Here is a 72,089-nt window from a genome sequence, read left to right as displayed (position 1 = left end):
TAATGGGTCAAAGGGACCCCCTTTGACCCATTAAAGGAAGACATATGTCCCTAGTGGTCCTAGGACCCCTAGAGACATATATCGTCGTTTAATGGGTCAAAGAGGGTTATAGGTCACCCTATGACCCCCTTTGACTCTTATATATTAATAATATACATATATATTAATAATATACATATCAATATAATTATATATATATATATATATACATACATATTACATTATTATATTTAATGAAAATATTACGTTATTATATAAATATATTAATAACATACATATTAATATAATAATATTTATAATATATATTATATTTAATAAAAATATTACGTTGTTATATAAATATTATATTATTATACATATTAATATAATAATATATAATACTTATTACATTTAATGAAAATATTACGTTATTGTATATATTAATAACATACATATTAATATAATAATATATAATACGTATTTTATATATATATAAATTATGTTATTATATTTATTAAAAATAATAATAATATATATTATATTTATAGATTGTGCTAAGATTAACATAAAATATTATTATATATTACTAGATTATATCTTGTATGTTTACATTACGTTATTATATATATATATATATAATATATTAAAATATGCCTTTACATATTAATATAAGTGAAATAATTTAAAAGTAAAAAACTAGAACGTTTAAATCGAATTTCCCTCCAAAATTTGAAGATTTTTGGAATTTGACTACCGAGCCATATAGGATATCCGATTTTGAATCGGATATCCGATCAGGCTTGGTATTTACCAAGCCTGCCCGATCAACCCCAAAGACGTGTTTATAGAGAGTTTTAGTGATACTCAAACTTTGGGTAGCCGTCTGACAATTTTATTTTGATCGAAATTGAATGAAACGAAATGGGTTTTTTAATATCGCTCTCTAGATTCCATCAATATGATTTCTGTCAAATTCTGAGTTCGATAAGTATTTATTAGTTAATTATCAATGAAGATTATTGTAAAGTGTTGATTGACATACTGAATGAAAAATAGCTATAACTTTCAAACGGTATAACATTTTTTAAATCTAAAAGTTGCGTCACATTCTATACTTCACCTAGTATAAGAAAAAAACAAAAAAAGAAAAATTTGATCAAATTTTTTATTAGTTAGGGTGGTCAGACACGAGACTTTTTTTAATCCAAAAATTTTTTGGTAGAAAATTCATATTTAATTATTTATTTGGAATAAAAATATAAAAAAATATGCGTCACATCCGGGCATGAGTCTAGTTTTCATATCTATAATTATATTAAAAAAATATTATGATTTGATTTTGATTAAGGTGGTCAGACATACACCTACTTTTTATTTTCGCCCTGAAATTTTCTTAGTACTGCATTAAAATTCAAACTTTTGACCAATCAATTATTTTTTTCTCCTGATAAGGCCTAGTAGTTTAGAAACTACATTCAATTTTCTACAAATTATTTTCTTACAAATTTTTGATATAAAGTCCATAACCACTTCAAAATTATGTGTTAAGTTGACATAAACCTGATTTGCTGATTTTTCATTGCCACTTAAGGCCATAGTTTGGTACACCATGATCTTGCACATACCCATGTACTCCTAGTAATAATCTGACCATTAAAGGACTGATTGGTAGATTCTCTACTTTTGAGCTTTCAAATTTTAATAATTTCAAATTAGAGAATGTTGAATCTTATTTCAAAGATAAAATATCACTTAAAGATCATAAGGAAAAAAGTAAGAAAAAGGTCAAACATGTTACTAGTGATAGTGATATAGATAAAGAATATCTAAAAGAGCTTGAAGCATTGTTGGCTAGGATATTTCATAGAGGTAAAGGAAAATAAAAAGGTAAGTTACCTATCATATGTTTTAACTGTAATGAGGTTGGCCATATTGTAGCAAGATTTGTTGAGAAGAAGAAGAGAAATGGAGATAAATACAAAGGTAAAAGAGATGAGAGTAGCAAAGACTAAAAAGATAAAGGAAAGAAGGCTTGCTACATTGCTGAAGAAGAATCCAATGAAGAGTTAGATGATCATGATGATGAAGTTTTGTATGTTGCTATGAAAGATGATTCTGATGAAGAAGAGGCAATTGAATTAGTATCATATGTGAACAAAAGTGACAAATGGATCATTGACTATGGTTGTTTTAATCACATGACTAGGTACAAAAGTAAGTTCAAAACCCTTGTGCATTACAATGAAAATGGTGCTAGATTTAGAAATGATGCACCTTGTCTAATAAAAAGGAAAATGATCAATAAGATTGACAGACAAGATCATATGTGACAATGCTTACTATGTTAAAGGATTTCACTATAATCTATTGAGTGCATAACAATTGAATAGTTTAGGATGCAAATTTGAATTTGGAAACAGGAAAGCTAAGATCTATGATGCTAATGGTGAATTCATTGGAATGGTGATCAAACGAGAGATAATTTATTTTATCTTGACACGAGTGAATCTACTTATCTTGTTATAAAAGCTGATGATGTATGGTTATGGTATAAAAGGTCATGTCATGTAAATCTTGATAATTTGGTCGATATTAGTAAGATAAAGAGAGTCAAAGGTTTACCAAAAATGAAGAGACCTGATAATGTGATTTGCAAACAATATCAGTTAGGCAAGATGACAATGTTTAGTTTTAAGAGTAAGACTCATACTTCAAATGCAATTTTGGAATTAGTTCATACTAATTTATGTAGATCAATTAATGAACAAATTTACAAATGTGGCAGGTATTTCATTCTATTTTTTTATGATTATTCTCAAATGATGATAGTGATGTTTTTAAGAGAAAAATATGATGCTTTTCAAATGTTTAAGTGGTACTTGGCAAGAGTTGAAAATAAAACTAGTAATTTTTTTAAGTTTTTGAGATTTGAAAAAGGTGGATAGCTTACATCAAACGAATTAAAATTTTCTACAATGATAGAGGAATCAAGAGACAAAATCATGCACCTATGATCCCTCCACAAAATGGGATAGATGAAAGGAGGAAAATATCTACAATAGATTATGCTAGGAAACTGATGATGGAGAAGAATGTTGCTTTGAAATATTGGAGAGAAGTTGTTAGTACATTTGTTTATACCTTGAACGATGTACAAGTGAAGAAAGGTAGAAATATCACACCTTTTGAATTATGGTATGGATACTCTTCCAATTTCAAATATTTTAAGGTATTTGGAAGCAAGTGCTGCATTCTAAAAGACAACAAAAAAGGTAAACTTGATACTAAAAGTGAAGAAGACATATGTCTAGCTTACCCCACAAGAAGCAAATCTTATAAGTGTTTATATATTAAAATTAACAAAATTGTGGAAAGTGCAAATGTAAAAGTTGATGAGTATGCAAATATATATAATGATGAATCAAAGAAGGAACCTAAAGAATACAAGACATTTGTGTACTACTATGAAGGCATGACTATTGATGATTATGAAAATCAAGTTGTTAATCAACAAGAATCAATGACTGCCAAGTCACATCTAATGGATGTTGAGTTGCATTCAGAAGCTGATTTGTAGTTTGATGCCAAGAAAAAATTACACAAGAGGAATGTTGAGTTACCTGATAGAGATGTACATAGTGAAATTGAGATTGAGCTTCCTAAATTTCCTATTGTTGAAGAAAAGAGAATATAGCCAAGATTATCCAAATATGTCAGAAGACACCATCCTGCTGAAAAAAGCACTGGAGGAAGAGAATATGGACCAATGACAAGGAATAGATTGAAAAACAATACATGATTGTTCAACATACATGCACCTAAATCTGTGAAGGATGCATTATAAAATGAAGACATAATTAAAGCCACGAATGAAGAAATTGATCAGATTGAGAAGATCAAAACCTGGTCACTTGTACCTAGACTAGAGGATAAGAATGTTATTGGAACCAAGTGGGTATACAGAAAAAAATGAATGAGAATGGTGAAGTGACAAGGAATAAGGCAAGGCTAGCTTATAAAGGTTCTGCACAAGAAGAGAGAATTTACTATGGAGAGACATTTTCCCTAGTTACAAGATTAGAAGGAGTAAGATCTCTACTTTCTTACTCTGCATACAAATGATTCACAGTTTATCAAATGGATGTTAACTCAACATTTTTTAATGGTATACCGGAAGAGGAGATTTACATTGAAGAACTTGAAGGATTTTTTGATCCTAAAAATGAGAACATGGTATATAGATTGGACAAATCTTTATATGGTTTAAAGAAAGCTGCTAAAGCATGGTATGAAAGATTGAATAACTATCTTGTGAACATTGGTTTTGAGAATAATGATGTCAACAACCTATAATTGAAGACTAAAGGAGGTAAATGAATTTTAGTGGCTGAAATATTTGTTAATGATATCATATTTGGAGGACAAAATGCATTGTGTACGACATCTGCAGATGAAATGATGAAATAATTTGAGATTTATATGTTTGGAGAGATCAAATTCTTTGTTTTTTTGCAAGTGTATTAGATGAAATATGGTATTTACATTACTCAGTCTAAGTATGTAAAGGAAATATTAAAAACTTTTTCTATGGAGTATTCAAGACCAGTTAGCACTCCTATGGTGATAGGACACAAACTATTGAAAACTGATGATTATGCTAAGGTTAATGAAACATTATATAGGTTTATGATTAGGGAATTGAAATATGTAGTTCATAGAAGACATGATATTGCTCTAGCTACTGGGATTGTTACAAGGCTTTCTATGAATCCTAAAGAGAATCACTTGATGGCTATCAAAAGGATTATGAGATATCTAAAAGGGATAGAAGATTATGGTCTATACTACAAGAAGAATGACAAGTTTAAAATGAGAGTCTATACAAATGTTGATTGGGTTAGAAACATTGATGATAGGAAAAGTACAAGTGGTGGAACATTTTTCTTAGTAAAGAGATTAGTCTCAAGGACTAGTAAGAAGAAAAATTGTATCTTGCATCTGTTGTTGAAGATGAATATGTGGTTGTTGCTGTGAATTGTACAAATATGGTATGTATTAAATAATTACTCAAAGGAATGAAGAAGGAAATCACTAAACCTATGGTAATATACTATGACAATATAAGTGCTTTAAATATTTCTAAAAATCCTATAAAGAATGCAAAGACAAAGCACATTGCAATCAAATATCATTATTTGAGAGAATTAGTTCAGGACAAAGAAGTGAGAATGGAATATGTGAATACTAAGGAACATATATCTGACATATTCATAAAGGCTTTGCCTAAGGATACACATAAATATCTTAGAGGTAAGTTAGGGGTGATACCCCTATCTCAGTCAACTTGAGAACCAAGAGTAGTGCCTTGTATCAACTCAGTTAAAAGTCATATTTTACAACTTGATGTAGTGGATCTTACATTAGGAACTACCTAAATTAATGAAGATTTGAAACAAAAGATTTATAGTTACAAGCAAGGTGACAGAGGGAGAACTTGAATTGGAGATATCTACAAGAATAGATGACAAGTCTTTGTAATTGTTGTCAATGAGGGAGAGTAACATTGATTGATTGAAAATATTAAGATATGGGGAATTTAGTAAGAGAGAAGAAGGAGAAAGATTGCAATGTAAACATTGCCTTATAAAAGGAAAGGACACATACTAATAGATGGAGATATTTCAATACAAGTTATTACGCTATTAAGTTTATTTTTGGTAATGTTTTTGGTATTGGTTTTCCATCAATGCAAAAGAGGGAAATTGTTGAAAAGAACATTGTTGAAGTGTTGGAACCTATTATGTACCAATCATTATTTTGTCAATGATGTCAAACCTACTACTTCCTAGTAAGATAACTATTTTTTGGTTTAAATGATATCATTTGATTGATTGATGAAAAGGATTTGAATATAAATGATAACAAGATTACATAGAGAAAGGTTGAGTTATATGGTGTATATAAGGAGCACTAAGATTGGATAAGATCTTGATGATATCATATATTGTTGATCTACTTAAGGCTAATGTGAAAGGTTACTTAAGAATAGATAAGAAGCAGACTATGTATCCAAATGTCTCTGCTAAGATTGACTGAGAAAATAGTGGAAGCCAACTAATTTAGTTGAAGCCGAGTAGAAATTAGTAGGTGTTAAGTAGAAAGATAGTGTGAGCCAAGAAAAAGAAGCTTAGTAGGTGCTGAGCATTAGAAAATTTAGTAAGTACCAAGTGTCAACGGAATAGCAATAATGACCAAGAAAGGAAGGCTTAGTTCATACCATACAACAAAGTGTTGGTCGAGCATTAGAAGCTTGTTATTGTAAAGTGACAAAAAATTATTGCCGAGTAAGATTAGAATGAGTTTGATTGAAGATTTGACAAATCTAAGACAATAAAGTTGATTTCTTGAATTGTGTGAAGCATGTTGAAGATAAGTATGATAAGATAGCGGCACAGAATTCAAGATAATTTTTTTTTAGATGAATCTAAGGAGGATTGTAAGAGAAATTTATAGAGGGGACCTAATATGAAAAGTGAGGATTCAATGAATCTGACATAACCATAAGCTTGACAATTGTGATTGTGCTACAAAAGATCAAAATTCTCTTTATAAGGGGATACAAGCCCAAAAGCAAAGTGTTAAGAGTGTCAACCAGAGAAAGACATAAAATTTGGAGGTGTTGCTTCATATGGTGGCCAAAGGAAAGAACCTACTAGTGGCATATTGAGAAAGAAAGCTTAAGGAGGTGATGAATTGAAGGGTGAACAAGTAAATAAGAGGTGAATAGGATGAATCCCAAGAAGAATGGAGGATTGAACTAGAGATTTGTAATCTGCAAGTGAGTTTTTTTGTTATTAGATCAAGTCCTACTAATACTTTCTAACCATGGTATTAATCTGGATAAATTTTTGGATTAAAGTTGACCTAATAATCATGATTAAATCTTTTAACAGGGTGACATTATAATAGAATGTTTTAATAGGGTGACTGAAATCCTCTATTTAAAGGTCACATTTAATAGTGTGCATTATAACCTTTAATAGGCATGGCTCTTCATAGGGCTCACTTTAGAAGAGTGAAAATTGGAAGCATGTTATTGGTGGTTTTTCCCAAATTGGGTTTCCATGTTAAATCCTTGTGTCAAATTATATGAATGAGTTTGTGATGTTTAATGTTTGAATTTTTGCAAAGTTATTTTGACCTAGGATAGTATATTATCTTAAAATGGAAGCACTTTCATGTTAAGAGTGTTTAGCCTTTTGAGTAAGTGGTTTAAAGTCATGTCAAGTGCCTTGAATGGGTCTTTTTATTGGATCTAGCTTTTTCCCCTATTTTGCTTACTTTTTCACTATATTTCTGCACTTTTCTACCATTCTAGACTAAAATCCTAAGATTCTTGACTTTTGGGTCAAGGATGACCTCAAGGTCAAGGATTACCTTTTAGGTCAAGGTCAACCTTGACCCTAACCTAGGCCAAGGATGACCTCAACCAAGACCTATGCCAGGGTCAACCTAATCCTTGACCCTAGCTCCAAATTTCAAAATTCCATGATTTCTAGATGTAGGGTTCCAAAAAGAATTATTTTCCTGGTTCCGGGTCAGCTATTTTGGTCTCCGAAATTGTAAACTCTTAAATTAAATTTAATCTAGGTCCATATCTAGGGGTTAAGGTTAGTTGAGATTTAATTCTCCTATATCAACATTCTCAAAAATTTTGTGCCTCAGATCTCTATATAAGGAAGCCTTCCTCTCATTTTATTTAACCTATGAATGCTTAACAAGACTTAGGGATGAACAAGGCATAAGGAGATGAGATGAAGTTATACTCTTTTATGATCAAGCATTCAATCATTCAAGCATTCAAGCAAGCATCCAAATTCAAGCATTTAATTCATTAAGGAGATCCATTAGTAGCCATTGAAGGATTCAAGCTCTATGGAGCCCTCTTGTTGAGGATTCATCTATTTCCATTCAAGCCTCTTCCTAATCTAGGATCCATTAAATATTTGTGTGAAGATCTAATGCCATTTATTTGAGACATATTACATTCATTTCTACATTCATTTGAAGCATCCATACTTGTGGATTCAAGGATATAAATCCTCCACAAGGATTTCAATAAGAGTAAGTTGAATAGTTCCATTTACTTTGTTTATACATATTGCAATTTCAATTACATTTCAAGGTTGATTCAAAACTAGGGTTTAACCAAGGTAAACCCTCCATCCAACAAGAAAAACCATTTTTCTTGCAGGTATAGGTGTGGAACAATGAATATAAGTGCAGATTTGAATACCCTTTTTGTCAGAATTGCAGGATCTGTGAACATAATTTTTGTTAGAGCAATGCAAGTCAAGGTGGACTTTTTGGGGCACAATTGTGCCCTAGGGTAAAATTTTTCCCCACTATTTGGGTCAAGGTTGACCTACCCTTAGAAAAGAAAAACATTTCTAGCTTTTGTAGAACTCCCAGTTTCGGTTAATGAGCACAATAATCGATAATTTTTGAGATTGTTTGACAAGGTTTTCAACTCATTCTTTTTCGGAGGTAAGTATATGTTATTTCTTCATTTCAATATTATTAATCTAGATATACTTTCCATATCATAAGAATCTTTATGGATCTATAAAATGTGGGTTTAGTGACTCTTTCATTTGCAGTATTCTAAAACCCTATTCATCAACGATATTTTATCCTATACATTTTGCTGAACCTGACATGCTTACCCCCTTTCATTTTTGGAATTAGATGCCCTATTGTGTTTTGTGGTGTTAGATTTCCTTTTATATTGTTTGTGTTAAATTTGTCTTTTATGTTAAATCTTGCATGCTAATTAGATTTCTTGCATATATATATTTTAAAAATCAAAACAATTGTAACATTTATTCAAAAATTAAAAAAAAATTGCATTGCTTTGTGGAATTAGATGCCCTTACTATGTTTGTGGTTTTTGATTTCCTTATAAATTTCATTTGAATGCATTTGGATATATCTAGATCTATTTTTTTGCATTTATTTATTTGTTATCATGTTGCACAAGTTGTTTCAAATGTTTTCCAAACATTCTTATATAACTTTTGGGATTACACAACATTCTCCTCTTACCTTACCATTTCATAGTTTACACCTAGAAATATTTTTTATAATGCAGGTGATGTTTCTTTGTCCTCTTTTAAATTACTGTGTAAGGATATATTAGAGCAAAAAGATGATCTTAATCTATCTCTCCATCATATTTCTCTTTATGGATATGAGTTAAGAATTGATGTTAATTCTTCACCTAATATATGTCCTTTCCATGAGCCTATTTTAGAATATAATTCATTTTCTTCCCCCTCTAGGGATCAATCTTTAGTGATTTATGGAGCTCCTACAATGTGCTTTATTTATAGGGATGATCATCCTCCTATTTGGGATAAACCTTTGCATATGGATGTTGATTACTCTCTTCCACATGAAGCCATTGTGGATGATCTCATGGATAAAGGGATTGATTTATCCCCTCCTCATGAAGAATATTTCATACAAGAGGCTGATTTACTAATGGATTACATACTCATACATGATGATAACTCTTTCTCTAAAACACATTCCTCTTATATAGACATTATAAATGCTTTACATTCATTTGTGTTTCCTTCTAGTGATGAGGCATTAGAAAAGAATGGTATTCATTCCCTTAATGTTTCTTCTAGGATGTCTTCTTTGATTCCTTCTTATGAATATGTTTGTAGTGTTGAGATAACTAACATGGTTCATTCAAAACCTTTGTTGACTATCAAAGGTTGTCCTCATGTTACTATCAAAGGTAAACTTATGGAATCTTTAGAGTCTTTTTTTGACCAAGTTTCTATAGCTCACACATATCGTACAAGGAGTAAACTTCACCCTAATCTGGTGGTTTCTACTTCATTTCCACCTTCTCAACCCTTTCTTCCTTCCTCACCTCCTCTTCCTAGCAAGAAGTATGATTTGATAAACCAATTGCAAAATACTCGTTCCAGGATTTCTTTATGGGAGCTTCTTAAAACTTCACCTACCTACTATGAAGCCTTTCAAAAAGCTCTACCAAATCTTCCCACTCCACCTCCTAATCAAGGAAACATCAATAACTTATTAAAATGCATGCATATTACCTCGAGTGTTCCTAACATTATATTTACTCAAAAGCATCTACATTCTAAAAAATTTCGAAATCAATATCATGCTCTTATGGTGGTTGTTACTATCAATAAAAGTATCATTAACTAGTAGGACATTTATTGATAATGGATCTAGGCTTAATGTTTGTGGCATGGACATTCTTAAAGAAATTAATGTCATTCTTTCAACTATTTAACCTAATAATGTTCCTATACATGACTTTGATAACATTTCTAATAGCACTTTGGGAATCATTGCCTTACCTATAAAAGTAGGTTTGGTCATCCTGAATACACCTGTTCATGCTATTCTAGGACCTCTCAATTATAACCTTCTTTTGGTTAGACCTTGGTTTCATGAGATGCATGCTATCCCTTCCACCCTTCACCATAAAATCAAGTTTATTCATAACAACATGATGTATACACTTCATGCAGATGATGCACCAAATCCTTGTCTGAATATTCAAAACCACAATACCCCTATTTCTAATAGTAATCCTTCTTCCTTTAGTGCTCTTCTTAGTGATGATTGGGGAACCTTGGATTTTAATCCTACCTTTATTGGAGAGTATAAGGTTTCTAATCTTGATTTTATGAAGCCACAAAGAGAGTTTGAACAAAGAGTTTTTACTTCTAAAGCTCTTCATCACAACTTTTTCGTTGCTTCTATTCATAATGTAACTACCAAACCTACTAATGATGACATGGTGTCTAATGAAGTTCCATTGACTTCTTCTACTATGGTTTCTTATTATGGTCTTGGTTATCATTTCTTAGTTATACAAGGATTCAATGCTCAAGCATGTGGTAAGCATAAACAAGGAATTCAAATGCCATTACAAAATGGGGGTCATAAGAATTCTTATGGATTGGGATTTAATCCTCAACAAAAAATCAATGCTAACAACATCTCAAATAACACTTGAAAACATGATGAAACTATGAAGGATTTTGACCAAGAAGTTATTTTGCCTAAACTCTTTCATTCTAAGATGATTACTAGATCTAAATGCAAAAAGAAATGTAGTCCACACTTATAGACACTTAGTTTTTGTTTATATAATAGATTTAATGATCACTCTACTAATTAATGTCAAGCTTTACATTATAAGATTGGACACCTAATTGATACTAAGGTTATTTATTTATTCTATGGAAATGAGTTGTATTTCAATCCTGTTTTCACTAAATAAAATTTATATTCCTATTATGGAGCTCCACATTATGTAAAAAATGTTAGCCTAATCTTTGGGGTCTCATTGTCTTGTATAGTGTTGCAAATGATATAATAGGTCCCCTTTCATCCTTGTTCCTACACTTGGGGGGTAATGATGCCATTTCTTTCCTTTCTTTCTCTTTGGGATCTACTTTTCTTTGGTTAAGCAATATCTATCTATTATGTGATATTCAATCATACATGAAAATTATGATTTTCATTAAGGATCTATGTCCTTGATCATAACCTATTTCCTTGTTTGATATTATGTTTCCATGGTTGATAAATCTCTCACCTTGGAAGTTGAGTAGTATCCTATCCCTCACAAGGGTTACTTTTTATTTTCTCGCATGATATTTCTTTGCATTCATCCCTTCCATGGCCTCATAAGAGTTGTGACCTTCTTTTAATAGACTAGGTGTTGTCTATGAATATTGTCTTGATGTTGAAGAAGGCTTTATCCTTGTTATTTTCTTTCCTTAACATGTCAAACTAGTAGGTATTTTTTCCGTCTTAAGGAGGGGGGCATATATACAGCCTCCCTCATTCTATATTATGCATTTTTTGTTCTAACCTTTTATTTTGCAGGATACTAAATCTTAGAAGGTAACACACATAAGTTGCTAAATCCTAAAGAGACATGCATTTTCAATTTTCAATATGCTAAATCCTCTAAAGGTAATGTACATGAGTTGCTAAAACCTAAAGAGACACATATTTCTAATTTCAAACATGCTATATCCTTGGAAGGTAACATACATAAGTTGCTAAATCTTGAAGAGATGCATATTTAACAAATGTATTCTATGGTGATATGAGAATCCATGGGTACTTTATAAAAGTTGTTAGAAGAAGGAAAATATACATGCACAAAGCTACCAGAAGCTACATAACTTTATGGGTTGACTATCAATTTCTTTGTTAATGGGCCATCCTAGTCATTTTGTGGTTTACAATGAGATATATACATCTTACTAGGTGACCTAGCCACTCCTCTCTCCCTCTTTTCTCTTTTTTCTAGAGATGTCTCTCTTATTGTGATCTTGGAGTTGATGAAGAATTGAGTCCCTAGGGGCTTGAGGATCTCTTTGTCCCTTTTATTTTAATAAGATTATCTTTTCATTATGATCGACTTTACTAAGAGTTTGCATCGAGTCCATACGCTTGCTAAAATAGGGGCTAAATGTATCATCTTAAAATAGAAGAACTTTCATGTTAAGAGTGTTTAGCCCTCCAAGTAAGTGTTTTAGGGTGATGTTAAGCACTTTGAATGGCTCTTTGAGTTGGATTTGGCCTTTTCCCCTGTTCTGCCCCCTTTTCCACTTTCTTTCTATAAATTTTTTGCATCTAGATTGAAATGCTGAGATTCTTGACTATTGGGTCAAGGATGACCTTCGAGGTCGAGGTTGACCTCAACCCTAAAATAGGTCTAGGATGACCTCATCCCTAACCTAGGGTAGGGTTGACCTCATCCCTAACCTAGGGTAGGGTTGACCTCATCCCTAACTCCAAGTCCAAATTTCAAGGTTCCATGATTTTTGAATGTTGGATTTAGGGAAGAATTGTATTCCCACTTCTGGGTTGGCTATTTTGGTATTTGAAATGGTAAACTCTTAAATTACATTTAATCTAGGTACATTCTATGGGTTAAGTTTAATTGGGATTTAATGCTTCTATGTCAATATTCTCTAGAAGTTTGTGCCCTAAATCTCTCTATAAGGAAGTTCTCCTCCTCTAATTTTCTCTAACCTATGAACACTCAACAAAACTTAAGAATTAACAAGGCATAAGAATATGATACAAAGTTATACTCTTTCATGATCAAGCATTCAAGAATTAAAGCATTCAAGTCAACATCCATCTTTAGGCATTCAATTCATCAAGGAGATCCATTAGTACCCATTGAAGGATTCAAGGTCTATGGAGCCCTCTTGTTGAAGATTCAACTATTTCCGTTCAAGCCTCTTCCCAATCCAAGATCCATTAAGGATTGGTGTTGAAGATCTAATGCCATTGATTTGAGACATCTTACATTCATTTCTACATTCCTTTGGAGCATCCATACTTGTGGATTCAAGGATTCAAATCCTGCACAAGGATTTCAATATAACCAAGGTGAATAGTTACATTTACTTTGTTTATACATATTGCAATTTCAATTACATTTCAAGGTTGATTCCAAACTTGGGATTGACGAAGGTGCACCCCCCATCCAATAAACAAAACTATTTTTATTGTAGGTACAAGTGTGGAATAGCAAATATAAGTGTAGATTTGGATACCCTTTTCATCAAACTTGTGGGATCCATGCACAAAATTTTTGTCAGAGTAGTGCAGGTCAAGGTTAAATTTTGGGGGCATAATTGTGCCCCAAATTACAATTATTCCCTTTTATATGGGTGAAGGTTGACGTACCCTCAAAAAAGAAAAAGATTTATGGGTTTTTTAGAACTCACAGTTTCAACTTAGGTGTGTGAATATCAATAGTTTTTGACATCATTTGATAGGGGTTTTAGTGTATTCTTTTTTGTAGGTAAGTACCCTTTATTTCTTCATTTCAATATTAGTCATCTAGATTTACTTTCCATATCATAAGAATATATATGTATGTGTGTAAAATGTGGGCTTAGGGTCTCTTTCATGTGCACTATTGTAAAAACCTATTCATCAACCATATTTTACCCTATATAGATAGTAACCAAGTTAAGGAATTATTGGATGATTTGAGCAATGCATGCACTTATATGTTTGCTCAGTAATGAATAGTTTTATTTGTACATTTGGAACTTGGATAATTGATTCACCCCACCTCTTAGTTATTCTTAATATTCTAACATATAATTGTAAATTAAGTACATTTGAAAACAACAAAGGTATTAACAATATACATAAACTTGGCCATGGTCAGTCTAGCTAAAAATCCTATGAGGACCCAAGTGCTCAGAGAGCAAACAACTAATATAAGAAAAATATAAATAGGAAGAACACCAGTAGGATGCATCCAATTTTTGGTTCCTTAGGTTCTCCAATAGCAGACAAAATCATTCTTCATCCAAGAAGCCATATAGAGAGCGAGTAGTCTCCACCTCCTTGTCATCGATTGCACCATTCTTGTTAGTCTATATGAAGTAGAGAATAGTAGTTGTAGAGTGTATAACATGCATTGAAAAATTAGTAACCTTGTCAAACTTATCCTCCAGGGTCATGTTTCATTTGATCAAATTAGCAATGGACCTCTCCAACCTCTCCACCTCTAAGTTTCCTTGCATTTTTTCATATGTTTTCATTGTGGCATCTTTTTGTTGAGTGTTCTCTCCCCCTAGTGCCTTACCCTTTTATTATCCATCTTCCCCAGTGACCTCCACCTAGGTCTTGCTACCCATGTTACCCATCCTACCTGATGAAGTGACTATTCCCTACTCTTCAACATTCTCATATTTCCTAGGATCAAGGGTAATGATATCATTTTTGAAAGTATCTAAAACCTTAGAGGGAAAAGCATTTTGACCCTCCACCATTACACCCTCATTCTTATCGTCACTTTTAGTTTCTTCATCTTCCTTATCCCCATAATTCATTCAAGTGGCCATGTATTTAGTTTTGGTGTCTAACTTTTTCCCAGATTTGTCTGGTTTAGACACACCATGAGTGGTCAAGGGGTATTTAACTCCCATCCTTCTGCTCGACCAATAGATCAATATATTTTTGGAAGATAGTGAGAGTTTTTTCAATATCAAATAGTAAGGAATTACACTCATATAAGCCCTTAGGTAATTTTTTTTTTACTTTAATACCTGTCTTCTAGATGAATGATAACTATCTAGAAGCATTTTGTGAGATTAAACTTTTAGTAGGTAAGGCTTTGTTGAATTATTTCCCAAATATAGTCATTTATTGGTAAAGGATGTTAGTGGAAAATTTTTAGTGTTTTATAATTGAATAATAATCCATTTTGAGATAGCTTGTTACCATTTTAATCATATTTTGGAACATACATGACATGACAAGAAAATGGTGATGAAAATGGAGAATGAAATTGAACGCAAATAATTCTTTAGTTTCCTTTCTAAAAATTTCCATCTCTTGAGGACTCATCATTAAATAGTTAGCCTTTTTTTTAGGTAGTAGTTCCTTTCCTTCAATGTCTTCCTTTTATCGTAACCTGCAAACAAGATATTTTGTGTTTTTTTAGATCTTTTCACATTACTAAATCTTCAATTCTTTTTTGTGTTTCTCAATAGTAGGTTGGATATTCTTAGACTATTTAGTGGTCAAAATGGTATATGAAAATTCATGTTGTAGCCATAGAACTAAGTTACCATTAAGACCAATGAAATTGCTAGGGTTCACAATGGATTCCCAATTTTGGATAGAATGACTACCAAACATATCATCATATAACCATCAATTTCAGAATGGATAAAGATCAATTCATTTTTAAATGCATTTGGCAACTCAATCGGTGTTTTGCATGTGTAGTGAGAGTTAGTTTTAAATTTTCAAAAAAGAAATATATGTTTCAATATATGGGTCAAGTTTCTCTTGATAACAAAGATCTTCTTCTAGAGAAACTTGTTGTGTGAGTTAACTTGAGTGCATGCCTACTTATTTTAATGAGGAATTTAATTAATCAACAAGTCTTTCCATTTTCTTACCTTTATTGAGTCCTTTGGTAAGGTTTTCATTTTTCTTATCTTAGAGCTGTTGTTTCTCCTCTTTGTTAGAGAAGAACACATTTTTTGTAGTTGCAACAAGTGATATTTCTTAGCTTCTAACTAGGCCAATTTTTTTTCTTTCTTCTTTCTCCAATTTTTCATCCCTATATTTATAGGTCTCTACCAAATTTTTAAAAATACATAATTTATTTATTACATTAGTTAACTACATGCAAATAGAGGCAGTGAGTGAGAGATTGTCATCATTTTGCAAAAGAATGAAGACTCAAATATAGATTCTAATTTTGATTGTTGTTATATTTGTAGTTGTTGTTGTTTTATTTTTACTTGTTGTTATTGTTCAACTTCATATGAATAATGAGAAGATTAAATCACAATTTCATCTTCTCATAAAATAATATTCTCTGAATCAGAAGGATAATGAACAAAAAAATCATGTTAGGGCAATTTGATCCCACTTATTTCACCATGGGAGTTGTGCAGTTATTCCTATCTTTATTTTTGTTAGAAATTTTTTTTGCATAGTTCCCACCTTTAGAAATGTAGCAATTTATTTTCCATTTCCATTTTCTTTTTATTTATTCTTTTTTTTTAATATATAAATATGCTTTTCTTTTGGAAACTCATTTTCTCTATTTAGGCTTCATACAATACTTTGTCCAATCTCATCCTCTAGATTTATATTTGAAATGTCTTTCCTTGATATCACAACCATATCAAGGGGTGACCTTCTTGCATACTATGGGAGGTATTTGTTGGAATTATAGATGGAGTAACTGAGAGGTGGTGGGTGGGGGGGTTGTGAATTAGTTACCACAAAAAAAATCCACAGATCCCTTAGATGTTTTAAATAACTAGTTACAGCAGACACTGGATAGCCACACAAAGAAATGTTATAACTTGGTAGATTAACTTGTTTTTGAACTTTAAGCATTCACAATTATTAACATGTATGCAAAGTAAATAACATGAATGCAAGAGACACTAGATTTAATGTGGAAATCCAATATGGGAAAACCATCAAGTAACTAGCTATCAATTGTCTCTTTTTTGAAGTGAGCCCTATTAGGAACCAACCTTGTTAAAGGTTACAAAACACACTGTTAGGTGTGACCTTGTTAGAGGATTTAATCACCCTGCTAGGAGTGGCCTTGCTAGAGGTCTTCAGAATAATTTAGTAGAATTGTCCACCTTGTTAGAGGATTTACAAAATGGCTGTTAGACCAACTCTGTTAAGAGATTTAGGAATTACTACTACAATGGTGAGAAAGTAACAATAAGTGACCTAAATGAGATTTAACTAAACTTTGTTGATAAAGATCTTTGCTCTGCTTCAATAGATCCTTACTGATCGAATACAACTTTGCTTCTTCTCAAGGATATATGATCCTTCTGCTCACACTTCTTCTTCACAATCAACTCACTTGCATACTTGCTCATCCATACATCTATCCATACATTTGGAAACAAAACTTTACCTTTTATTTATACATTACAGATTGTCAAGTCAACTCATTTACAACTTACATTTACCAATAAACCATACATCAGTCGGCTACAAATATTACATTAAACAAATAATCTTTATTTCCCAAAACAATGAAATCCTTCATTGGCCAACGCTGCTCGGTAAACATTGCTCCAGAAAATGATTTCTAGTGTTGACCAAGTGAAGATCGGTAAACACTGCAAACTCTACAAAATCCTTTGGAGACTGAGTGAACTCGATAAGAACTAACTTTCCTTTGCTAACCTTGCTAGCTCGGTAGAAACTAATTTTTGCTATAGAAGCCTTCAATGTCTGAGTGAGCTTAGTAGAAACTGTCTTCATAGTGTAACCTCTAGAAATGCTTTGTAGGCTCTGTAATTCACATTGCTAACCTTCTGAGCTTAGTAGACTTTGTCCTTTGCCTTGCTGACCAATTGAGCTTGGTAGACTCTAACTGATAACTAATATGGCATTTTTGTAACATCAAAGACAACACACAATTGAAAAATTGTATCCAACAATCTCCCTCCTTGGCATTGATGGCAACACAACATGTCAAAGTAGAATGAAATTTGAAAACAAGTCTTTTTTAGATAGAATGCTTCTCCCTCTTACATTTCATTCCAGAAACTCCTTAAATACACTAATCTCCCTCTATGAAGGAATTACATAGCTTCTATACAAACATCAAACTTTTCATAAACAAATTCAAATTTCAAAAAGATATGATAGTATATTCTCCCTCTTTCACAACACATGCCAAAGAAAACACAAACCAAATGAATAGCAATGTACCTTATGTACTAATTCATATGTAATATTTCCATGATTATTCTACATCAACTAAAAAAGATCTTCAACTTGATACCTATTGACGCATCACTAAAACTTCATTTCAGTGAGCTTCAGATAGGGGAATGACCCTAACTTACCTCTTAAATACAAAGATGTGTCCTTACGTAAAGGCTTTGTGAACATGTCAGCAATTTATTCCTTTGTATGGACATATTCCAATTTGATCTCCTTATCCTACACCAATTCTCTAACAAAGTGATACTTTATTGCAATGTGCTTGGTTTTTGAATGCGTCAATAGATTTTTGGATATGTTTATTGCACTTGTATTGTCACAAAACATAACAATAGGTTCTTTGATTTCTTCATACTTTCCAATAACTATTTGAACCAAACAATATTAGAATAGTTTACTGCTACTGCAACATATTCTACTTCTGCTGTGGATTGGGATGTACAATTTTTCTTTTTACTTGTCCAAGAAACCAACCTCTTTCTAAGAAAGAAATCTCCTCCACGTGTACTCTTTCTATCATCAACATTTTTTGCCAAATCTGCATTAGTAAACACTTTCAAATCTAGATTAACTCCAAATTTGTACCATAATTCATAATCTTCAATTCCTTTCAAATATCTAATGATTCTTTTGATTGCCATAATGTGATTTTCTTATGCTTTTGCTGAAAATCTTGCTACAATACCAACTGCAATGGTAGTATCTAGCCTTGTATGCACTACATACTGCAACTTTCCAATCATAGATCTATACAATGTTTGATCTACCTCCTTTGATTCATCATCCTTGGTAAATTTCAATCCAGTACACATAGGAGTCCCCACTCGATTGAGTGATGTAGATGCCATTCTTACTCTGCTGAATTTGAAGACCAACAAAGAATTTGATCTCACCAAACATTGACATTTTAAATTCCTTGTTCATTTACTTTGAAAATTCTTTGCAAAGATCATCATTTCCTGTGAACAAAGTATCATCCACAAATATTTTTGCCTAAAAAATCTTATTATATAGTCCTTCCTTGATATACAAGCTATTATTATCATTAGTTCTTTGAAAAGCAATTTGAATAAGATAGTTATGCAATCTTTTATACCATGCTCTAGGGGCTTGTTTTAGACCATATAATGCTTTGTGTAATTTTCATACCATGTCCTTCTTGTCTGGATCAACAAAACCTTTAGGCTTCTCAATGTAAACTTCTTCATCTAGTACACCATTGAGAAATGATGACTTGACATCCATTTGATAAAATTTAAATCCTTTGTATGCAACATATGCAAGTAGGGTCTTGACACCTTCCAATCTTGCAATAGGAGCAAAAGTCTTTCCATAGTCTATTCTTTCTTCTTGTGAGTATCCTTTGTATACAAGTATAGCTTTGTTCCTTGATACCTTACCATCTTCGTTCAACATATTTTTGAATACGCACTTAGTTCTAATCACATTTTTATCTTTAGGCCTGGGTACAAGAGTCCATGTTTTGTTTTTCTCCATCTGCTTTATCTCTCCATTCATAGCCTCAATCCAAATTTCATTTTCTAATGCATCTTTGACATTTCTAGGTTCAAAATGAGCAAGTAAACAAGTACCTTTCAACTTACTTCTTGTCATAGTACCTTCAGATTTGTCTCCAATGATCTAATATGGTGCATGATGTCTCCTGACATACTTAGCTAGTATAGGTTCATTGCCTTTTGAATGCTTTGCATTCTCATCCTCTTGTATTTCAACTTCAAGTTTTGGCTAATCTATCTGTTGCTTGGGTCCTTCAGACTTGGTAAGCATTGACTTGGTTTCATCATAATGTGACTTGGGTTCTTGTAGCCCAGTTTGAACTTCCTACAACTCAATTACTGAAGACTCAGGAGTATAAGATTTTTGATTGACATATGTATCTAGCATCGTATTAGGTTGATTGAAAACAAATCTCCTGTAGTATTCTAGCTCCCTTTTGTTTTCTTCTTCAGTTTTGTCTACAAACTCATCAACTTTCACATGTACACTTTCTATGACTTTGTGAGTAGACAAGTGCAAACATCTATATGCTTTACTTTTGCAAGAATAACATAAAAATATTCCTTCATCACCCTTCACATTAAATTTACCTTTCTTAGATTATTTGAAAATGTAACATTTGCTTCCAAATACTTTTAGGTAACTTACATTGGGTTTGTAGCCATAACATAACTCATAGGGGGGTTTGAATGAGTCTTTCTTCAGCTATACTTAGTTCAAGGTATGAACTACAGTGCTGATAGCTTCCTTCCAGTATTTGATGGAATTTTTTTTTCAATCATTAGGGTTCTTGCATAGTCCATGATAGATATGTTCCTTCTTTCAGCTATTCCATTTTGCTTGGGAGTTCCATGGGCTGATACTTGTCTTTTGATTCCCATTTCAATGCAAAAGTTATTGAATTCATGGGAGATGAATTCAGCACCTCTATCTGATCTCAAGCTTTTTAGTCTTTTGCCTATTTCCTTCTCAACTCTAGCCAAATACCATTTGAACTTTTTAAATGCTTCTGATTTGTCTCTCAGGTAAATGACAGTCATCATTCTTGAGTAATCATCAATAGGTCCATACAAATTAGTATGCACAATTTCTAAAACTTCTACAGACTTATTGTTCTTACTTTTAAAGCTAGTCTTTCCCATCTTGCCAATTTGACAATTCTTGCATAGACCAACCTTAGGTTTCTTTATGTTAGGAATGCCTCTTACTTTCCTAAATTTACTTATTTTCACCAAGTTATCAAAGTTCACATGACACAACTTCCTATACCATAACCAACTTTCTTCAACTTGAGCAATAAAGCATGAACATTCACCAAGTTCAAGATAAAACAAGTTATCTTTTCTTTAGGTGCCTGATCCAATCAGCTTTCCTTTGTCATCCAACAGTCTTCCTTTTCCATGCATGAATTCTACTTTGAATCCATTATTAAGTATCTTTTCCACACTCAACAGATTGTGTTTTAGTCCTTCTACCCAATATGCATTATCACATACAAGCTCTTTGGTTAGTGAGATTCTTCCTCTTCCTTTTATGCAATAAGGTTCATTATTACCAAACCTCACACTACCACCATCATAGTCTTCAAAATGTTCAAATGTAGTTTTATCTCCAGTCATATGATAAGAGCAACCACTATCTATAATCCTTATATCATTTTTTGTCATATGAGAAATAAGTGTCATTTCCTCATCATTATCAAACTCATCTTTTAAAGCAATGTAAACAATTTCATCTTCTTCTTAATCATCAGAATCATTAAATTCTTAGCCATAAAACATGTTTTTTTACCTTTTTCCTTGAATTATTTGAAGTATTTCTTGCCATTGCACTTGTGACCTTTCTTCTCATTCTTGTTCTACTTATTTGGACACCTAGCCACAATATGTCCAATTTCTTCACAAGAAAAATAGATTAGAGGAAACTTTCCCTTGTATTTTCCTTTGCATCTTGAATATTTTCTTGCTAGTAGAGCTCAACCACCTCAAGGTCACTATCAAAACTTTGTTCTAATTCTTCTTCACTTTTTGTCTAAGAATCATTTATCTTCTTGCCTTTCTCCTTGAGTGAAAGCTTGGCTTCAAATGCTGATTCAATGTTCTTGGTAGCTGGAACATAGTTATCATAGTTATCTATCTCAAATGCAGCCAATCTTTCAACTATGGCTTCAAAAGTTATTTTATGATTTGCTTCACATCTTCTTTCTTGAATTGCAGAAACTCTAATTGCATAAATTAGAAGTAATGTTCTAAGAAATTTACTTATAACTATTTCCTCTTTGATATCCCCTCCAGAAACTTCGATTGCACTAACACTTGCTTTGACTCTTTCAACATATTTTGCAATGTTTTCATCCTCTCTCATCCTCATCTAATCAAATTGACCTCTTAAACTTTCTTCTTTGTCTCTTCTCACATTATCATCTCCTCATATTTCCTTCAGCTTGTTCCACATTTCAAAGGCAGTTTTGTAGTCCTTGACATCATCAAATTCGTCATAGCTTAGGGCAGATGCAATGTCTATCATCATGATATTATCAATCTTCTTCTCATCAATGTCATTTGCTAGAATAATGTACTAGTAGTCCAGTTACATATGCTTCATCCAGATATTTTAGTCCTGTATCTCTAATGGAAGTCAATTGGAGTCTCATGAGACCTTGCCATGCTAAAAAGTTATCACTATTAAGCCTTGGAATTTCTCTCTTGTAAGACATCCTAACCTTTAGCTTAGATCCTTGAAATCCTTCTTGCAAGAACCAAACACCATGATACCAATTATTGGAATTATAGATGGAGTAACTAAGAGGGGGGGTGAATCAATTACCACAAAAACAAATCTACAGATCCCTTAGATGTATTAAATAACTAGTTACTACAGACACTCGGTAGCCACACAAAGAAATGTTGTAACTTGGTAGATTAACTTGTTTCTGATCTTTAAGCATTCACAATTATTAACATGCATGCAAAGCAAATAACATGAATACAAGAGACCCAAAATTTAATGTGGAAACCCAATTTGGGAAAAACCACCAAGTAACTAGCTACCAATTTTCACTTTTTTGAAGTGAGCCCTAGTAGGAGCCAACCTTATTAAAGGTTACAGAACACACTGTTAGGTGTGGCCCTGTTAGAGGATTTAATCACCCTGCTAGGAGTGGCCTTACTAGAAGACTTTAGAACAATTTAGTAGAACTATCCACCTTGTTAAAGGATTTACAAAATGGCTGTTAGACCAACTCTGTTAAGAGATTTAAAATTACTACTACAATGGTGAGAGAGTAACAATAAGTGACCTGAATGAGATGCAATTGAACTTTGTTGATATAGATCTCTACTCTGCTTTAATAGATTCTTACTGATTGAATACAACTCTGCTGCTCCTCAAGGATATCTGATCCTTCTGCTTACACTTCTTCTTCACAATCAACTCACTTGCATACTTGCTCATTCATACATCTATCCATACATTTGAAAACACAACTTGAGCTTTTATTTATACATTACACATTGTCAAGTCAACTCATTTACAAGTTACATTTACCAATAAATCATACATCAGTCAGCTACAAATATTACATTAAAAAAAAAATCTTTATTTCCTAAAATAATGAAATCCTTCATTGGCTGACCCTACTCGGTAAACACTGCTCCAGAAAATGATTTCCAGTGTTAACCGAGTGAAGCTCAGTAAACACTACAAACTCTACAAGATCCTTTGGAGACTGAGTGAACTCGGTAAGAACTAACTTTCCTTTGCTGACATTGCTTGCTTGGTAGAAACTGATTTCTGCTACAGAAGCCTTCAGTGCCCTTGTGAGCTTGGTAGAAACTATCTTCACAATGTAACCTCCAAAAATGCTCGATAGACTTTGTAATTCACTTTGCTAACCTTATGATCTTGGTAGACTCTGACTTTTTCCTTGCTAACCAACTGAGCTCGGTAGACTCTGACTGATAACTGATATGACATTTGTGTAACATCAAAGACAAACCACAATTTAACAATAATATCCAATAGTATCAAGGGTTTCACCCTTTTAACACTTTCTTTGAGGAAATGAACATACATAGGAAATGTGATTAACATTAGTTCTAACTGATCTTCTACAAGGTTTTCTAGAACCCTTTTATGATAGTGTTCTCCTAAACCTTCTAAACTCTTTATAGAAATTTTTTTTGATCTCTTTATTTTTGTTGTCTAATAGTGTCAAAAACTTAGTCATATAGAAGGCAGAGTTGGTTTGTCATCACTATGATCGAGTCACTCTATATAGGATGAGTTATGTATTTTTTAGATTTGTAAATAATCATGTATATGCCAAGCTCTATAGGAGCCAACCAAGTCCATGGTCATTGAGTATCCATATGTAAGCTAAGTATAATGAATACCAAGAAAAGTAGAACAATTTAGTGTTGATTCATACAGAAGGAGATGAGTTAGTTGATGCCAAGCGTCAGCAAGTAGAATAGCTATGAATGAGCATTAGGAGATATATGTGTTGACTAACATTATTTGAAAAAGAATATTTAAAATAGGACAAACTATGAGGTAAAAAAATTTTGGCTGACCTATAAATGACATTTAATTGTTGTAGAGTTTGTTACGAAGTTTGTTACAAGTTTTTTATGTGTTTTGGCATGGATCACTAATCCTATGAGGGAAAATTATCCAGCCATATTAAGAGGAAACAAGGAAAGTGTCTAGATCACTGACTATATTCCAGAAGACTCTACATATGTCTATTTTTGGGCAGATCCAGAATCCTATTCAAAATGATGCAAAGTGTAGTGAATTCACATGTGAAGGAATTTTGTTTTGGAGGCTATAGGCAAAGTTTTGAAGTAATAGAGTATAATGACTGAGTGAAGAAGTGAAGAGAAGAGAAAAGATATATTAGATAGGAGAGCATATCATAAAGTGGAAAGAGAAGATCCATAATCAAGATTTTGAGTGTGAATTAAAGGATTAGGTACTAATACATTTTAGCAAGTGAATCAAGGTAAATATCTTAATGGAGTGGTCCTAAAAGGCCAAAGTAAATATCCTAATAGAGTGATTTATTCATTGTGAGTTTTAGATCCTTTAATCAAGGTAGACCTGACAGACTTGTAAAGCTCTTAACACGAGAAACCTCTCATAGGAAAGATCATTAGAAGTGATCACATTTGTAGCCCTAATAGGGAAACTTTTTTACTATAGTAGTGAACATTTGTGGGTGTCATTCCCACCCCAGTTTTACCTTCATCTTGGAGGGTTTCTAGGTGACCAAAATCTTTTGAGTTATGTGTTTAGTTTTAAGATTATAGATATGATTAGTAGTTAGATCTATCGTTAACATTTCAAGTTTAAGATTATGTTATTCATGATCTAGAGGTAAGATAGGTGAAGAAGTGAATATAGTTAAGTTCTTATTTCCTTTGAATGATTAAAAATTTAGTAATCTTGATTCAACCCCTCTGACCCCCCTATCACTGTCTCACTTTCCCAATCAACTACCATCAATTAGTATCAAAGCTTTGTTCTCTTAGAAGAAGTTTAACCACTTTAGATTTGAGATCTTAGAGATGAAGGCTTACAAACTTGAAAAGATCATTGAAAACCATATGTTTGTCATCTAGATCATAGTGCAATAGTTTGAAGCAGCAATAGAGGAATTGAAGAAGTCGTAAAAGAAAAGGAAGGAGATGGACTTTTAGCAAAATGACACACTCTATCACTAAGTGGATACTAGTTTCTTTGACATTAGTGGCAAATAAACTAGGTGAAGAGGTTAGTAATGCTTAATTAGTGAAGAGTTGTAGTTTTCCTCCACCTAAATATCAAGCTATTCTAGATATTTCTATGAAAGGAAATTAAATGGGTGTGTTATCATTGATACCACATAGGGTTATTATAATACATATTGTATGGAGACTATTAGATTCAAATGGTATATCAGAAACTATGTGATAAAGGAGTCTTGAAAGATGAATTCAAGATTATGGAGAAGAAAGAGTTGAGACTTTCCTTGTATTTTCTAAGAAATTTCAAAATTGAATGGATTAATGTGGCGTTGATCTAAATTTGAAATATGTTGTTATGGCTTGAGAATGGACCAATGTAAATTACAAACAATATGGATACATGCAATCACAAGGTATCCTACATTTGAGAAGAAGAATACTATGAGATACCTAATCAAAGAAGCTATTGAGGAAAATAATAAGTTTGATTGGAATGGTTGTTGCATGTCAATTTCAAGTATCACATATCCATTGATAGAATTTTTTGTATGTGTTATTACACACAAGTTTTACAAGTCAAGTTGATTGAACAATGTGTCTTGTATGTAAGTAGACCAAGCTTGGAAGATTGTGATGAAAGATCTGGACTATGATCTTGCCGAGCTCCATCGGTTGCAATTGGAAGAGAATCTTCTATTGATCAGGAAAGTGAACAACTTTATGTATAAGTTTGGATCCTCGATAATGTGCATCCTTTAATGTTCAAAATTATTTTCCTATTGTTGGTAATATTGTTTAGGAGCAAGGTAAACCTGTTACTAGATAGATAAATGAATATATTGTAAATCTAGGAGACAATTTTGTAAATGTATTGGAGGGCTACTTCAACAAGTTCAAACAAAATATGAGAATAGCAAGAAGGATTCCTACATCCTTAGTAGAAAAGTACTACAATGATGTATGTTTTCTAGTGGAAACTTATTACACATATGTTCAAGCAGTTAAGCTGAGAGTATCTTGGCTTAAACTATTTGCTTATGAAATTAGTATTGATCATGTAAGTGTAATGATCACTACATTTCTTGCTAAGTAGATTGATGCAAAGGTCAAGCCCTTTGGAAAATATGAGGAAGGAAAAATAAGTATAACAATAGATGTTAAGATTGCTTCACCTAATAGAAAGAAAAACAATATGATAAAAGACCTAGAAGAGAAATTGGGCAAATATGTTGAAGGTGAAGGACCCTTAATCATTACTCAAGGTCTAGGAGAAGATAGAGAAAGTGATGATGATGTAGAGGAAGAGAAATAAAGTATAGAGAAGAAGGGTAAAGCCCTAGCACTTGTCTCACCACAAGCTAAGAAGCCAAGAAAGTCACAAATATATAGCCTAAGGTGAAGAAATCTATAAAGAAAGTTATGCCAAAACCCATCTCTCCTCCTACACCAATCAGACCAAGAACTAGGGAAGCTATAACATCTAGTGTCTAGCCACCTTTGACAAAAGGAAACCAAGTGAAGGTTCAAGTGGAACAAGCAATACAAAGAGAAAATTATCAGCCACCAAAGGTCAACCTCAATAGAGGGGAAACTAATTCATTTCCCAAAAGGATGATGATGAGGATGATATAGATAAGACAGGGTCAAATGAACCTAGTCACTACTAAGTTGTGGCACACACAAATCCCAATGACGAGGTATGTGACAATATTAAGAATTATGTAGGGTTATCAAGTTTAATGTTCATAAAGTCTGGAACACTAAGTGTAGTAGATAAGACAAAGGTAGAAGAAGCCATGTTATATGTATGGAAAATTTTTAAACTAAACCTATAGAGATAGGTAACAATATTCATAATGAGTTGTATAATAGAATTGATGCTAAACTACAACATACAATAAAGACCGAAAGATAGATTAGAGAAGGAGCACTAGCAAACATAATGCATGAATTAATAAATAGGCAAATCATAATTTTTTTACATAAGAGTAGAAGTAGATTTGTTCCTAACTATAGAGCATTTTTCGTTTTGCAACATAAGATTGAGGATTTTGTAAAACAAATTGGATTGATATGGAAGAGCATTTTTGGTTTGACTAATGATAAGGAAACTAATAATGATGACAAAGGTAAAGGTATTGGAGATGCTATATTGGATAATGACCAAGATGTGTACAATGACCTAAACACACTTGAAGAAGCTATAAGAGAAAATCTCAAGGATAGTGAGAAAGAAACTATAATAGTAGAGGGTTTTTACACTAATGAAGAGGACACAAGTGTGTCAAGCTCTCAAGAGAAGGGTAATGTATCCCCTATTTACTCAACCACACCTAATACTCCAATATTTTAGTAAATAAAGGACTATCCTATAATAGGAGAGATACTAGTTCTAATTGTTGATTCTACTACACATATCCAATAACCATCTTAGACATAGATAAGCGACAAGGAGATACTGAAGGAAAATGAATCCACTAAGGTACTAGAAAAATAAAAGGTGTAAGATAAAGAGCATAAGGTAGATCAATCTACTATAGGTCAGCAAGGACCACAAGTCTCAGGACCTAACAAGGAGATTGAGCCAAAAGACATGGAGAAGGACAAAAATAAGATTGAAGTATTATAGAGAGAATTGAGTGTGACAATTCACACTCCACCCCCAGCTACTTTAGATTCCACATCTAGATAATAGGTGCAAGACCCTACCATACAAATTATCATGCCAAGTGCTATTTTTTTTGCCACTAGCACTGATACTCAAGCTAGATCGAGTGGTGAAACCCCTTCATCCACTCTAGCTTTAGTTGTGCTAAGTAGAAACACACCCAAGAAGACTACAGGGAAGAAGAAGAAGAAGAGTTCTCTAGGTAAATCTATTATCTTAGATCAAGTGATTGAATATCCTGATTGGGACTTGAAGAATCTCTCATTTGAGAAGACATAATTTATCTTGCAATATATCTTGGCAAGAAAGAAAAATAAAGAAGAAATGGGGAGAGAGAAATAATAGAGAAAAATGTTGCATGATCTAAAGGATATAGTTGTCGATGTATTTAACATTCATCATATTCATGAAAAAACTCCTATTATATTTCAGTTAGTGTAAATTCTTGAAAGGGTAAACATGATGGATATAGAGACAAATGAAAAATTGATTACCTAGTTATAAAAAGAGTTTAAGAAGAAAGTACTAGACAAGGTCTCTATTGTAATTTCATCGAGGCAAGTTGAACTATCTGCACTTGTACAAAATCCAGAAGAACTTGTGAATAAAATTCAAGATCTATATAATACTCTTTGTGATGTTCACGGGTTCACAAATGAATTTCAAGCTAGTATTCAAAAGATTCAGGGTTAAATTTAAAAGCTATAGGAAACTCTATCTCTCAATCTGTTGGATCAAGTTCAATGCATTAAAACAAAGTATTATTTGCACAAGAAAGGCTAGCCAAGTTACATACAATAGATAGCCAAATAAGGGATATGCTTGTCTCCATATAGTTTATGTTAATGCCTCATTTGGAGGTAATGGAATGAGAGTTAGCCTCAAGAAAGGATCTAGTACAATTAGATCATAATCTTTCTACTATTGATAGCTTGATTGACTTGGTTGCAAATTTGGAGATCAAGATTCAAATTTTAGAATCAGTTAGAACCACATGGGATCATGCTCTTGTCATGATCATCCAAATTCACAAGCTATTTATTGATAAGTATGGTTTGATTCCATCCTCTCAACTCTAGTAGGAGATATGAGTGCCAAGAATAAGGGGGATAGAAGAGGATTTGGAAGAAAGAAACATAAAAATGATATCATTCCAAGAATAGATGAACAACAGAGGTTAGGTCAAAGGTGTGACAAAGCTACATTAGACTATTTGAGTCATGTAATATATCTAATAAATATATTAATATGATGTAAAAAAATTGTTGTCCTATATGGACCTTGTCATAGAGATAAGGGGAGTACTATCATTTTTTGTATTATACTGTAAAGATGTAATCATGATAAAGTAATTTTGTCACTAATGTCAAAGGGGAAGATTGTTGATCTTTGTATTTTTTATTATTATTATTGTCAAATAGCTAATCATATAGAAAGCAAAGTTGGTTAGTCATCACTTTGACCGAGTCACTCTATATAGGCCAAGTTATGTATTTGTTAGACTTGAAAATAATTATGTATATGTCAAGCTCTACAGTAGCTGAGAAAGTCTATGGTTGATGAGTATCACTATGGAAGCCAACTACAATAAATGTCGACTAAAGAAAAGTGAGTTAGTGTCAAGTCATATAGGAGTTGAGCTAGTTAAGGTTGAGCATAAATAGGAAAAATAACTATCATCGAGCATTAGGAACTATATGTGTGTAGTAATACTATTTGAACAAGAATTTTTCAAATGGTACAAACTATGAGGTTTAGAAAATTATGGGACAACTTGTAAACAACATTTAATGATTGTAGAGTTTGTTACACATTTTGATATGGACCATTGATCCCTATGAAAGAAAGTTATCTAATTAGATTAAGACAAAAAAAGGGTTGTATCAAGATTGTTGATTATATTCTAGAAGACTCTAGAGATGTCTATTTTAGGGAAGATCCAAAACCATATACAAAAATGATGCAAAGTGTAGTGAATGCATATGTGAAGGAATTACATTTTGGAGGTTGTATATGAAGTTTTGAAGTAAAAGAGTATAGAAACTGAGTGAAACAGTGAAAAGTAAAGAAAAGATATATCAGATAGGAGATCAAATCATAGAGTGGAAAGAGAAGATCTATAATCAACATTATAATTGGAACTAAAGGATTAGGTATTGATACATTTTAGCAAGTGAATTAGGGTAAACCTCTTAATAGAGTGGTCCTAATAGGCCTAAGTAAATCTCCTAATAGTTTGCATACTTCATTGTGATTTTTAAATTGTTTAATCAAGGTAGACCTAACAATCTTGTAAAGATCTTAACAGGGCACACCCCTCACATGGTAGATCGTTATAAGTGATCACATTTGTAGCCCTAATAGGAAAAATTTGTTACTATAGTAGTGAAAATTTGTGCGTGTCATACCCACCCCAATTTTACCTTCCCCTTGGAGGGTTACTAGGTAACCAAAATATTTTTTGTTATGTGTTTACTTTTAAGTTTATGGATGTTATGAGTAGCTAGATCTATTTTCATCATTTCAAGTTTATGGTTGTGTTATTCATGATCTAGATATGAGATGGATTAAGTGGTGAATATTGTTAAGTTGTTATTTTCTTTGAAGGATAAAACTTTTAACAATCCTGATTCACCCCCTCTCAATATTTCACTTTCTCAATAAACTTTCATCAATAATATACATAAACTCTTGGCTTTTTTCTTGTTTTGACTACTAAAAATTCTTATATTTCTCAACACAATATTGATCATACTATTTGAAACCACAAGATCTATTATTTACAAATCTATTGAAAACCATTCTTTAAGAGACATTTATTCTTCCAAAAAAACATCTTATTAACAAACTTGATCTATGCCCCTATCGATCAAGTCATCTTTAGAGACATTATCTAGTTTATCCCATACTCTTTTTGCATTGTCTATGAAAAAATTAAAAGCTTTTCTAATGACATTAGAATTACTAACTCTTGTTCTAGTTGACATGAATTTTTTTACCCTGTGCTTTTGGACCATCAATGTTTTTAATGTTTTTATCTTCATCAAAATTGTCAAAATTTACTAGAGGTGGAACCTTTACTCTATAATTCTATAAATTTTTGAATGGAGTATCATCATATTCAGCACCATTGTTACCTCTTTCCATTTTCATTTTTCATTTTGATTTTCTTCAAGGGTGGCCTCTCATAGATCATAGTATCAAGGCCCTTGCCTTCATACTAAGCTTTAAGGTATTCGACAGAGATGGTAGGACATTTAAGTATTTTTGGAGACTAGAATGGTTGTATTAGTTGGGTTAGAATCAAAGAAATTTGTTATCCTAAAACACTTGTTGGTTTATCAAAGTTTTCTTTACTTTAATTATTCTCTAGCCAATGCTTGAGTAAGAGAATGAATTCTTTGAATTGTTTGGACAAAAGTAGATATCTCATATCAAATACCTTTAGTGAATTTCTCATGATTTTGAGAAAATAAATTTTAAGCCTCCCACCATGCTTCATCACATGTTTTAAATACATGATGGTTGGAGTGAAGTTTCTTAAATTGATCAAGAATATCAACATATCAATGATTAGAGAGACTCTCTTCCATGGTTTTCAAAATTATTTCATAATTTCATGTGCACTATCCTTGTAACTATCATAGAACTATTGGTTTTCTAGGATTGCATCTTTTTTCTTGTATCTGACGTCTTTACTGAGTAGCATATTCTTATTCATAAAATGATTAGACCACTTCAGTAACTCTCTTTAGGAAGAAACTTGCAACTTATTACCAATTGAGACATGTTGTGCCCAAAACTCAATTTGGTACTTGCTAAATGGATCATACTACATGAAATATTTAAAGGATAAAATGACAACTAGGATTATAGACTTACTTATTAGTGTATCTATTATGGTTTTATTTGGATGAGAATTATCAGGAATAGGAAAAGAGGTTAGATTTGTTGATATCATTTTGGATCTATCAATATAGACTAAACCTTTAAAAAATAAAAATGTGTAATTGTCACATTTGCATAAATTATCTTCAAGGTCAAAAATTTGTACACAAGATTAGGAAGATACATAAAGACCTAGAGTTCACCCTTTAAATAAAATTTAATTTTTTATTGGAGGAGGAGGTGTCACAGATGCAATAGATAGAAAATAAAACATAATATCCCAAACTAGACCCAAGACGTCATCCACACTTCTCCTATATTCCCATCATGTTACCTTATACACATGGTCTATCTATTCCACATATCTTGAAGATTATCATGTATGATGTGTAGTTAGAATCCTAATAGATTGAGATCTTTGTAGCTAGACACTTTCTTGTCAAGAGGAAAAGTTAATGACTACTTTATTATCAAGTTCCCTAATACTAACACCCTATAACTAAGGTGGGTTTTCTTCTTGAGAATCTTTAGCACATGGCTTGATTTCCCATTCAATATGAATTTTAATATTTTAATTTTGATAAATATGGGATGCTTTCATTTTATTGGTTGGACTTTGGGATTTTTGTATGGTTGACAAGGCTTCCTTCAAAGACATAGATATTTTGTAACTCATAATTAATGGTGGAGATTTTTTATATAAACTATAATAAATTCAAAAATATAATGGTATGGTATACTAAGGTTTTCTTCATGTGAAGGTTTATGTTTTTGACCTCATATGTTAAGATAGTATTTAGATTACCGTCTATTAGAATGACAAAATAATCAAGTAGTAAATCAATGTAAATAGGTCAATCCAACATAAAGTCATAAGTTTCTTGTTATAAGGCATCATATATTTTAGTGAACCTTACATATTTTAACATCATCATTACAATGATGGGTAACCCTTTACTATAAAGACCTAGAATATGAATTCTTACATAGGGAACTGCATATAGTGATAGTTGTGGGGATATTGTTAGCATGAATTTTGATGATATTCTTTTTAGGGAGTATCCTAAGCATTAGAGAGCATGTGGCAGTTTTGAAATGTTGCATTCATGAATATATTTGTCATTGATGTCAACATAGCAATTATTTTGTGAAGACTAGCAGAGTAGTAGATATAAAACATGATCATATAGACAAAGATTTGATGATTAGGTGATAAGATATTAAGGACATGTTCCATATTTTGTCCTAATGATGAGGTTAAGTGCGCGTAACATAAGTCAAAGAGATACGAAAGATGTAGGTGATTACATAGAGTAGTGAAGAAATAGAGTACTTGAGAAGAAGTTTCTTATGATTGTATTGTATCTCTTGAGAGAGGTATAATCAAGGTATGTGAAGTTATAAAGTGATAGAGGATAGTCTAATAATGATGACAACAAGTGCGCAAGTTCTAAAGTCACATGTGTGAGAAGTTTTATAGATTGTGAGCCGACGTTGTTATGTGATTGTGAAATATTTAATTATCTTATTATGGTCATATTAGAATTTATTGGGAAAGCTTGAAGGCCAAGTCAAGGAAATGTTTAGAGGAATTGGTATAAAGGAAAGTATTTTACTTAATTGTAAAGTGTGTGGACTAAAAAGTGTTCAAGGAATTGTGAACAAGAGAAGAGTGTTTGGTAAATGAGAGTAAGTGATCTAAGGTATTAATGGATGCAAATTTTGTGACATGGTATCAAAATCAGAAGGAGAAGAAGTCTAGTTGATAGGATAGAGGAAGATGAAGGAGAGGTACAGTTCAATTCTATTATTCTACACAGAATAATATAGAGATCATTTGGATAGTGGGTTCATTGGTCTTGCCCCTAAAGCTTTCTGGATAGTGGAAACATCTTCCCTCTACAACTCCTAACAACATTGGCACAACTCCTAATACAGTCAGAATCTCCTAACAAGGATTCAAAGTCTCCTATTAGGGACTTCTATATACTGAATATTTTTCATAGACTCCTAACATGTTCTATCCTATAAAAAGCATATTAGTACATCATCTTGTGGGTACCATCCCCACCGAGGTTTTCCCTCTAATCAAGGGTTTCCCAAGTTAACATATCTAGTTTTATTATGCATGAGTATCATGTTTTGGTTTCTGATTATATCGATCATACATATAAGATTTGATAAGGTTGATAATTTTGATAATAGTTGGATAATTGATTCCTCCCACCCTCCTCTAAGTTATATTTGTGGACTATATCTTCTAACAGTTTTAGCCTATCTTTCTATTGTCCTATATCATTTTCTTTAAATAACTTTAGTCTACCCTCACAACCGTCTTTTTATAGTGTGTTACAACTCATCTACTTTTTATTTAATAACAATCTTATACAAAAAAAAATTTGAAGAGCTTTACAAATGTCTCTACATATTTGTGATACTTTTACAGATTTCAAAATTTTGTGAAATTTTGGGTTAAGGGGGATTTCAAAATTCTTTAGCATCTACACCAAGCATCTTTCCAAATGAAGGTGAAACACTTCCACAGTAAACCTGCTATGATTATAATTACTTATAATGAGTTTCAAAAAAAAAAAAAGTTTTAATAATGAAACTATTTATTAATCATGGATTTTATTTTGGTAAATGATTATCCCTTGTATTTATTAAAGTTACTTTGAAGGTGACAATCTTATAATAACTTAATCTTATATTATGACGTCTAAGAAGATCATGATAGATTATATCTAACATTGTGGATAAAGTTCATTAAATAGTCCATGAATGTTAATATGATAACTATTATTTGATAATACATGTGCACATACCCCATAAACAATTTTGAGTACTTGATAAATGTTATGTAGCTTGATGTTTAGAAGACTATTACTTAGAGTACTTGGTGAATACAATCTAACTTATTCAGGTAAACTACAGAAACATTGATGCTCCTTCTTAGTTAAGAAGGATAAAGATATGACTACATATATGTATATATATTTCATTATCATCATATAAATTCAAACCATATTAACTTACACAATATTAATATATCTTTATACTAGTTGATTAAACACTAATCAATTTTTTGAATAAACACTCAGATATGTTAATGTATTGTGAGAGTCACATACCTAGTGGATCGTGACTCCTCATTGGAGTCAGATATGTAATGGGTCATGATACCACACTGGAGTCACACCCATTGGGCATATGGCTCCCTGATTTCATATATAAAAGTTGAGTGATCTATGAATTAAGAACATGAAATAAACATAGATTTAGAACACCCTTCTTCAATTTAAAACTTATAGTGCTTATCCAACAATGAAATCCTTAATTTAGGTTTAAATTACTCTGCTCAAAATTATAATACATACTTTAGAGTTATAATATTTTTTGAATAAGAAGAAACATATAAATATATTCATCTAGAATATAGATCAAGAAATATAACTCTAAAGAAAATAAATTTCTCATACATAGATAAATCTAATGTAGAAAATTGACAAAACATATTGAAGTTTCCCTTTGCTTCAAAATTAACATACTAATACTTGGATTTATTCTAATATGTAGATAGTCAAAAGATTGTGCTAATAAAATTTCTTTATTTTCAATATTTTATCAATGAGTAGTCAAGGGGGAACTAGTGTATATATATATATGAAATTGTAATGCTTTAATCATTATTTTGTTACTGATGCCAAACCTGCTACTTGATGGTAAGACAACTACTTAGTTGATTTGAGTACTATCATTTGTTTGATTGATGGGGAGGTTTTGATCAAATATGAAAATTAGTTTGAGCCAAGAAAAGTGAAGTTTTAGTGTATGCTGAGTTAACATAGTGTAAGCCAAGTAAAGTTTAGTTGATGTTGAGCATGAGTAAACTTTAGTGTTTGTTGAGTTAACTAGTTGAAGATAAGTGGAAGAATAGTATGGAAACCAAGTGACAACATGTTGATGTTGAGTGCCAGTATTCATGTTAAATCATTGATTTGATGAATCTAAGACAAATTTTTATTTTTCTTAATTGTGTGAAGCATGTGGAAGATAACTATGATGAGTTGGTGGCACAAAATTCAAGGTGAACCATTTTGATGTGAATTGAAAGAGGATTACAAAAGAAGTTTCTAGAAGAACCAAATGAAAAAGTGGGTATATTCATTGAATCCTACCTAATCCTACCGAACTATAAAATGGATGATTAAGGTTGAACAACAAAAGATGTCAAATCTCTATTTATAGAGAAAGTTGGTTCAAAGCAAAGGTTGTCATGTGCGAGAACCTAAGGAAGACAAGGGGTCTAGGGTATTGCTTCATTCAGTAGCTGAACATAAGAGACTACTATTGACAATCAAATCAAGAAGGCTTAAGAGTATATATGCTTGAAGGGTGAACAATCTATCAAAGCTAAAGTGTGTGAAAGCCAAGAAGAATGGTGGACTGAAATAGAGATCTATAATCTGCAAGTGAGTTATAAATTGATATCAGATCAAGCATTACTGTTAATTTTTAATCATTGTATCAGTCTAGGGTAAATCCTTTGGATTAAGGTTGACCTAACATTCATTTCTAAATCCTTTAACTGGATGACATTCCAAGTGAATGATCTAAATTCCTCTAACAAGGTGATTGAAATCCTCTAACCAGGTCGCATTTAATAGTGTGTATTGTAACCTTTAATAGGGTTGGCCTTTCATAGGGCATCATTTCATAAGAGTGAGAATTAGTAGTATGTTACTGGTGGTTTTTCCCAAATTGAATTTCCATGTGAAATCCATGTGTCAAATGTGTTATTCAATATGTTATGTTTCATGTTTACATTTTTGCAAAGTTATTATGACCTAGGACAATAACCTACAAACTTTGAGTATTGTGTGATCTAATGGATGCATGCATATTAAGTTTTTATGGATATGGGTTCACTAAGCTATGAAATTTTTTATTTGAACTTTTGAAACCTCGGATATTTAATTCTCTTTTAAAATTAATCCTTCTTTCCATTAATTTTAGATCCTTTTGTAGGGCAGAGTGTCTCGGTACTCTTATAAAAATATCAAGTGAGATCTTTCAACTTTTCTCTTGAAAAAAGAGTATACAGCATAGAGGAATTCATTTGAAAAAAAAACATGTAACTACATCAGGCTACCGTCAATCAAATCAATATTAGATTTTTGAATTCAAGACTCTTAGTTGAAGAGAATTTGAAAAGTTGATTTTTTCACATTTGAGTGATACAATTATTACTTTCAGATTTATGTTCAAATATGTCTTCAATATTTAATTTATCTTTATTGGTTTTGTGATTTCTATATGGTGTGCTCTCTAATTATATAGATATAATCTCTGGTTTTGGCATTTTAGATTATTTTTCTAGATACACAATTAAGTTTGCTGTGTTTACTTATATTTCTTGGTTGTGATTGCAATTGATAATATTGATCTTATGTGTCCATTTATTTATTTAAAGTTCATCTTTGAATCTACTAAAATTCATACTTACATAATGCATATAAGACATTGTTTAAAGAAATAAGATTGAATATTATTAATAATATTTAATTGTGTATCTTTTGACATCATAATAACTATGATTTAATATATTTATTATTGAATTGTTAAGCTTAATACAATTAATGAAAATTAAAATCTCAAATTCAATAAATAACATAAAGAATATTTGCATAAAAAATACATACAAATCTACGTATTGCATAATTTTTTTACTAATCTATTAAAAATATAAATCTAATATTTAAGAAAAAAAAATTGTAAATACTTGGAACATGGATAAATAACTAGAAACTACAAAGACAAAATCATCTTTCACCACAATGAAACAAGTGTGATTGTAATAGTTTTATAAAGTACAATAGAAAAAATTGAAATTATAAGAAAAATAAATTGAAATAGTTGTAATAGTAATATTTAACACACTTTAAATAATATTATAGTATATTGTTAATAGAGAAATATTTGCAATTAAAATTAATTTTTAATTTTTTAGGAAAAAGAGGGGTAAAAATTTATTCAATCAAATCCAAGTTACAGAGAAAAGGTCGGAGGCCCAAGACCACACTACATACTCCTATCCCCTAGTAACAACAGATCAATTATCTTACAATACTCAAAAGGTAACTCATCCCTACCATTAATATCCCATCTATCCATATTCTCTGAAGCCCACTTTGCTAGATAGTCTACCACTCTGTTCCATTCACGAGGGATATGATGAAAGGAGACAAAGTCCAAGGAGCTTCAGAGGTTAAGAATTTGTTTGACCAAAGAGACAAATTTCCAACTAACATCATCCAACGTCTGGTTATTCAACATATCCACAACAATCTAAGAGTCAGACTCACAAATGATCTTTTGCCACCCTAAAGAACAACCGCACTCAATCGCAACCTTAATAGCCAGGGCCTCCATCAAATTATTAGAATGTTGACCCTTGTACATAGAGAGGAGAAAAATTGCACCACAATCATTGCCTCTACCAATATCCCCATTACCGACATGACCAAGGTTCCCCCAAGATGACCCATCCATATTGATCTTTAAGAACCCAGTCAGGGGAGGAGACCACCTCCCATCCCAAAAAACCCACTACTTAGCATGGCTAGGTCTTTTTCTAGGAGTACATCCCTAGTTGTTATCTCCCAAGTTTATATTCCTTACAATAGCTTGATCCCCAGGATCTATAGTCACAGACATATCAGACTTTGCATAAATCATCTCCTAGAGCCTTTTAAGAATCTTCTTCCACATTTGGAAGCTTCCTAATTTGGAACCACAAAAAATTTTGCGATTCCTTTCCAACCAAAGGTTCTAAAGAATGAGGATCGATCCAACCATCTAGGCAACTTATGAGAAAGGAGTCTTTGATGGAGGTCTACCCAAACTTTCCCATAAATCAATAAGAGAAGAATCATGAATACAACCATGACACCAAGCCTCCCACCATCTATGCCATATCTCTCTCGAAATAGGGAAGAGAAAAAACAAGTGAGAAGTACAATCCTCATTGTGCAAACAAAGAAAGAAATCGAAGGTCCCTGAAAACCTCATTTGCAAAGATTCTCCCAAGTGAGGCATTTATTTTGAGCCAACAACCATAAGAAAAAGGTACATTTGGGTCATGAAAAGCTGCTCCAAACCTTCTTCTACTAGTGCACTTCAGCCAAATTGTGTAAGTTCCTATCAAGAGTAGCATAGCCTTGAGCCACTATAAATTTACCCTTTGGACTAGGACTCCAAGCCAAGTTGTTCCTCCCCTTGAGAGAACTGCAAAACCTATTCTCCAAAACTCTAAAGAGAAGGGCATGGTCCTCATCAGAGCCACTAACTAGCCACTCCTGAGAATCATTCCAACAAGTCATCTCAACTTGACCTAGGCATTTGACGGTCTTAAAATGCTCCACCTTAAGCCAACTTGCATTAGTAAAAGAATGGGAGAGGCGAAGAAGATAAGGAAAACTAGAAAGAACGGGAGGATGGCCATCCCAAAAGTCCTGCCAAAACAAAGTATATGAGCCTCTATTACAAATCTAGAAGAGACCCTCCTTAACTAGTTGGGCTACCTTCTTAAGTGTATCCCAAATACAAGAGCCTTTACCGACAAAAGGAAGACATGGCACCTCAGAGCAATCTGCACTAGGAAAGTACTTATGGGAAAGAATATTGTTCCAATCCTGATCTTGATTGTTACACCATTGCCACTATAACTTGGTAGCCAAGGCCATGGCAACAAGAGCCATCAAACAAAGCCAAAGACCACCTGCCTATTTTTTCCCACACATAGATTCCGACTTGACCAGGCTCCACTTTAAGGATAGAAGACTAACAGACCAAAGGAATTTCTAGGATAAAGCATCAAAGTCCCTTACATAATTAGAGGGGGGAACCTAAACACAACACCTATAAATGGGGAGAGATTGCACCAGAGTCTTTAGTAGAACCACTCTCCTAGCAGAAGTTAACCATCTGTAAGTCCAGTGACTAACCTTACTCCTGAATTTATCCAAAATCCCCTACTAGTAGTCCCTCCATTGAGCACCCAAGAACAAAGGGACCCTGAGGTACATTAGAGGAAGGGAACCAATTTGGAATATAAGAATTCTAGCAATCCTATTCTAAATAAGCCGAGGAGTGTTAAAGAAATAAATAGAAGACTTATCATCATTAATTCTTTGACCTGAGGCTTTCAAATAGGTATCGAAAGCTTTCCTGATATTCATTGCCTCACTGATTCTAGCCATGCCCATCAATCTAGTATCATCCAAAAACTAAAGATGATAATATGAAGAAAGGTCATTTTTCCAACTCCAACCTTTGATAAGACCCTGTCACACCTAAGCTTTTAGAAACCTACCAAGGCACTCCACCATGATAATGAACAAGTAGGGAGATAGAGGGTCTCCTTCATGAAGTCCTCGAGAGGCCCCAAACAAATTTGAAGGTTCTCCATCAATAAGAACTAAGAAAGAGGCCAAGGTCACACAGCTAAGAACCTAATCAACCCACTCCTCAGCAAATCCAAAAGTCAAAAGAATTTTTTGTAAGAACTGTCAACTCACTCGATCATAAGCTTTGACCATGTCCAGTTTAATGAACATAGCTTTCTCCTTAGAATTAGGCATAAAGTGGACTACCTCCGTTGCTATCACAACCCCATCCAAAACTTGTCTTCCTTCAACAAGGCCACCTTGTTCAGTAGAGGTTAAAGCACCAAGGAGTGGCTTGAGCCTCTTAACAATCAATTTGGTGATGATCTTGTAGACAACATTACATAATGCTATAGGCCTTAGTTGATCCAATCGATTAGCCCCTTCCTTCTTAGGTATAAGAGCCAAGAAAGTAGAATTCAAAGACTTCAACATCTATTTATTCCTATATGATTCCTAGACCACATCTAGGAGATCATACTTTATTATCTCCTAGAATTCTTGGAAAATCTCAATCAAAAACCTTACTGGACCATGCGCCTTACCTTTCTTCATACTAAACATAACTTTCTCCAATTTTGGAAGCAAGATAAGGCTTAAGAGGGCACCATTCATCTCTGCAGAAACTAGGTGAGAGATACAATCTAGGATGTCCCACTCCTCAGGCCCAGCAATAGGATCCTCCCTAGAAAAGAGATCAAAGAAGTAAATGACTACTTCCTTGGAAATATCTTCACAAGAAAAGATCTGGATTCCATCAGTTAAGACAAGAGAGGATAGAGAGTTCGTATTCCTTTGTGCCTTAACAGAGTTGTGGAAAAAAGCAATGTTCCTATCCCCCTCCTGAAGCCAATCAATACAAGATTTTTGCTTCCAAAAAATCTCCTCTTGAAGTTCCCATTCTTGCAGATTCTTAAGAGTTGAGGACTGAATTTTACTTAGCGCAAAGTTGAACCCATGGTCATGAAGCTAGTAGGTGATATTATCTAGCTTGGTTTGAGTAGTAGTCTTCTAAACTTGTAGATAATTAAAACATTGTTTATTCCATCTCTTAAGCCTATACTTCACATGTTGAAGCTTCTTACTAAAAGTATTCATGGCCATACCATGATTAGTCATCCCCTCATACCACCAATCCACCATAAGATTAGGTAAAGACAAGTCTCTAAGCCACATCAACTAGAATTTGAAAGAGGGATTCTTGGTGACTCTGTATGAAGTGATGGAAAGCTTAATGGGCCAGTGGTTCGATCCCCTCCAGTCAAAAATTTCAGAATTGGTAATCCACCTGTTCTCTATCCAATAACAAGACACCAAAAATTTGTCAAGCCTTTCCAAGATAGCCTCACCACCACATCTCCAATTATTCCATGTAAAGATAGCATTGGTTGGGTTGACATCAATGAGAAACAATGAGCTAATCATATCTCTTAGCAGATTTGAAGATGGGTCCAGCCTAGCTAGCCCACCTCTTTTTTCCTCTAGGCTAGTAACTACATTAAAATCTCCCACCATAATCCATCGTAGAAAAGGTTCTAGACAACAGACAAATCTAATATGAGACCATAACTGAGATTTACCTACAAAGTTTGTAGGAGCATAAATATTGGATAAAAGGCACTTTCTCCATCCTCAAAGCTAGTGGCAAGAAAAGACATGGAGGACCGCCTGGAGATCCACCATACTGGGGAGACTTTCCTTGGGTCCTAGAAGCAAGCCAACCCTCCTAAACTATTCAAGGCACCCACCCCCTTCCAAGAGCCCTGGGACCAGATACACATAGCACAATTAGCCAATCCATCCAATGAAAGTTTGGTTTCTTGAATAAAGACCATATCAGGAGATTAGGACTCAATTAATCTATGAAAAACCTTTAGTCTAGGGATGTTGTTCAACCCCCTTACATTCCATGACAACATAATCATTTATGGGGGTGGGAGAAATGAGAATCAATGGGTTTCACAGTCCCAGACTCAACCAAATTTTCACCTATTACCTTCACCTTCTCCTGATCAGTCTTCCTACCACTTTTTGACAGTTTATCTAAAGGACCCTTTTTGAAGGGTTTCTATTGTATGCCTAAAAAAAGAGGAGCCTTATTACTCTTTGCAGAATCAAAGGTCTCCTTAGGCATTAGGGGGTCTAGAACCACTAGAATTGGGTCCTTTGAACCCTGTGATCCACAAAGATCCTCAATATCCTGAACAAGAGGGGGAAAATCAATATCCAATTTCCCACCTTGTAGGTCCCTTGTAGATAGAATTTGATCCTCTCTCTGCGTATCCCCTACTTGAATCTCATGCTGACTTTTGGCCTTAGAAGAGAACTCAACTGGGATGCCTTTCTCTTTGACCATGTCTCCAAGAGCATCGAACTTGTCAAAGGTACCATCAATCTGCGTATCCATCCATGTTCTCTTCTTACCTTTGCCCTTATTATGAGATTTAACTTGAGTAAATCCCTCACTGTCAACAGGTCCATTACATATCATAGCCTTTCCCTTGTTCTCCCTAGGAGGTCCTAGAGCATCCAAGAGGGGGTTCTTATACCTGGGACATTTGTGAAGTAGATGCCAATATTCATGGTAGGTTCTGCATCTAAATGGTAAGGTCTCATAATCCAACTGTTGAATCTAGGAAACTGAGCCCATGCAAATTTTCATAGAATCTGCCAATGGATTATTCAAATAAACTTCTCCACAAATACGACCAAAATAGATTACCTTATGATCTTGAGTCTGTGAAGCCAATCCCACAGGTTTTCCTAGAAGCATTGAGATTGAGATGAGAATATCTTCTGTCCAAAATTCCAAAGGAAGTCCGACCAAGAGAAACTACACTGAAACTCGAGAGGGGATTTCCTTAGCAGAGTTAAAGCCCGTGTGCCAAGGCTCGATGAAGAGCCCCACCTGATTAAAGAAATAAGGGCCGCCTTCAAAAGTCTTATTCCTATCCCACATGCTTGAGAAGATAACCATAAAATAATTATTAGTGGCTAACAGAATCTCCATATCTCCTTCTGGGTTCCACACCCCACGGGCCCAAGAATCCAACACAGGTAATGAATGACAAATGCCAAAAAAATTGCAAATAAGAGCATGATTGCTCTAGTACTCAACATCCTCTAAAACCTATTTAGGTTGAATAACCAAGATTGGTTGGACCTTAGCTTTCTGCAAACATCCATTAGTTTTTGTAATCGAAACTTCCCATTTAAGGAGGATTCTCCTTCCCCCGATTGGGGTTTATCATTTAGAGCCTAACTACTAGCTTGCACCACCGAAGCCGGCTCACCCATCTCCAAATCTCCACCAAAAGGCAAGGGGGAGGCGACACCAAGATCCCCCATTCACCTTGAACCATGATTTAGAAAATAGAATAGGGAAAGATGGGGCAGAAGCCCCTCAACCCCACACCACCACCGACCCTCACCAAAGACATGGCTATGGCCAAAAAAAGTTGCAGGCATTCACCCACGACCAGAAGAGGAACAAGCACTCAATGCAGTAGCGTGCATCCAAACTATAGCAAGCAACGACCACTGAAATAGAAGACAAACACACCTCAGGGACTAAGAATGAACGCAGGTAAGGCCAGGGCACGTAGGCCCTAGCAAGTCATGAAACGCTTGCCATCCTCCTTCAATCGCAGTAAAAAAACCAATCCAAATTAATTTTTAATTTGATATAAATATAGATTTATAATTATAATATTAAACTTTATTAAAACATAAAATTATTAAATTTGGATTCATGGTCTATGGTGTTGATGATATCTTTTTGGGAGATATTAATCAAACATTTAATTTTGAAAATTTAGTGTATATATATCATCCTTGAAAATTAGATAGTGGTTACTTCCAATCCATTCTATAATACTCAAAATATTTGAACCAATCAAATTAAAATAAAATACTTTTAATAATTTTAAAAATTATAAATCTCACATGTAAACATTAGTAAAATCAAAATATACAATCAAAATTAAAAATACCAATATCTAATTGGTTGAAAATGGATAGATTAGTCACTAGTTATGCACAAGCAATTACAATAAGAACATAGATAAATACAATAAGAGCATAGATAGGAATGGTTTTTTTTAATTAGCAATTCCTAGTGTAAGGGAATCCTCAATTTGAAAAAAGGCTGGATTTAATCAAAGACACCAAATTATTGTTGAACCCACCTCTTTGATAGAGAAACAAAAAGTACTAGTCAACATTTCCTTGACTCTGGAATACGATTTCCCAAAGAATAGTCCTTCACGAAATGGACAAAAATCACGGCCGATCAATGAATCGAGAAAAGTCCAGTAAAAACGTAATCTCATCATGTAATTGTGGTCATTTCATCTCTGAAGTTTCGATCCAATATATTAAGTGATAACGTCTATTGTTTGGTTAAGGATGTGTAGCAATTTTAACGCAAATCCGAGAATAAGACTGACCAACAAATTGAAAAGATTCATTTTAAAATTTTGTTTTATTTGAGGAGAGTTCCGTAAGAGACTTGAAGTTTGTAGAGACATATTTTATTTTAATCCATTATTATGACGTTAATTCTTGTTTGATTAACAATACCGAGGTTGTTAAATCCATGGCTGAGATATTAAACGTTTTGCATAGATTTGGAAAATAGTCTATATATAGACGCGCCTCTCTGAAAATAGAATGCAGAATTAGGCAGGCCCGAATTTGCACTTCACCAAGCAGCGAGGTGAAATTCTCTTTAAGATTCTATTTTCATTACCAACTTTGAGTTCCTTACGATTGTATTTTGATAGATTTTGTTTATCCAATTTTAAAAGGACCGAAATCTGTCTGGCATGGAATTTAGAAGTCTCGCGCTCTTGCTCATGACCTTTTTTGTTGGATTATTGAGTTTCGCACGCTCCAATCCAGCTGGTAACCTCTTTTTTCTTCTTACATGATTTCGATCTTGCAATTTTAATGACATATTGTGTCTTTTGTTCAGGCTTCCTCAACATCAACTGTGGCGCCATCGATGACGTAACAGACGAGCACAATCTACGCTGGATTTCCGATTCCCCCTTCATTAGAACTCGCAATGTTTCGACGAGGAGTTCAACAGACACACACGGCATGCAATTCTTGACTCTCGCCTACTTTCCGAATATGTCGGTGAAAAAATATTGCTATCTCATCCCTGTGAAGCCTCATGTAAATTACTTGGTAAGAGCATCTTTTGATCCAGATTATTCAGTTCCTTTGGCGACATTCTTTGATTTGCTTATCGAGGGAATCAAGTGGACGAATGTCGACCTCTCTGGTCTATCAAATGGCTACTATAGATATCACGAGATCATCTTGGCCGCCAAAAGTGATAGACTGAGTTTGTGCCTTGCCCGCAATTCTCAAACAGAAGAAAATCATTCTGTTTTCATTTCAAGCATTGAGCTCCGCCCACTGGAATCTTCTATGTACAATTCAACAGATTTCCAAAAGAGCGCATTAGATCTCATACTAGATCGCATATACTTCGATGCATCTTCTGACTTGCAGTAAGTGTTTTACGAACGAAATTTCAGCTCAGTTAAACTGTTGTAATTATTCCAAACATATTTTTGCTCATTTTGAAGAGGGAATTCATCTCGTTGCAATTGGCAGGTGTTGGAATATTTAATACGGTTGTTGTTTGCCCTTGGAGCCAAACGCCCACCTACCTCCCTGACGGCTTGCAGAACGATCAAATAAATTTATTGCTGGTAGGTGAAATTTTTGAAATTTAGAAATGGGGGGAAAACTTTTTGCTGTCAAAAAGAATGTTTTATCATTCATTCGACCAGTCAGAGACCAAACAGAGTGAAGAGTGAAGAAGTTGCAAAGCAGAGAGAAGTTGCAGAGAAGGTGATCAATAGATCAGTTGTTGCAGAGACAGAAGGAACTTTTGTTCGTGCCTGCAGTTGCACGTGGTCCTTTGTGTCATTCTGTAAGTTCATAGTTCATAGTTTATTATTTTCATTTGTCTTGTTGAAGCAGTGATTGCTCCAAGCATTATTGTATGCAGCCATTAGAACTACAAGTTTAAAGTTTATGAAGTTTGAAGTTTTAGGGTTATATTAGGGTTTTCTGGTTGAAGCCGAATGCACCCAAATTTGTAATAGTTTGAATCTGAGTTGAATAGAAAGCTAGCAAGCATACGTGATTCCATTGCTTCTTGTTCATTGCATTGGTGAAATTTATTCTTGAGTATTTCAAGCTTTGGGTCTCTGGTTTTAATGGTGAAATCATTCACGTTGGAAGTCTGTAACTCGGTTTGCTTTTTAGGTTGAGTTTTAATTTTATAGTCTTTACTGAGTTCAATCAGTGTCTTCTTCTACCGGGCTCCTCTCTGCAATGTCTACCGAGTTCACTCGGTGTCTTCATCCACCGAGCTCCACTCTCCTATGGCTACCGAGTACACTCGGTAATCACACCCTCTTTGGTTACGTAGTTGTGAGCTCTTTCTTTATGCCATGTTTCTTGCAAAAATTTACAAAATAATTGGAGGTATACTCCCCTCCTCTATCTGATCTTAGGACCTTGATATAGTGTCCACATTCTCTTTCAGCCTGGGCTTTAAATTCTACAAATTTATCAAATGCTTCAGATTTGTTCTTTAAGAAATACACCCATGTCCTACGACTGAAATCATCAATGAATGTCATAAAATATGTACTCCCCCCAATGGAAGTAACTTGCATAGGACCAACAAGGTCAGTATGCACTAACTATAATGGATATTTAGCTCTTCTAGAATTTCTAGAATTAAAGGGAAGCCTATGTTGCTTACCCAAAATACAAGCCTCACACTTGTCACATGAATTTCCTATACGTGGCAAACCTTCTACCATTCTTTTATTTGACAATAAATTTAAACCAGCATAACCAAGATGACCATACCTGAGGTGCCATCGCCGTGAGGGGTCTTCAATCACACTCCTTAGAGCTAATTGTGTGGGAGGTGCAGCACAAACTTGAGATGAGAAACATGTCTCAATCCTCAAAGGAATCATTCTGTTCTTGGTCATTTGAATTGCTGCAAGTAAATTTTTGCTCCCATCCTTTTCTTGAATGACACACATGTCATTCTCCATCAGCACTTTGTATCCATTTTGAATGAGCTGACCAATGCTCATCAAATTGTGCTTCATACCAAGGGCAAAATACACATTATGTATTTCCCTTTTCTCACCTTTCTTGGTGCGGACCATAATAGATCCTGTGCCCACATACCATGTGAGAAATATTAAAAATTTCAATCACAAAAAACAACCTAACCCTAAAAACTACTCGGGAGCAACTATTACCGAGTGATAAATTTTGCTTGGTAACCAAAGAAAAATAGGTGGCAGGAGAGGTTACCGAGTGAGCTCGGTAAACACACAACTCGGTAACTAAATGATGCCAGGAGTGAGCTCAGTAAATGAAGAGCTAACAACTTGGTAACCAAAGAGGGTGTGATTACCGAGTGAACTCGGTAGCCACAGGAGAGTGGAGCTCGGTAGATGAAGACACCGAGTGAACTCGGTAGACACTGCAGAGAGGAGCCCAGTAGAAGAAGACACTGACTGAACTCAGTAAAGACTATAAAATTAAAACTCAACCTAAAGAGCAAACCGAGTGACAGACTTCCAACGTGAATGATTTCACCATTAAAACCAGAGACCCAAAGCTTGAAATACTCAAGAATAAATTTCACCAATGCAATGAACAAGAAGCAATGGAATCACGTATGCCTGCTAGCTTTCTATTCAACTTAGATTCAAACTATTACAAATTTGGGAGCATTCGGCTTCAACCAGAAAACCCTAATATAACCCTAAAACTTCAAACTTCATAAACTTTAAACTTGCAGTTCTAATGGCTGCATACAATAATTCCTGGAGCAATCACTGCTTCAACAGGATGAATGAAAATAATAAACTAGGAACTATGAACTTACATAATGGCACAAAGGACCACGTGCAACTGCAGGCACGAACAAAAGTTCCTTGTCTCTGCAACTATTGATCTGCTGATCACCTTCTCTGCAACTTCTCTCTGCTCTGTAACTTCTTCACTCTTCACTCTGTTTGGTCTCTGACTGGTCGAATGAATGATAAAATTTTCATTTTGATAGCAAAAAGTTTTCCCCCCATTTCTAAATTTCAAAAATTTCACCTACCAGCAATAAATTTATTTGATCATTCTGTAAGCCATCAGGGAGGTAGATGGGCATTTGGCTCTAGGGGCAAACAACAACTATATTAAATATTCCATCACTCCCCCTTTGTCCTAAGCCAAACAAACAATGATCACTATTTATCCAAATCAACTACACCAAAACTCTCTCTTAGGTGTACAAAACTTTCAATGCCTAATGGCTTGGTAAAAATGTCTGCTAGTTGCTGCTCAGACTTGCAATATTCAATTTTGATATCCCCATTCTCCACCAACTCTCTGATGAAGTGATATTTGATTTCTATGTGTTTGTTTCTCCCATGGATGACTGGATTCTTGGACAATGCAATTGATGAGATGTTGTCACAATAAATTGTGGTTCCATCTTCTTGCCTTTCATTCAAATTTGTCAAGATCCTCCTTAACCAAATAGCCTGACATGCTACTGCAGTTGCTGCTATATATTCAGCCTCTGCTATAGATTGAGCAACAATAGGTTGGTTCTTGGATGTCCATGAAATTGCATCCGATCCCATATGGAACATATATTCAGAAGTGCTCTTCCTATCTTCTAAACTTTCAGCCCAATCACTATTTGTGTAACCAACCAACTTAAATTCATCATTAGCACTATACAAAATTCCAAATCCCTTGGTACCTTTAACATACCTTAGGATCCTCTTTTCCGCTTGCCAATGAGAATCCTTTGGTGTCTCCATAAATCTGGAAATCAAACTTACTGCATGCATTAGGTCTGGTCGAGTTGCAGTCAAATATATTAAACTTCCAACCATACTCTTATATAATGTTGGATCCACTCTCTTGCTAGAGTCTTCCTTTCTCAACTTCAGACCTACTGCTATTGGTGTGGGGGCTACCTTACTGTTATGCATTTTGAATCTCTCCAAGATCTGCCTTGCATATTTTTCTTGAGAGATGAAGATGCCATCATGCATTTGTTTTACTTCTATGCTTAGAAAGTATTTCAAGAGACCTAGATCTGTCATCTCAAATTCACTTTTCATGAACTCTTTGAACTCACCAAATAGAGCGTTGTCATTTCTAGCAAAAATTAAATCGTCTACATACAAGAAAACAATCAACACATTTCCATTTGATGCCTTGATGTAGAGAGTAGGCTCACCATTGCTTTTGCTAAAGCCATTGCTCATCAAATATGAGTCAATCCTACTATACCATGCCCGTGGAGCTTGCTTGAGCCATTTCTTCCTCCCCCCCTTCCTCTTTGATTTGATTGAGCCTTGAATGCTTGCTCTTGGGTAGAAGAAGATGTGGATCTATTGATCCTATGCTCATGGGTTTGAAGTGTACCCATCAACTCATCCATTGTCAAAATAGTGAGGTCTTTTGCCTCTTCTATGGTCATGACCAAGTTGTCATATTTATGAGGTAAACTCTTCAATATCTTTTCCACTATCCTTTGCTCTTGATAGTCTTCTCTATTTGACTTACAGCTGGTTAATCACATTGGAGGTCCTTGAACTGAAGTCTGCAGCTCATTCATTCTCCTTCATCTGAAGGTTCTCAAACTCCCTCCTTATATTCTATAGCTTTACAGTACGGACTTTATCAGTCCCCTTGAAGTTCGTCTCAAGGATATCCCATGCTTTCTTTGCATAATTAGTTGCTGCAATCTTTGGGAATAATGTCTCTGTCATTGCTGCTTCAATAAGGCTTAACGCCTTAGCATCCTTCCTTCTTGACTCTTTCAAATGAGTCTTCTATGCATTTGTGAGGGTAGCATACTGAGTTGGATCAGTCACATCATTGAATCCATTGACCACAAACTCCCACAAATCATTTGCAACCATAATAGTTTTCATCTTCTTTGCAAATGTATCATAATTCTGTCCATTAAATGATGGTGGCTACTGCCATATCTTTCCTGCATCTCCTGCCATGATAAATATCCCAAGAAAACAAATGCCCTAACTCACTTTGGATGTGGGGCCTCAAAGCTCTAATACAATGTGAGAAATATTAAAAACAATTTCAATCACAAAAACAACCTAACCCTAAAAACTGCTCAGGAGCAACTATTACCGAGTGGCAGATTTTGCTCGGTAACCAAAGAAACCGAGTGGCAGGAGTGTTTACCGAGTGATCTCAGTAAATGAACAACTCGGTAGCCAAAGGATACCGAGTTCACTCGGTAATCACACCCTCTTTGGTTACCGAGTTGTGAGCTCTTCATTTACCGAGCCCACTCGGTATCCTTTGGCTACCGAGTTGTTCATTTACCAAGATCACTCGGTAAACACTCCTGCCACTCGGTTTCTTTGGTTACCGAGCAAAATCTGCCACTCGGTAATAGTTGCTCCCGAGCAGTTTAGGGTTAGGTTATTTTTGTGATTGAATTTTTTTTAATATTTCTCACAGCAGGTACCTAGAAGATCCATTTGACCGCATCTGGTCATGAACAGTAGGGCCTGAAAGTACAATCAATATTACCGTTGATGATGATCAGACATCTTCATTAGGGAAGGAGTTAGTGAATAAACCACCGGCTAACCTCTTAAGGACTGCCATTGCAATGGAAACAGTCGCCTATTTGACTATTTCAGACATATTTGAGGATTCATATGACCCGGGCATTTACTCCTTCGCACTTTACTTCTGCAACCTCAACCAGACCAAGCTCAGACAGAGATTTGCTCCCTTCATTAACGAATACCAAATATCAGATTACATAGAGCTTAAGTTTTTGGAATGCTACCAAGCAAATAAAGACTTACAACTTGACAATCCCGAGTCCATTAAAATAATTTTGCATCCCAGTCGTTTATCGGAGTTGGGACCCTCCATAAATGGAGCAGATATGTATAGAAAGCTTGAGACGCGGACACTTACATACACCGGAGATGGTGAATTTCTTTATTCCATCCCTAGGTTCTCTAATGCTCTATTGTTTTCTATATATTATTAACTCCAGATATTATATACGCTTAATGTCTTCTCCAATGGTGGGAGTTCAGTGGTTTCAATAAGAAAAATAGCAGATGCAATAAATGTTCCAGACGATTGGACAGGAGGAGATCCATGTTTGCCAGCTGAATATTCATCAACAGGGATTACCTGCAGCCAGGACGATCCTCCGCGAGTCATTATCATGTAAATTGCATTGCATTTTAACTATTAATCCGAACATATATCTTATGCTATTAATGTGTATGATTCGAAGTATATATCTTGTTTTACTTTTCAGAGATCTAACAAGCATGAATCTGGAAGGCACAATACCTTCAAATATAGCGGACTTAACAGCACTACAACAGCTGGTAAGAATTTTGATACTCGCTTATGTAGTGAGGAATACAGTGTTACTGTGCTACACTAACTCTATGCCATCTGTTATAGCTGCTAGGAAATAACAGTTTGTCTGGTGATATTCCGGACCTCAGTTCACTGAAGAACCTTAGAATATTGTAAGACCTCTGTTACTTGCGTCCTATTTGAAATACCTTGTTTCAAGGAGAAGGGTGATTTTTTCCGTCCGTTTGCTAATCTTGACAAGTTTTGTTACCCTGACAATAGACAACTGCAAAACAATCAACTTACTGGAGGAATCCCAACATCATTGGAGAAGCTTCGAATGTTAAATCAACTGTATGTTTGCCAATTAGACTATGTATGGTTATAACCATTATAACATGTTCTCTTTTGTTCCTGACATCACACCAGCACTTGTGCTTATCAAATTACTGCTCTTATTGGGCGTGTGTTTTTTTGGGTAAAAAGATATTTACAGGACAATAGATTCGAGGGAACTGTCTCAAAAGGATAGTTAGATCATCCTTGGACCTTCGGTATACCGACTTTCTTTCCCCTTTCTATAAGATTTTGAGTTTTACCTGGACAATCCATCAATAAGATTAGATTTTTATGCTACCAACTTACAGATATATCTACTGTCCACTTGTACCATACAGTGTTGATCCTCAAAATAATATTCCTGCAAGCAGCCACAAGATTAAAGTTTGGGTGGTCGGACTGTTGATTGGGTGTTCGGTGGCGTTAGTTTTGGTCATCTTTTCCGGAATTTTGCTATGGAGGCGCAAACATGCATCGCAACCATTTCCAGCCACACACAATCCAAATGTCTCAAGCCAACATATATTTGGAGGTATTTATCCAATCTGTTCAATGAAAAAACCAGGTCCAACTTTTGTGTTTCTAATTTAAATGGGAAAGTTTTATTCCTTTTTCTTCCTTCTTTCGCCTTAAATAAGTTTTCTTCATTTTTTCAATCTCAGGTCAAAATAATCAAAACGATCATCACAGGCTGGCAATTGAATACACAGAGAGAGATATTAGAACTTCTACCAATAACTATTCCACACTGATTGGTAAGGGAAGTTTTGGATCTGTAATTTATGGCAGACTTTCAGGATTTGAGGTTGTCGTCAAGATACTTAAGACTGATTCTAACCAAGGCCACCAAGAATTCCAGACTGAGGTTGGTATTCTTAAACAGATTTAATAAATCGTCAAAAACTCGTTAATTCTATAAATTGTTATTCTCTCAGCCCCTAATTAAGGAATCTTTTGTGGCTACAGGTAGCTATACTGTCAAGAATATATCACAGAAATCTTGTAAATCTTATTGGGTATTGCAAACAAACCATAATGGCATTGGTCTACGAATACATGCCGTCTGGAACATTAATCGATCATCTATATGGTATTTGTTGAACCTTGTGTGAAGTCAATATAAATTCACCAACATATGAAAGAAAAAAAGTTTATTCTGGGATTTTTAACTTATGTCATTTGCAGGCCCAGCCAAATTGAAAACGCCACTTGATTGGCATACGAGATTAAACATTGCTCGGCAAGCAGCGGATGGTAAGCTGTTTTTTATTGTTTTTGGGAAAAAGTAAATCTGGTCATATTTCAACCATTTTGCAGGCTTGCTTTACCTGCATCAGGGTTGCTATCCGCTAATCATACACAGAGATGTAAAGTGTAATAATATATTGTTGGATAACAAGATGTCTGCCAAGCTAGCTGATTTTGGCATTTCAAAACTGGTAGAGAGTTCCATTGGATATATATCAACAGAAGTGAAAGGGACCATGGGCTATCTTGATCCTGAGTATTTCACTTAACATCATAGCATTTCCTCTTTTTCTTAAATATTCACGGTTTAAGTACTCTTCAATATATTTTTCATCTAGTTTTTGTAGATTAAAATGTTAAGCATTTATGCAGATACTTCGCCACATCATCATTAAATGAGAAGAGCGATGTCTACAGTTTTGGAGTGGTTTTATTAGAGATTATTTCAGGAGTATCACCAAAGGAGGGAATAGTACAATCGGTAATCCATCTATTTGGTGCCCAATTCAATATTTTTAGTCGTTTTTTAGGTATGTTCATTTAAAACATATTGAAAACATCATTGCATCAGGCACACAAGCTGCTTTCATGTGGCAAACTAGCAGAGCTAATGGATTCATCGCTGGGTGGCCAATATGACATAGAATCAGCTTGGAAAGTAGCAGAGGTAGCATACATGTGCACAAAAAAGGAGTCAACGAATAGACCCAAAATAAGCGCTGCGGCGAAAGAATTGGAAGAAGCTTTGACACTTGCATTTGGCGATAAAAATTATGCTTCGCCGCATTCCATGGCGTCTTTTAATATTGGTGACATGCCCAGCCTTAGGTAGTAAGATCTTATCATGGTATTCTGTTGGCTTACGCATCTTTAGGCATAGTTTGAGTAATCACAAAATGTCTTATGTGAGGGATATATATTATATTTACTACTGTTCGTGTTGAACTATCAATTGTATTTCTAATATTGTCGGAGCACCTTAACCATCATAAGAATCATCTATATAGTGGCATGTTTGTCAGACTTGTATTTATGTGTTTGAAATAGAATTTGCCACATCGTCAATTTATTTGAGGTGTTTATTTGCCAGCAAACTAAACAAGGGGTAACAGATGAATATGCGAGAGATGAAAGACAAGATTGGATAAAAATAGTGTACAAGTAGCATCTATATTTATTTCTTTTTATCAAGGTAGGTTTAATCACATCTACACTTGTTAAGAACATTTCATGTTTATCTTCAAAGTAGGATTGAGTTATACGTAATGTTATTAATTAAATTAGTAGCATTTTTTTTTGTTGTTTTGGTTGTAAGGGTTATTATCAATAAATATAGAAATGTTTAACCACATTAATATGTGTTAAGAACAATTTATGTTTATCTTCAAATTAGGGTTGAATTATACTTGAACATTATTAATAAAATTACTAACATTTATTTCTTCGAAGGTTGTAAAGGTTATGTCAATAGTGTTATATATATTAAATGATGTTTACTAGCATTTGTTTCTTTGAAGGTTGTGAGGGTTATGTCAATAGTGTTATATATATTAAATGAGGTCATTGTAGTACTGATGTAGAAAATTTGCTCATAATATTCTGCTTACCCAATAAAAAATAATAAAATAATTTTATCTTTATTTATTTATTTTCTTTGATACCCATGGAATACACCTTCATTTGTTTGCTCCTCCATTTCTTTCTCTCCTGCAATTTGTCCTTTCATTTACTTATCAGGTTCAATCTCTATTGCTTCTTTTCCTGAAACAATTGGGTTCCCTCCTTCATCACCATCCATGTCTTTTATTACTAGATAATAGGAAACACTTGCACCATTATTTTGGAATAGGGTTTCCACTTATTCAACATCCCCTTTACCTTCAACTTGATGTCCTACCACTTTCCTCATCTCCAATTTTACGCTCATTCACACAAATGTATTCTCTTCCTCTGAGCCCTCTATGTCCCAACAAAACTAACCTTTGTCACACCTTCCAACCACAACGAAGGAATGGAAAAAACCAGTGTGTATTTATGTGCCATAAATATCTCTTTATCACTCCTATATTCTATCTCTTTATGTGATTTATGTGCCCAAGCTCTTCCATGTACAAATTTTGTATTGCTCTAGTTATCTTTTTACAATTTCAAGTCTTCTCTAACACAAACCTTAGTTTTAAAATCAAATTGTCAAAATATCATTCATGGTAAATAGATAAGATGTCTTCATCAAATTTATTTTTCTCAAATAAACACTAAAATCCTTGTTTGTGGCATACATACTTCTACTACATTATTTCTTAGAAAAAAAAATAACACTACATATTAACATATCTTTCCTTGATCTAAATTCAAAGGAGGAGATTTTCATCTTAGGTTGAGTTTTAGCTTTTCTATGTGTTTAGGGACATAGTTAGTGTTTGATTTGTGGTGCTTGTGTAGTCTCTTTGTTTTGCCTGATTGGCTACCTTTTTGACATTTCTACAAGTTGATTGGGGTGATGACCATTGTTCTGATCAACTTTAAATTTTATGTTGTAAAGAATTTTTTGATTTCGGGTCCCCTAAAAAAAACCCTATTTAACCCTTAATCAAAAATAGAAGAATGTGACATATAAATGTTAAGAATTTGTGCATAAGCCTGATTACCATGCACTTCCATTGACTTGATGATTTTAAGAATGCATGAAATGCATAAATAATCAATTTGCATTGCATTTAATGTCAAATGATTTACGTAAATGCATATTTACATCGATTGCAATGACTTAAAGTATGAAAATTTTCATGATGGAGTTCATTAACCACCATGCTCAATTTTGTTTTGACACTACTAATTTTATTTTGAGAATGTTAATTTACCATAAAATAAATTAATTAATTTATCACAACAAAAAAACAAAAAACAAATATATGCTAACTCTTTAAAGTGAACCAAACACATAAACCTATACAAATAATCAATCAATTTCTTTCTCTTTTTTGATATATAATCAATGAATTTCTTAATTCTTGAAGTTAAAACGTACATTTTTAACACTTTATCTTAGAAAATCTAGACATTCAACCATTTTATCTTGATGAAAGAAGCAAAGTGATGGTTCAAAAATAATATTACAAAAATATAAATTTAGAAATCCAATTAGGAAAAAATAAAAGTTAACCATTTCTTAATTTAAACTAAACCCTAATTTTTTATTCTATTTTTCAAAATAAAATTCAAGTAACCTATATAATATATACTAAACCTTAAATTATATTTATCATTACTAATAAATGTAACTATGTCTGGATTATAATTCTAATTTAATTGTAATTTAAAGAAAAATATATTTTGTACCATCCTAAATTGAATGAACTTCAATTTAGTGATTTTTTAGATCCTCTTTATCTTTGTTGCATTGCACACTTGCATTTTTCCCACTCTCTTTCCTAGGAAAAATTTGGATAGGATCTATTATATACTCATAATTTCCATATCTTTATTATGCAAAAATTGTGGTAGGACCTTACCTCTATGTGTATTGGTCCTACTTTATTATTTTGACCATATCTTCTTACTTAAATTATTTTTTCATACTTATATCTTTTGGAAATCTTGATCAAACTACAAATTTGAGATCTGGTCAAACTTGCCATGATTAGTGTCTCTAAACTTTGAGGTGAAGGTTGATCTCAGCTAGAGTAATCAATTTCTCAAACTATTGGGACAATTTTTAATTAAAATACTTTGCCACTCAATCTAAATAAGTGTTGTAGAATTTCATTTCTAAATTGTTTTAAAATACCATCATTTTCTTCATTTGGAAAGTTGAGGCATGAATGAAATTGTGCAAGGGTATTAGGAAGCTTTGGTGTGAACCCCATTTTGACATAGAGAGATTAAAATAAAAAATCAAAAGCCTCTATGATACATCCATTGAAGAAAAAGGAATCCAATAATCAAGAAGGCATTGAAAAAACCATGGAGTTGTGAAGATTGTTAACACTTTTTAGCCATTCAGGTCTTGATACAATTTCTCTTTCATTTTCATATATATTCTTTATATTAATCTCTACATATTTTCATACACTAAAGTAAAAATTAATTTCATTTAGAAGCTAGGGTTTTACTCTAAGGTGCAAGCAGGAGATAGAAGGGAAAACAAATTCTTTTTTGAAACTAAATGAGGAGTTAAATTTTCATACTAAAAATTCTCAAAATACCTACAAATATATGCTATAATGAAGGGGTTGCATCATCTAGAGTAAAACTAGGTGGTGATGGGTGTTTGAGTTGTTGGAAATCTAATGGGAGAGTGAGATGCTAAGAGGGAGGCCACAGGGTGAATAAGAATCTCTAGAATCTTTTAGTACTTCAATCATAAACCACATAAGCTAATTCACCACACACTTCATTAACCTTTTAACCTTATGCATAATCAATAATCCAATCATGTGTAATAACATGTAATAAAAGATCTATTATCTATTAGCATGAATGAAACACATAAGCATGTAAATAACACTTGACACAACATTTGGTATAATGGAAACCCTCTAGGTCAAGGTAAAACAACAATGGTGATGACACCCACAAAATCTTCACTACTATAATAAAAAAGTGCCTAGTACAGCTACAATTTTATCATTTTTTATTATCTACCTTGTAAGGGGTCTTCTCTACTAAAACCATACAAGACTATTAAGTCTAACTTTACAAAAGGATTTAGCATCACAATTAAGTGAGCACTCTATTTAGAGATTTGCAATAGGACTTTTAGGACCATTTTGTTAGTAGATTCAACATATACACTAATTAGAATGTAACAACACCTTTATCCTTCGATGTGCACTAAAATGTTCATAACAAATCTTCTCTTCCCAATACCTAATCACCTCATTGTGACAAAATCTATAATGTCTCCTTATTAGATGGCTCGTTAGCCTTACTCCATCATTTATTGATTCCTTTAGCATTTTGCATACAATCATACCTTCAATTTAAAACTCTATCAAATTACATCTTAAACCCATATTATATAGGTATTGGAAAAAATGTTTCTAGATCACAATCAATGATCCTCATTCATCTTTTTTTCCACATAAGATTTCCAATTTTCTGAATGGTCCTTCATATTGCATAGGGATTAGTGATGCATAATTACAGTTGTAATTACCTCCTTTTTCTTCACCTTCGATCAAAGAAAAATGTTTCATGCTCAAGAATACAATTTAAATAGGATTTTGTACCATTTGGTTATCAAGCAATGTTGGTCAGATTTCCTGAGACTATAAAATGTATATGTATGTATGTGTATGTTTACATACACTCACATACATATACATATTATAATTAAACAAATAATATGTTTTAATACTAACCAAACAAATTCATATCAAATTGAGATGAAATACTATATATATAATAGTCACAATTAGTTAATGTTAAATAACTAATCAAATCTTGTAGGAGATCAAATATGTTAGTTAATTTGTACTAGCTAAATACATAAGAAAATCATGACTCTTGGTATAGAAAGATCATGACTTATCTCAAGAGAAGCTTCTATTAAATACAATATATATGTGCATCGATAATTATAGTATTGAGATCAAAATGAATAAATGATCAATACTTACAAAAGATCGATATCCTTCCATATTACTCTATATTTATTCCTTAAATTCTAATTTGTATTGCACTTGTAGATCAATGTACCTATGTACTGCCAGACCAACACTCATACTTGGATATCAAGATATTTCTTGCAGATCATATTCACTAACATAGTGTGATTCATATATTGCAGAATAACAAATATTATACAATATTAATAAGGGTGAATCTACACATATAAGATTAAAACTCTCATTAATAACTAGTGGTAAAATATAAAAATTTAATATAAGTTTCATCATTTACATGGTATCAGAGCCATGGTTATAATAGACCTAAAATAAAACTTTAGAATTTACATTGCATAACTTTAACTTATAAAAAATTATCTTTCGAAATGACAAGTGCAATCAAACTTGAGGATCGTCTTGAGGGAGCCAATAACTTCACAACATGGAAACTAAAAATCCTAATGGTATTAGATGAAAAAAAAATAGATTCATTTGTTGAAAATAAAAGTACATGGCTTAATAATGAGCCAGAAAAATTACAATGGATTGAAAATAATAAGAAAGCTATGAAATTAATAGTGGATTCTGTAAGGAATCACATTGTGCCTCTTCTAGAAAAACAAATAGCTACACACCTCATACTCAAGTCCTTAGAAAACACATTTGAGATAAATAATAATGGAAGAAATAGTGCCCTAAAAATACAATTAAACCACATAAGGATAAACAATGGTGAATATATAAATGCCTAATTTATGAGAATTATAGAATTAAGAGATCAATTGTGTAACATTGGGTATGAAATAGATAACAAGGAATTGTCCCTAATGGCCTTAAGTTACTTCTAAAGTTCATGAGAACCATTCAAACAATTTATTTGTGCAAGATTAAAACTCTTAAAGCTAGACCAACTGAGATCTGACTGTCTAAAAGAAGAAGGTATGTCATTACGAAAAGGAATAAAAAAAAATCCTTAGATCAAGACATACAAATACTAAGAAGAAGAACTTCAAAAGAAAGAAAATACTTCATGGTAAAGGAAAATATGAAAAAAATGCTTCACAAGTCCAATGCTCTAGATTTGACTAATAGTCACACTATGCTATAAATTGTCCTGACATAACAGAAAACAAGCATCTTATGTCCACGTTAGAAAATTAAACTCACAAGAAGAATCTAAGAAGTTTTTGTTTTATCCAGCACTATGAAACCAAGTATCAACCAAATCAAGCACCAGGGTAATTGATAGTGGGTCATCTAGACATATTACTAGATTTCAGAGAAATATGAAAACTATGATGTAGTAGAAAGTGATGATCCAAGATGATTATGCACAACCTCCAAAAGGTGTAGGGACGTGTAACATGAAACTAGAATCAAGCATGACAATTGAACTAAAGGATGTACTATACATACCTATTATCAAAACAAACTTAATATCTATATGAGCTCTTGAAGATAATGGATATAGGATCACATTCATGGATGAGAGAGTTTTGGAATGGAACAAATCCATTGCATTTAAGAAAGGAAAACCTATAGGCATAAGGAAAGGTTATCTATATAAACTGTGTATGGAACTTAAACAAGCTCTCATTCACGAATCTTGCGATATAAATGAAATTTGGCACAAAATATTTGGGCACATATACTTTCAAGCCTTAAATTTAATGGATAAATTGGTCACCAGACTACCCAAACTAAACTACTCACATTCTAGAACATGCAAAGGATGTTCTTTAGGGGAGAACACCATACGATCATTACAAAATAATTCAAGAAAAACCAAAGATGTATTGGAACTACTCCATTCTGACCTATGTGGATCTATGACATCACCCTACAAGGGAGGAACCATGAACTATAGAATCTTCATAGACTATTTCTTAAGAAAAACATGGATATATTTCACAAAATGTAAAGAATCCAAGGAAATCCTAAATACATTCAAAGAGTTCAAAGCTCTTATTATTCAAATTTCTCTGCTAAGAAAATTAAGACCTTGAGAAATGATAATTGGATAGAGTACACTTTAGCATTATTCATAGAATATTGTGTTAGTTTAGGCATTAAGAGGGAGTTCACTGTACCCTACAATTCTCAACAAAATGGGGGAGCTAAAAGGAAAAATGGAACTATAGTAGAGGCAACAATATTCATGATGTGTTAGCAAAGTCTATTATCAAAATCTAGATTCCTCGTTCTAGGTAGAAGCATCTAGAGTAGCTATTTATATTCAAAATAGATTTCCATTTTCCCATCCTAATAATAAAGCACTTGAGGAGATATTTACTAGGAAAAAAATGAATATAAGTCATCTAAGGATCTTTGGCTGCCCAATGTACATTCATGTACCCAAAGAAAAGAGAACAAAACTAGAATCCTCTGATAGAAAAGGAATCTTCATGGGGTATTGAGATAGAGAGGATCTAAAGGTGCCTATACTGGAGGTAATCTAGATCACCACAAATAACCACATAGGAGAAACATAACAACAATGCAAGATTTGATACCAAATGTAACCCTTTATTCTTATATAACAATTATTTACATGCAACGTGCCTAGCTATAAGGCCTTCTAGGTTAGTGCCAAATATAATGGCAATTACCAAACAAAAAAGAGTTATGCAAGATCCCTCAAGATCTAATCCTAACACTATCTAGTCTAGATCCACACTCTTGTAGAAACCTCCAATGAAGATCTCAACTTGAGCTTCCAAGCCCACTAAGAAATATCCCTATTTCCCAAGCCTCAGCTACTAGCCCTTCTCAAAATTCACTCTTTTTCCACATCCTCTTCTCCAATCTAGATGATAATGACTTAAGACTCTATAAAATGCCCTTAATTATACCCAACTAAGCCACAACCTGGCCTAGCCCATTAAAAATTAAAATAAACCCTTATATTAAATGTTAGCATAAGCCACAAGTTGGCTAAAACACTCATTAACTACCCACAACCCAAATTAAATATTATTTAAGTTGGCTCACAGACAACTTGGGCAACATAGACAATAAGTCCAAACCAGGCATTAGTGAACTACTTCCAAACATCACAAAATAAACAAGCATAATTGAGCTCCCTTCATTGACCAAGACAACTCAGAGAATACTAGAGTTGAGTTCTCAATGTAAATTGAGCCACATACACATGAAGTTCTCCCTTTAGTGATTGAGTCCCTTCAATGAATGAGCTAACTCGGTTAACACTATAAACATGAACAACTCAGTGTTAGCTGAGATCCTAGCACACACCAAGTGCCTTCAATAACCGAGCACCTCCTCCTTCTTTGACCAATTCCTCCAACTCCAAGGTCAAACCACACCATCTTGTAGGATTGTTATCCAACCACGGATGTTCTTGCACAAGACACCCAAGGTTCAAAACTATGTTCTCAGTAGCTCAAAGAACATCTTTTGAAATTCAACATATAAATCCAAAATTGGTTCTTCACATACATATCCTCCAAGTCCACAACTTGTATACTATTTCCCTTAGTTTTCTACTTCTTCACATCCATGTTTGGTGTTTCATAGGTCCTTTTTCCACACTAATCTCTAATACTCTCAAAAACCTTCAACTCAACTAAGATACCAATACTTAGGTCCCTCCTACTGAGCTCTTCATTTTGTAAAGGAATCAAGGAATGCTTCCTGCCACCTTTCACAATTGAAGTCACATTCTTGATGTAATCATGCACAACCCTACAATCATACTGCCAAGGTCTACGAAGCAAAAAATGACAAGTGTTCATATCCACAATAACATAGAGCACTTGATCCTTATACTACCCAATCTTGAAATCAACAAGGCACTGCTCCCTTATTCGCAAAGGATGCTCACCTTACAACCAACCAATCCTACAAGGACAAGGATGTTTCAATCTCTTCAAACCAAGTTTTTGAACCATCTCCTCAGCAACAAGGTTAAATGTACTGCCACCATCCACAATCACCTTGTAGAATTTACCATGAGACTTACAACAAGTCCTAAAAAAATCACTCCTCTAATAAGATTCCAGTATCATCTAACCAATTAGTACTACTAGAGGTAATCTAGATCCCTAAAAATAACCACTTAATGGAAACACAACAATAATGCAAGATTTGACAACATATGTATATCTTTATTCATATATAAAAACTGTTTACATGTGATATGCTTGGCTATAAGGTCTTCCAAGTTAGGGCCAATACAATACCAATTACAAAAAAAATAGTTCTACAAGATCCCTCGAGATCCAATCCCAACACTAGCTAGTTTAGATCCAAACTAATGAGGCAAATTAATACTGCCAGGACATTTGTGAACTCATAACTAGTTGAACTTATGATAAAGTCTGATAGAACTATTAAACCTTCGGTAGATAGTTATGTCATATTTTGCCAATATTATACATATAATGTAATATTTCATACGACCATTAGAATGTATGTTCTAATATTTTGATTTAATTTGATTATTCTTATTTGTGTAAATATTTATGCATTGCAACTAACTTTCTAGGAAAGGAAGAAGCTAGAGAGTGGACAACAAAATTCAAGAAGGAGCATCAAGGCCCAACTGCATTGGAGGAATCATTATGTCACCAGAAGACACGAATACTACAAATGAGAAGCTATTATTCTAGGAATGTAGGGATGAAGTATTGCTATATTCCCTTTGCATTTACTATTGTGCTAAATATGTCACCCAAACTTTATTTCTTATACCATGGGCTGTTATATTTCCCTTTTCTTCTCTAGTGAATCTTTAGTTAGTTTGTTTTCTTTCTTGTTTTAGAATAAGTTTCTATCCTCTATTTATAGGGATTGGATTGATAGTTTTGGAAGGTTGGACAAAGTTTATGGAAAAATGTTGTTTACTCTTGTAGTGAGTTATATGCAGTTATATGTATTGCTCTTATGTAAGGAGTTTTTGAAATATAATGAAGTAATTCTTAGTTTACATTCTATGTTAGTATATTTGCAAAATACAACCAAGGGGGCCCACTTGGGAGGTGGATCAAATTAGAATAGTGTTGATTTACTTCCAATAGTTCTAGTATTTCATATAGAAGTTACAATTTCTTCCTATAGCATCATACTTTGTGAATGTTCCTGCAACATCTACAAGAGTAGTCATAGTGGATGGTCTGAGTTGAAATATAAGTTAGCATAGAGTTGTATTTCTAGCATCCATTTCAACAAGGATTTAAGTGTGTAACTTTCCTACAACACTAGTGTAGGCTCTTTATATGCATTTTACTTTCGTATAGCATAAGCATAATGACTCTTCAAGGAACCTAGCGCACATACCATGCTGACCATTTTAAGTATATGTCCATGGATTGACAAATTAAATGCACCTCATGGTGGGAGAACTAATCATTAGCTTGAGTAAACTATTCCTTAGTAAGGCTTTGGGCATAATTATCATACACCTATTGTGAGGCAGATCATTTTTGGCACCATTTTTGGGGATGGTGTCAAGCTAGGAACATCTTTTTGAGTCATAGTTTTTTTCATATATATCTATTTTTCTTTTTAGAGGTTTGTAGTCCTACAAATTTCATCATAAGTGTGAAGAATTCAATTTCATACATTGAAGTTATACAAGATTATTATCCTAAGAAACAAATTGAGGAAGTTGAACAGATATTGGATCAGAGAGTTGGCAAGAGTAAAAGAGGAAAAGATTACTATGAATATTTGGTGAAGTGGAAGAATAGACCTATTGAAGATGCTTCATGGATTTCTCAATTTGAGTTGGATTTAGCTCAGGTTGAGACATCTCAATGATTCAAGAGAATCATTTCTTTTAACCCCAGTTATCTGATCCAGGAGCATTCTGGATTGCATTGTTATCATGAGATGAATATGGAAGATTTCTTCCATAAGAGTATGTTAATTTGAATAATGAAATTAAAGATGTTGAGTTTCCTTTTGAGGATTGTAGCCCTAATTTTCCTGCAACTTTTTCATCTAGAGTAGAATCTTTGGACATACATGGTCTTTAGTCTTTTACTGGAATCTTGGCTAGCTTTCTTAATAGTTCTAGTCCAAGTCCACCTATTGCTAACAATCCCGTAACTAATGCTCCTTTTCAAAAAAAACCCCATAATCAAATACCTCCAGTAATGGCACACCCTACTTTTCCATTTCCCCTTTTGTGCCTCATAAACAATGCTAATCTCAAAAATATACCCACATCTTCTCTTCCAAAGTCTTATGGCCTTTTAAGTGAGGATCCTCATACTTTCTTGTTTGAGTCCGACATACTCTATCATAGCTTTGACTATAACACCGATGCCCACAAGCTCAAGTTGTTTCGAACAACACTAAAAAGAATCAGCCCTATTATGGGTAATGGGCTTAGGAGCCAATGCAAAAAGTACCTAGGATGAGATGTAGACTCTGTTTCTAGAGAAATACAAAGATTAGTGCAAGGGGAGTGATCTAAGGGGAGACGAAATTTTTAGAATATCACAGAAGGAGGATGAAATATTGGAAGACTATGTTTCAAGTTTTTTGTACACAATGTAGAAGAACCTCCATCATGTAGTAGTAGAGGATTCATAGAAACTAGTCTTCTTGAGAGGGGTAAATGATAATTGTCTGGAAGCATTAGACTTGATGGTTGGTGGGTAAAAGAACAAACCTATGTTACCTTTTATAAAAAAACTTAATATTAGAATGTGATAGTTCAACATTAATGACAAAAAAATGGTATTTGTGTTTAAAATATGAAGATGATGTAAATTGATGAAATGTGTAGAATTGGATGAATTTTATGCCTATAAATTTTATAATTTTTTTGAGTAAGAGTTTTTTTCATTTTATTTTATTTTGAAGTCCCTTTTTAACTATACAAAATACAGGGTGTAGTACCCATCAAAAAAGTATATGCAAATCATCTTTTTTTGTTCTGATTCAAAAATATGTTATAGATGACATATATAGCTAGTGAACAAAAAAGAAACAATTATTTTTTATGTATATTTTCTTTGTTATAAGTACTCAAGTTTGACCTTATCAGAATCCAATAGTTTTTCCTCCCATCAAAGCTTCCCTATCAAATCTATACCTTCTTGAAAAAAAATTACATATTCGTGAAGAAGATTCTCTCCTCTCGAGATAAATATAATTTTTAAATTTTTTTGATATGATTTACTATTTTTTTTTTCCTTTTTTGAGGGAGCATCTTCTAAAATGTTGAAATCTTGACTTATAATACTTTGAGATTACAACATATTATAACAAATCAAAACATTCAAAAATTTATAAAATGATGATATTGAATCTGAGATCTACAAATGGGTATTTTTAGTTTTTGAAAAAAATTGAGTTTTGATAGAGAAATGAGATTTGACCAAAATAGGTTTCAGTATCATAAATGGTAACACATATTTGTGCTTTTACCCTAGTGGAGATATATACCAATCTTCTTGGGATGACCTCAAGAAAATCTATTTAAACTACTCAAGGTCAACTATGAAGAAAGGTAGAGGGTACTGGTCCACAACCACTAAAGGGATAAATCAGGGCATTTCAAAGCTCGAGATATCTAATTTACTTTCAGATTTCAAGCAAGACATCATAAATAATGTCGCTACACATCTCAACACCATGACTGCAAAGAAGAAGCATGCAAAGGCTAAATCATGATTGGTGGAGTACTCTCCTCACTGCCAAAAATAAAAGTAAGACTACACATGTAAGCTAGTAGCCAACCTGGAGAATCAACATTTGCCAACTGAGTACATGAAGATAGACAGGGACAATGATCAAGTGTTCTTTGTTGCTCAACATTGACCATGGGCTCCAAGACAAGGTTTGCCTCAAGATCATCTACAATTTTCAAATCCTTACAATAATCAGTGGCACAACCAAATTTATTAGAATCCTTCTTAGTACTCCCAACCTCCCAAGAAAAATGAGTAAAACAACTAGTGGCCTAATCAAAAAAATAATCAAAGGAAAAACTAGCAAAACAATCAATGGCCTAATCAGTAAAATAACTAGTGGCAAAATCAATAGAATCAATGGCAACCACCACAAGGAAATTGGCACTAAAATAACCAATGGAGGGGGCCTCCATAGTGGCCTAACCAAAATTATGGTAACCCAGAACTACCACCTCTAGTGCCACCATCTACAATAATGCCACTTCTTGCAACAAATAATGCTAATCCTAAGCCAACCCAATTGCTTGCTCAAACTTAGCCGAATCCAAATACAAGAAATAGCAAAAAAAAAAATACACCAACCCTTCTTATTCACTAGAGATATCTAATATCCATTTGAGATATGGAACAACTCTTCCTACACTAGGATATCCTATTATCATAGAATTTGTGAACACTCCTATAGTACCAATTCTAGAAGCTACATTGTCAGTTACCAACTCATCAACTAATGTACCCAATAGCACTATTAATGATACCTTAGTGAATCCTCCCTTTCCACATAGGCTAAAAAAAGAGAAATCTATATCCCAAAAGGAAGAGAGATTTGATAGTGTTGAGCAACTAAAAATTATGCACATCCAAATCCCTCCATTCCAAGCTATCAAGGATGTCCCTCTTTATGGAAAGTCTATTAAGGAAGCACACCTTAACAAGTGAGGGTGGAAGAAGAAAGATCATCAAATAGTCCATGTTGTCAAGAAATTAGCAAATATCATGTTAGGGAAGGTAGTGAAACCAAAGTATTTAGATCCTGGTAGTCCAGTAGTTAATTTGATCATAAATGGATAGGTTGTGAAAAAAACTTTAGTTGATTTAGGAGTAGCAATAAATGTGATGAGTAAAAATACAATGCATAGGTTATGTAAACAAGGCTTAAGGAAAACCCCCATAGTGTTACAACTTGTTGATAGTTCAACTATTACTCTAGATGGGCTCATAGAAGATGTGATAGTGACTTTAGATGCACGGTAATACCTTGTTGATTTCTTATCCTATCACCTAAAGTAAAACTTGCTAGCTATCCTATCATATTAGGGGGACCCTAGTTAGCCACCACTGATTCTAAAATTAGTTGTAGATTAGGTAGTATGACAATTTCAAATGGTCAAATCATAAGGAAGCTAGTGCTATATCCACCTGCCCAACCCTAACTAGACTTGGGAGAACCTATTTCACCAGATTTAGGGGATGAAGACGAAGAGCTGAATTCTATAGCCCAGCTCATGATATTGCATAGAAACTCTTTTCTAAAAATGTAGGAGGAATATGATGTAATATAGAGCATTCTTACCAATGAATGTATAGTGGCCAAAGATATTGTTGAGAGTTCTATCTTAAAGCTATTCACCTATGAAGACTGTGTCTACCCAACAAGCCCTGAGATAATTGATCAATTATTGCCAACTAAAGTAGCTACAATTCTAGTACTAGAAGTGTCAATGGTAGAGTTAACAACTACTGTGGAACTTTCTCTTGGTCATAATCTTCGTGTAAACAAAAATTTTTTCCAATCACAATTGCGATTGTTAACCAAGCTCCTCAATTAGCATGAAAAATCCTTTTCTTGGGATTATAAGGATATGATAGGATTGAGCCCTAAAATCTACACCCATAAGATATTCATCAATGATGGAAGCTTACCACTACATCAACCTTAGAGGAGAATAAATCTAGCATTGTGCAAGATAGTTAAGACTAAGTTACAAAAGTTGTTGGATATTGGATTCATCTCTCCAATCTCTGATAGAAAATGGGTAGATTATAGAGAGTTAAATAATGCCACAAAGAAGAATCACTTTCCTCTACCCTTTATTGATCATGTTTTAGATACTTTGGCTAGAAAGTAATACTTCTCATTTCTGGATGGATATAGTGGTTACAACTAGATAAGTATTGCTCTAGAAGATCAAGAGAAGACCACATTTACATGTCCTTGGAGTACCAATGCCTATTATATATTACCATTTGGCTTATGTAATGAACCTACTACTTTTTAGAGAGCTATAATCAGCATCTTTTCTAACATATCACATGATTGCATGTAGATATACATGGATGACTTTACTACATTTGGTGTCACATTTGAGGAAGCTCTGAAGAACTTGGAGAAAGTACTAATTTAATGTGAAGAACACAACCTGTCTCTCAACAATGAGAAGTGCTTTTTTATGATGCAGGAAATTGTTGTCTTGGGACATTTTATCTCTGAAGCTAGAATCCAAGCAAACGTTATAAAAATAGAGGTAATTCTCACACTCCCTATTCTCACAAAGAAAAAAGAAGTCAGATCTTTCCTAGGACAGGTTGGCTATTATAGGAGGTTTATTGAATAATTTAGTCAGATAGCTTGTCCTCTATATACTTTGCTTACCAAAGAGGCTGAATTTGCTTGGACAAAGGAATGTGATGACTCCTTTTGGCAACTCAAGTCACTATTGACAAATGCACCAATACTTCGGGGTCTTGATTGGACTTTTCCTTTTAAATACATACAAATGCTTCTGACTATGCCATAGGTGCAGTCCTAGGAAAAAAATCTTAAAACCTTGAAAATTTAATCTACTATATCAATAAGAACCTTCATGGACCAGAGTTAAACTATACAATGACTAATAAAGAACTATTAGATGTAGTTTATGCTCTAAAAAAATTTCAATATTATGTAACTAGTTATCCCATATTTGGTCATACTAACCATGCAACAATTAAGTATCTTATGAACAAACCTACCATCATAGACAAGTTAGAAAGATGGCTACTTCTTTTGCAAGAATTTGAGATCACAATTATTGAAAAACCTGGGAAAGAGAATGTGGTAGCTGATTATCTATCCAGAATCCACCATGTTGAAAAAGATACTAATTTGATAGATGATACATTTCTAGATGAACATTTATTTCATATTGTTATCCAAACCCCATGGTATGTAGACATAGCTAATTACATTGTAGCTAACAAAATGCTTGCACATTTCTCTTACAAGGATAAGAAGTTCCTTATATAGAAAAGCTTCCATTTCTCTTGGATTGATAACACACTGATGCAGGAGCATCCAGAGGTATAAGGGCAATCCTGTGTCACCCAAAAAATGTACTTAGACTTAGTTTTTATTTCATGTCTTTACATTTTTGGATACCCATTTGGCTCAAATAAAGGTTCCAACTCTCATAGTTCAACTATCAGCGCGTTTGAAAATCTCAAAAAAATAGGAGCATGTGTTTGGGCCATCATTTCGGTAAACTAGAAGGTGTGAATTGGCTAGATGAATGTAATCATGATTTAGAGCATTCTAGAAAAAGAATCAGGTCAATAGGCCCCACGGTTTGAAATTTATTACAGTTTTTCGAGTTTTGGAGACCTCCTAAGAATGCTTCAAAGTCAAGTTTGGGGCATTAAATGACCTCGAAAAGGGTCAAAAAATGGGGGACGAGTGAAGCTCATCCATAGGGCTATAGAGCGCTTCAAGATATTTCCAAAAATGTAAACGGTTTGTCAATCAAAGCTACGGTTCAAAAGTTATGCCTCCTGAAAGTTTGGTTACCGTTTCTGGATTCTTCTAGATTTGCACCGACTTCTAACGCAGCTTTCGGAACCTTCTATTTGGTCAGTAGATGCCTACTAGCACTTTCTATAATGTACTCCTAGTCCTTAACCCTATAGGGTCTATTTAAGGAGATTTTTGGCATTGTAAAAGGAAATTCGGAGTGGAGTTTGAGAGGAGGTGCTAAAAAGGAGAAATATTCTCCAGATTTATGCTATTGCAAGCCCTTAGGGCATGTTCTGAAGTTTATTTTCTCTGTACTATTTGTACTAGCTTATTTTCTCAGTTAATATAATTTCCCTTTTCTGTTGTGTCCATTCTATTCTTGGGTTGTGTCCCCATCAAGTGGTATCAGAGAGGGTTTTCCTGAGTGTGTAGACAAAGCGCCGACTGTGAGGTAGTTTGCACCAGGACTGTGTGGTTGTGGGTTCGAGTTAGAAGATGCCTCCACAAAGAGAGTGTGGCAAAAGGGCCAGAGCTATTGATCCTGAGGAGGTTAGAGCCCTCTAGAGGCAGGTACAAGCATTGCAAGAGGAGCTTCGTAGAGGAGCAAATGTTGCCGCAGGTGACAATAGTGAGGATGACAATGAAGAGGAAGTAACGGGACCAAAAGAGGAAGTTGACGGGAAAGTTCTGAATCCTGTAGAGGAAAGGCTTTTTAGGGCCATTACTAAGTTTGGGAAAAGACCTACAATTGAAGTGGGTATATTTTCAAGAAATCTGAAACCAGATGAGTTGATCGATTGGATCAATGAACTGGAAGAATACTTTGAGTATGAGGATATAAGGGACCCAGATAGGGTTAAGTTTGCAAAGGCCAAACTGAAAGGCCATGCCAAAATCTGGTGGCAAGAGGTTCAATTGGAAAGACTTAGAAGAGGAAAGGAGAAGATCACAAGATGGGATCGCATGGTGGACAAATTGAAGAAGCGGTTCATTCCTGTGGACTACGAGCTTGATCTGTTTAAGAAGATGCATGGGTTAAAGCAAGCAGGAAGATTAGTCCAAGAATATACAGAGGAGTTTTACCGACTCTTGATTAGAGGGGGGCATGCAGAAGCAAATAAGGAGAAGGTTGCTCGTTATATCAGTGGGTTGCGACGTAGCATCCAGGAGGAATTAAGTCTGGTAAGAATGAACAACATTGAAGAAGCATACCAGTTTTCCCTACGAGTTGAAGAGAAGCTGAGGAAAAGGTTTGAAGGAAGAAAAAGAGGGCACGATCAAGGAGGAAGGGGAAGTGGTAGATCATCTGGAGGCTGCAATGAAACCCAAAAGAAAAATGAAGATGTGGGTACTAGCAGAAACCAGAGGAATGAGGGTTTCAACCGCTCCCATGATCAAGACTTTGGAAATCAAAGAGGAAGAGGTAGAGGACGTGGACAAGGAAGAGGAGGCTTCC

The 72,089-nt window shown here is 33.8% G+C and overlaps 1 pseudogene; it reads left to right on the top strand.

Moving 5' to 3' along the window:
* Positions 1 to 45,391: 45,391 nt before the first annotated feature.
* LOC149561065 (putative LRR receptor-like serine/threonine-protein kinase At1g67720) lies at positions 45,392 to 54,420 on the top strand (annotated as a pseudogene).
* The last annotated feature ends 17,669 nt before the right edge of the window (positions 54,421 to 72,089 follow it).

This window comes from Cupressus sempervirens, chromosome 4 (genome assembly GCF_028749045.1).
Source record: "Cupressus sempervirens isolate cs-2001-9-10 chromosome 4, ASM2874904v1, whole genome shotgun sequence".
NCBI lineage: Eukaryota > Viridiplantae > Streptophyta > Pinopsida > Cupressales > Cupressaceae > Cupressus > Cupressus sempervirens.
Note: the sequence above shows the minus strand (reverse complement) of the source record. Positions and strands in the feature narration are given on the sequence as shown.